Below are 72,089 nucleotides of genomic sequence, written 5' to 3' on the forward strand. Positions count from 1 at the left end.
TTTCAAGCTTCTGGTGGGAGGTGCAACTGGATTATCTCTAGAGAGCCCTTCCAGCTGCTGTTTCTATCATTCTCCCTTGTAGCTTCTTTAGAAATGCACAGAGACATGTTAGTAAGAGCTGCAGATGCATTTTTGTCATCTGTCTGCACTATGTGCCTTAATGGCTAATATCATGTGTTGTGGTTTAACCCAGCAGGCAGCTAAATACCACATAGCCATTTGTTCACTCCCCCTCGCAGTGGGATGGTGGAGAAAATTGGAAAAAAGGTAAAACTTGTGGGTTGAGATAAAGACAGTTTAATAGGACAGAAAAGGAAGGGAAAATAATAATAATGATAAAAGAATATACATAAAAAGTGATGCACAATGCAATTGCTCATCACCCGCTGACCAGTGCTCAGCCAGTCCCCGAGCAGTGGTTGCCACCCCCAGCCAACTCTCCCCAGTATATATGTTCAGCATGACGTCATATGGTATGGAATATCCCTTTGGACAGTTTGGATCAAGTGTCCTGGCTATGTGCCCTCCCAGCTTCTTGTGTGTGGGGTAACGTTAGCAGGGCTGCATGTATGCAGGAGGGGCAGTCTGCAGTGATTCGCGTGCTAGGCGCGGATAGGTCCATGGGCGCAGGGGGCAGGTGCGTCCACGTACGTGGTGGGCACAGATAAGTCCATGGGTGCAGGGGCAGGTGCGTGGCGGGCACGGATAGATTCATGGGTGCAGGGGGCGGGTGCGTTCGCGTGTGTAGCAGGTGTACGGGTATTTAACCCTGTGTTGCGCAGCATTAAATTGAAGGCTTGGCTTGGCGGTATCCGTGTGATGCCCTGCTTTCCCCGGAGCGGGGCTCCGGTGCGTGCAGGGTTGGTTTGCTGGCAAGAGAGCCGGCAAGTGGTGACCCCGACGTGTGACAGGTCCGGACGGTTTTCAGCAGGGGCCACGCGGCGGTCGTGCCTGCCTGCTGTTAGGATGGCGTCCATCTCTGATACAGTGAAGGTATTAAAGGCGTTGGGTAAAGATGTGAATTGTCCGGTGCACAGGGCACCGTTGACGGAGTTCATCCTATGGATGCAGAAAAGGGGCTTGATTAACAAGCTGGGAGAGGTGATGGACATGGCGCGGTTACAGGCGGCAGGGAAAGAGATAATGGAAGAAGGGGGGGTCAGAACGAAGGGTGTGGTGACACAGCTGGAGACGTTAGGTTCGGTGAAAAGACTGCTGGCTAAAGCTCGAGAGGCGCGCCAAGTGTGGGTTGCGGCTTTAATTGCAATCAAAGGAGAAAGGCGGCCCTCGGAAGGGGAGGGGGACGAAGGGGGTCGAGACGGCATGGAGGGGACAGGGGGTGGCGCTCCGGTGGTCTGCCTCGTTTGGCCGGGAGCCTCTGATGGTGGTAGAGGGGCGATGGAATTTGGGTGTACTCCCCCGTGTATCACGCCTTCCTTGCCGGAGGAGCCTGACCCGAAAGAACAACCCCCCAAATACGAGGACACAGAAATGCCCTCTGTCTCTCTTTCTGCCCCATCGGCTCCACCGCTTGTAAATTCGCGGAGGGGCGATAGTGAGGCGGGAGCCAGTTTCAAGGTGGCGCCCAAGGAGTCGCGGGGCGCGGAGCAGGGTCCTAGTGCTTTCTCGGTGGGGAAAAGAGCCGCGGTCCCCGAGACCAAGGATAAAGCGGCGGGTGATAGAGCCGCGGTCCTCCAGACCAGAACGACGAGAAGCACTGCTTCAAAGGAACATAAATCAGTTTTAACGAGTCTAACAAGCGTTAGAAGAACAGAACTGTGCTATTAATAACACTGACCTGAAGAGCTTGTTGACTTGGGTGTCCGCTCACGTATCAAACGCAAACCTCTGTAATATCTATACAGTGGGCTCCTGGAACACCACAGGTATTAGACTGTGGGACTGTGTAACGCGGGGTGACCCTGCTGTTCAAAAGTTATTACCGGTGTGGCGTGTAATGTTTTGTTGGATACCTGGAGAGCCAGGGGCACTTAGTGAACAATCCAGACTGAATGGAATTGTTGTGTTTTTGAGTAGCAGGCCTCAAGGACATCGATAAGGCCGTTTGTGAGAAAGTACTGAAGCTGCCTGTAAGAAAAATACTGAAGCCACCTGTGAGAAAATAATGAGGCCGTCTGTGAGAAAGTAATGAAGCTTCCTGTGAGAAAGTAAACGAAGCAACCTTGAGAAGAAGGAAAACAGCTGGCATACGTGACTGGGGGCTGAACGTGATACAGGGTGCAGGTAGAGAGAGCCGTGCGCGTGAACATAGAGACTTAACGAATCATACTTTAGCTAGGAGCGCGTGCATGATATAGTTAACCAATTAGTAGAGAGCTTGCGCATGATATGGAATTAGAAGGGCTATATTAACCGGGATGTATCAACAATAAATTGGCATTTGCTTGATCATATTGGTCGTCAGCAGTGTCCGTTTCTTCCGCGTCAACAGGTGGCGCCCGAACAGGGACCCTCAGATCGGCGTTGGTCATCCCGACGGAACCGAAATAGGAAAAGAAGAGGGGGCGGAAGCCGGTCGCAGGCGAGTGCTGCCCCGGCACTCGGGAAGTCGCTATAGCGCAAAAAGGTACGAAAGGTACAGAGGGAATCTCCTCTTGGCCAGGCGAGCGGCCGGGGAGGAGATGGGGTCCACACTGACCAAAGAGGAGTCAGCAGTGGTTAAGCTCCTCCAACATATGCTCTCTGTGAGAGGACTGAGTTATGACTCGGCCGTCCTAGAAGCTTTGCTGCAGTGGGCAAAGAAAAGGGAATTAATCTCCACAGTTGATGCTGCTTTTGAACTCCCGATATGGGAAAAGATAGGAAAAGAGCTGTGGGATGAAATAAGTAAAGGATCAAAGGAGGCGAGCAAACTCTCCACTATGTGGAGGCTAATTAACGAAACACTGATAAGCATGAAAGCCGAGCGTTCAGTTGCCGCATCTGCTTTTGCGGCCTTAACTCCAGCCGGCGGGTCCACCTCTGCTACTAGCATGCCGTTCTCGGGTTTAACGAGCCCTGCCGCCGCCCCGGCTAGTGCTGAGGGTGGGGGGGTTCGAGTCCCAGCAAGGACTCCAGGAAATGCAGCCACAGCCCCTATAACTATAGATATACAAGCACCAGAAGGAAAAACTGCCGAAAGCCTTTCACCACCAGATGTACCACTGCCAGGCACCCCGCCATGCTGCGCCAGTGCAGGCTCAGAGTCACGAGTCTTTTCGCCGACACCGACAGCTCCGGTTTATCCCCCATTACCACCTTCTTCCGCGCCACCACGGCATGAGGAGGAGGGGGATGAACATTCATCTGGCTCCAAGGACGCACAGCTGGAAGAGACGCTAAAAAGGTTAGAAGCCCTAGAGATTCGCCTAGAAGCGTCACTGGGAAACTTGTCAACTCCTTCGCCTGTGCCACATCGAGACCTGCCAGCGTCCAACCTATTCATTCCGAACGGACCATCGGGTGAGATCAGTCCTTTTGCACCTTTACAAGGGACGCTGGCGGGAGGGGCCGGGGATGTGAATCCGATGTGCGGTGGAAAGAGGTGATTCGAGATGCTTTGATAGAAGGAGAGCCTTTTCCTATGGCATTTCCAGTTGTGACTGATAATACCGGGAGAAGTGTGTGGCAGGCATTAGATTGGAAAATATTGAAGGAAGCTAAAAATGCAGTTACTCAGTATGGGCTAAAATCATCATATACTCAATCTGTGTTGCAGCATATTTTTTTGTCACAGTTGTTAACTCCTTATGATACTAGAATGATTGTCCAGATGCTTTTGCTGCCGTCACAGCAGCTGCAGTTTTTTCAGCACTGGCAGACTGCTTGTGATAAGGCAGCTGCAACTCCGCGGCAACAGGGTGATCCATTATTCGGGGTGCAAACTCAAATGCTGATGGGAGCGGGACCCTACACACGATCTGATTGGCAAGCGCAATTTGCTACCGAAGTATTAGAACTGAGCCAAGATTTGGCTTATAAAGCACTTGCTAGGGTGCACGATGAAAAGTCCGGACCTGCCTTTACGTCAGTAAGGCAAGGTCCCACAGAACCATATGGGAAATTTATTGATCGGTTGCACGCTGCAATAATGGGTCACCCTGATCTGGATGATGACATGAAAGCAAAGTTCTTAGATATGCTTGCCTTTAATAATGCTAATGAAAAAACTAAGAGAGTCCTTAGTGTGCTGCCAAAAGGATCTAGTACAGGGCAACTGCTGGAAACTGCCGAGCGAATGGTAGAAGAAGAAAAGGCTACAGTCATGGCTGCTGTCGTAGGTGCAGCAGTTAAACCCTTGGTACCAAAAAAGCAGGCAAAGAGAAAGAACAAAAGGTGTTTTAGTTGTGGAAAATTGGGTCATTTCACTAAGGATTGTTTGCGATCGGGAAACAGGGCACGGAGCGCGTTCCACCCACGCGCAACGACACAAGTACAGGGTTCTTGGACCGCTGCGCGGCCGCCACAGTCGGCAGTGCCGGAGTGGACTTGGCAACAGCAGTAGATGTGACATTAACAACTTCAGAGGTTCAACTAGTTGATTCTGATCAGCAAGGACCGTTAGGGCATGGGTTAAGTGCATTACTTATAGGCCGTTCATCAGTGTCTCGAAAAGGCATATTTATAGTGCCTGGAATTATTGATGCAGATTATTGCGGGACAATAAAGATTATGGTGTATACACTAACACCACCCCTTACCATACCAGCACAATCAAAGATAGCACAATTGGTACCGTTTCATGCATGTGTTCCTCGGGCACACTCGGTCGTCCGCGGCCGGGGAGGCTTTGGGTCCACCGGCGCGCCAAATGTCTTATTGGCAATCGATATCGCCAGGGGAAAGCCAAAAGAAAAGGTCACAATTAAACATCCTAATGGACAATCCTTGGCGCTGTCGATGCTAATTGACACGGGTGCAGATGTTACCATTATTCCTGCAACAAAGTGGCCCTGTAATTGGCCATTGGTACCGGCAGTTACTACTGTGGTAGGGGTGGGAGGCGCACAGTGCACGATGATCAGTAAATCAATAGTGTCATTTAATTTTCAAGATGGTACAGTAGTTACCACGAGGCCGTATGTAATGCACATGCCTATAGCTCTTTTAGGTCGAGACGTGCTGTCCCAAATGAAAGCCCAGCTTGTAACCCAGCCTTTTTAGGGGCGGCCATGGTCAAGCAGCCTGTTTTAAAACTCACCTGGACAACGGCAACCCCAGTGTGGGTAGACCAATGGCCGCTAAAGCAGGATAGGCTGCAAATATTACAGAACCTAGTACATGAGCAATTGGAAGCAGGTCATATTGTGCCATCTATAAGCCCTTGGAACACCCCCGTTTTTACTATTCCAAAAAAATCGGGTAGATGGCGACTGCTGCATGATTTACGTGCAGTACACGCTGTCATGCAGGATATGGGAACTTTACAGTCGGGATTACCTTCCCCTGTAATGATCCCTGAAAACTGGGATTTACTTATTATTGATTTAAAAGATTGTTTTTTCACCATTCCTTTACATCCAGATGACGCAGAAAAATTTGCTTTCACGGTACGAGCAGTTAACAAGCAGGAACCTGCTAAAAAGTATCAATGGGTGGTGCTACCCCAAGGCATGAAAAATTCCCCCACAATGTGTCAGAATTTTGTCGCATGGGCTCTGCAGCCATTTCGGCAAGAGCATCAGTCTTTGTTAATCTATCATTATATGGATGACATCTTAATAGCAGGCGAAAAAATGAATGCAGAAAAAATATTACAAGAGTTAATAAAAACTTTAGAGCCAAAAGGACTAAAAATAGCCCCTGAAGAAGTACAGCGTCAAGGCCCATGGCAATATTTAGGCTGGGTAATTACTGGAAGCACGGTGCGACCGCAAAAAATACAAATTCATACAGACATTAAGAACCTCTCAGATGTTCAGAAATTGTTGGGAGACATACAGTGGGTAAGATCCATCACTGGAATCACTAATGATGATTTAGCTCCTTTAATGCCCCTGTTGGGAACTACGACCAAACCAAATGAACGGCGAACTTTATCAGTAGAACAGAAACAGGTGTTAGACCAGATTGTAGAAAAAATTCTAACAGCTACCACACAAAGAAAAATTAATGATTTACCTTTACAGTTTTTGATTGTTAATTCGTCACCAAAGCGACAACATTTAATAGGGCTCATAGTGCAAGCAGAAGAACAGCACATTAGAATTTTGGAATGGGTATTTCTATCTTACCAACCCAAAAACACAGTTTGTACAAGGGTCGAGCTGTTAGCTAACATGATTATAAAAGGCAGAAGAAGGATTTTGGAACTGTCAGCTCAAGAACCTACAAGGCTATTTGTACCTATAGCTCAAAATTATTTGGACTGGCTGTTAGCAACTTCAGAGACGCTTCAAGTCGCTTTAGCTGACTATCCAGGTGCTGTAACTAATCATTATCCTTCAGCCAAACTTTTGTCACTGTTGCAAAATCAAGACTTTGAAGAAGCCCCTCGCAGGTCGGAAGTACCAGTAGAAGGACTCACAGTATTTACAGATGCTGGGAGGAAATCTAAACGAGCTGCCATCGCTTGGTACAGTAATAACCAATGGAATCATCAAATTCTTACAGGTTACATCATGGACTCCCTGCAGACGCTTGAACTGAGAGCAGTGGTGTGGGCCTTTCAACAGTGGCATGATGAGCCTCTAAATGTTGTTTCAGATTCATTATATGTGGTGGGCACGACACAGCGTTTAGAACGTGCCATGATAAAAACAGTAAAAAATAATACTTTGTATATGTTATTGATGCAGCTGTTGTTTTTGCTAAATCAACGCAGAGAACCTTATTTTATAACACACATTCGCAGTCATCAGTTTAACCAAGGCTTGTCTATAGGAAACAACATAGTAGACAAGCTAGTCGCTGCTGCATGGAAAAATCAAATGGTTAACCTGTTTGAGCAGGCTCGTTTATCTCATAATTTCTTACATCAATCTGCTAAAGTGCTAGCGAAACAATTTGATTTAAAATTCTCAGATGCTCGAGGAATAGTGCAGTCCTGCCCTGCTTGTCAAAAATCAGGAGTTGGTCTAGGCCTTGGGGTCAACCCTCGAGGTTTAGGGGCCTTGCAATTATGGCAAATGGATGTTACTCATATTGCAGAATTCGGACGTCAGAAGTATGTGCATGTCAGTATTGACACTTACTCGCATGCGATATGGGCCACTGCTCAAACAGGGGAAACAGCCAAACATGTTCTGAAGCATATGCATGCTGCCATTGCCGCACTAGGAGCTCCTCAAGAAATCAAAACTGACAATGGCCCTGCATATGTTTCGCAAACGTTTGTACGCTTTTGCCAACTATGGGGTATTCGCAGAATAACAGGTATTCCTCACTCCCCTACAGGCCAAGCCATTGTAGAGCGTGCACATGCCACCTTAAAATCGCTTTTGCAAAAACAAAAAGGGGGAGAGCCGGCACCCTCTGAAAGGCTTGCAAAAGCGCTTTATGTGCTAAATTATCTGAGATTAACAGGAGACCGTGAATCTCCTCCAATTGTAATTCATCATATGTCATTGCAATCTGGACTGCAGAAAAGTGATTCGGTGAAGGTGCAATACCGGGATTTAAAAACTGGGGAATGGAGAGGTCCGGCAGAAGTGAAAATGACCGGTCGAGGTTATGTTTGTGTTTTGACAGACGAAGGACCACGATGGGTTCCAAGTCGATGGGTGAAACCTTGGAAGGAAGACCTGGGACAGCAGGATGCATCATCATCATCCTCCTGATGCTGGTAACTGGGTGTGTTGGTGAGACTGTAGACTTACATCGTATTGACCCCAGACCAAACGTGTGGCTGACATTTGCCAACATTACAAACCAATCATCGTTTTGTGTGTCAATGGCTACTCCTGCTGATCCTTTTCGTACATGTCTGATTGGTACTCCCTATTGGAATCCGGATGACTGGAAAAGATGGGTCAATAATCACACTGTTTTGAATGAGACAGTGGTGAATCAAACATGCCACGCAAAGATGGAGTGTGCCAGCCTCCGCCCTGGACAGAAACCAGTGTGTTGTTCTGGGAATAGCAATCAAATTGGAATAGCTGCAGCATTGGTGATTAGGCATTTAAATCACAGTTTGCCTTGGGATCCACAAGAATTAGATCTAATGGGATCCTTAAATGGTTCAGGGTCTTGTTTTATGCTGGGAGGTCCCCTTTTTACAAAAAAGGGGGTAAGTACAGCATGGAACAGGAACCAATGGACTGATGTAACTAGTAAAATGACTGACGCCCAAGGAAAACCTGTGTATACTTATCAAAACAGCTCAGGAGATTATTGTAATGGAGCAGTGGGAGCAGAAATCAAAGGTTCAAAGATGCCTCTTTGGGTGAATGACACGGCCAAGGCCATACCCCCGGGATACTTCTTAATTTGTGGGGATCGGGCCTGGTCAGGAGTGCCAAAAGGGGCTATAGGAGGACCATGTTATTTTGGAAAATTGATAATGTTTGCTCCATCTATGAAAGTATTGCGAAATCGTACTCGAGCAAGGAGATCACTAAAAGTATTAGCTCCCAACTGTGACGGCAATTTAACCCTAATGGGTACAGCTGAGCGTATAGCATTATCTATATTTGTTCCTTGGGCGGCATCTGCAAAAGCTTTAGCTAGCTTAAATAGATTAGCTTGTTGGGCACAAAAGCAAATGAATTTAACCTCTAGCATGTTATCGGGATTGTTAGAAGACATGGATAGTATGCGTCATGCTATTTTGCAGAATCGGGCAGCCGTTGATTTTTTGTTATTAGCGCATGGACATGGATGTGAAGATTTTGAAGGTATGTGTTGCATGAATATTTCTGATCACTCTAAATCAATACACTATCAGTTGGCAGAGTTACGCCGGAACATGCATGCAATACAGGTGGAAAATGGACTTTCGGACTGGCTAAAATCATTGGGAGTCACAGGTTGGCTAAAAGATTTGATAGTACATGGGCTGGTAATATTAGTGGCTTTGCTGTTGGCACTAATGATATTGGGGTGTATTTTAAAATGCTTTGTGAAAGTTATGGAACGTATGATGACTGGGGTCTGGATTGTTCAAAAACAAAAAGGGGGATTTGTTGGATACCTGGAGAGCCAGGGGCACTTAGTGAACAATCCAGACCGAATGGAATTGTTGTGTTTTTGAGTAGCAGGCCTCAAGGACATCGATAAGGCCGTTTGTGAGAAAGTACTGAAGCTGCCTGTAAGAAAAATACTGAAGCCACCTGCGAGAAAATAATGAGGCCGTCTGTGAGAAAGTAATGAAGCTTCCTGTGAGAAAGTAAACGAAGCAACCTTGAGAAGAAGGAAAACAGCTGGCATACGTGACTGGGGGCTGAACGTGATACAGGGTGCAGGTGGAGAGAGCCGTGCGCGTGAACATAGAGACTTAACGAATCATACTTTAGCTAGGAGCGCGTGCATGATATAGTTAACCAATTAGTAGAGAGCTTGCGCATGATACGGAATTAGAAGGGCTATATTAACCGGGATGTATCAACAATAAATTGGCATTTGCTTGATCATATTGGTCGTCAGCAGTGTCCGTTTCTTCCGCGTCAACAATGTTTGAAGCCTTGAAGAATCACACGCAGAAAGGAGATTCAACAGCACCCGTTACCCCGTCCGCTCCTTCGTCCATGGAAACAAAGACTAACAGCGAGCCGGAAAAATCCCTTTGATCCAGGTCCCATAGATCCAGAAAAGGAGCCTTCAGTCTTTGGAGCTTCCTTGTTATAGAGGTGGCGTGTTTGTGTGTGTGTGTGTATAAGCATGAAGTAAATGGTGTGGAATAAGGGATGAATACTGTCTTGGTTTTAGCAGGGATGAAGTTAATTTTCCTCTTAGAAGCTTTGGGTTTTGTATGTGAAGAATGTTGATAAAAATGCTCTGATGATAAGGGTTGTTGTTAATGAGACCAAGGACACTGTCTGGCTTTCCAAGTCTCGTTAATGAGCAGGTGCAGGAAGCTGAGCCAAAAAAAAAAAAAAAAAAAAAAAGTGAAAATAAGAATCTGGAAACAGGTAATTGGGAAGGACCATTCCCTCTTATGACGTGGGGGAAAGGATATGCTGTGTCTCTACAGGAGCAGTGAACAAGTGGATCCCTGCACGATGGGTACGACCAGCGCTCCAAGCTGCCTTGCGTTCGTCGGATTGTTAACAACCTGTGTGGCAGCTCCATGGACATCAGTCACGGAAAGAACAAATGTGTGGGTAATTATGGTTAATGCCACAGGACAGGACATCATTTGTTTGTCTATATCATCTTCAAATAAGCCTTTCAGAACATGCTTGGGCAATCTGCCAGATCAGATAGCGGTAGGATGACAATTCTGTGTAAAACAACAGCAGCCGCGAGTGCTGAGTGCTAAATAACAGAAGATGGAACTTTTGGGATCCCTAAAGATGGACTTCTGCCTATTTTCTCTAACTATTCAGGAGCTAATGTTACTAGAGGGGTAATGATTGTAAATGCTTTAAGACCTATACATTGCAACGATACAGCATGGTGTAATCACGCGAGCACATATCAAAATCCAGACAGCATAAAAGACCTGAACGAAGTACACATAGCTTTGAATCTGATTGCCAAGATAATATAGAGTTTTGGAAACCAGGTGAAATTATTGCTGCTTCAATCTTTGCACTTGATGTGGCAAGTGTCTAGGCATTAGCTACGCTAAATAAATTGGGCTGTTGGCTTGCTAAGTAAACACATGCAATTATATCAGTACTATTAACACTGTTAATTGATATAGGTTCTATACGCTATACTATTTTACAAAACAGAACCGCTGTTAGCCTGCAGAGCACATATTTGACAGGCCTTGTTGCATGTGCTGGCCACACATGCAGAAACGTCTGGTCAGGCCTTGTTGTATGCGTTGGCCACGTGTGCAGCAACGTCTAGTGGCTACTCTTTCACTGAATCTGCTGAGGATAAAACGGGGGTGACTCGGGGCGGGGAGGGGGAGAGGATCCGGAGCACACTTTATTAACAACAGGGGACGCCCTGAAGGTGCTGCGCCTGCCTCCTTTCTCTGCTCTGACCCGGCTGATCATCATCCTCCTGCTCTGCGGTGTCTTTGGCGTAGTCGGGTTGGTAACAGAATAGATCAGTAGTAGATTTTTTATTATTAGCACAAAATCATGGTTGTCAGGATTTTGATGGGCTTTGCTGCATGAATCTGTCTGATCATTCGGAATCTATTCACAAAAGTATTCAAAACTTGCAAAAAGGAGTACAAAAACAGCAACAAAGTGATGTTTTTGATATATTCAGTAATCTTTTTGGTGGATTGATATAAGCTTATTACAAATAGCTGTAGGATGCTTATTCATTCCTTTTAGAAATGTATTTTGATCTGGATTCCGTGTGTGTGTTGAAATATGTGCAGACTTTAATAGATAAAGCGTTGAAACAAGCCTCTTCTCATAAACAAAGAGAAGAGAGGTGTGGGTATTTCTTGAGCCAGTACGGTGTCAATGAAAGCAAACTGACCTTGGGAGAGGGATACAATCATGCTCTCAGGAAGAAAGCCATGGAATGAGAAGGGAAGCTTTAAGATACAAGACATTGTTAATGGAATTTATGGCTTGTTTCAACAGAGGCCTGCAAAAATTAGTCACTGGCTTTGTAGATAAGAAAGTTACTGAAGTTATTATGTTTGTAGTAATAGAGAATATCATAATAGAAAATTAGTAGAAAATAGTGAAATTTAGGGGTTTTTTTAATATATATATAAGGTGTCATTAGTAATCTTCTTAGCTTGTGTAGGGCATAGCTAGGTGGTTGCTATCCTTAGCTAAAAAATTGTGATACTAGGCATCATACTAGGTATAATCATTAACATTCCGTGCTTGGTCACCTGTCTATAAAAGTGATACAGAGAATAATACATCAGAACGCACACGCCATATGACGTCAGTTCCAACTGCCCACCTCACACGGCTGGGCTGTAGTGCCAGCCTGTCCAGCATGTCAAGCACCTAACCGGAACCAGGCCTTATACTACCCAGGCATTAACCCCGGAGGTATGCTCCGAACCAGGTACGACAACTAGATATCACAGACTACACGCTATTTGGCTGTTTCAAATACATTCATGTTGCGATCGACACTTGCTCCCGAGCTCTCTTCGTGTGTCCATTCACGACATCCGTAACACAAAATCCATCCTGCACCAGAGCTGGGCTTTTATTTGCCTAGGGTACCTCGGAAAATAAAGACTGACCGTGGGCCGTCACAGATATCTCACCACTTCCTGCAGACGTGGGGAGTCCGCCATACGTTTGGCATTCCTCTGAACAGCACCGGGCAAGCGACTGTAGAACGCACACACAAAACCCTGAAAGCACAGCTAATCTGCTTCAGAGAGGGGGGAAAGAGGGGTTCTCCGGGGGTCTTGGTCGGTGAAACGCTTGTGGTACTGAATCATATGTCCTTCGCTAACCCCCAATCCGTTTCCCCTATCCAAAACCATTTTTCCTCGCGTCAGCCGCTGTTTGGGGGCAAGGCACTCCCAAAGGTCTGGTTCCGCCTGCCAGAAAACCCAGGCTGGGAAGGTCCCGCTGATCTGCTAACATGGGGACGAGGGTATGCTTGTATCTCCACAGGTGCGGGGACCCAATGGATCCCAGCCTGGTTGGTACAGCTGTGGCTGGAGGATCAGCAGGGTAACCGAGCGGCGCGGTGCTCTCCAGCTCATCCTAGTGGGATTGATCCTGATTGTGAGTCTTCCAATGCGAGTGATAACGACTAACTTTTGGGAGCAATTCACGCATTACACCAACTCTACTCAGGTTTGCATAGCGCATGGCCTGTTGGGCTCTTGGGAATGCCAACCACACAGCCCTCGCCATATCTGAACTGGCGACTGCTTTAGTAGCACACAACGAAGGACTGACACAAATGAAGTTGGCATTAGATTATGCCCTTGCGAGGCCTGGCATCGGTTGCAGCGACCTAGAGGGAGTCCTAGGTCTCCAGGGTTACTGCTGTTTGGACTTCAGCAAGAACACCTCCTCGGCCTTGGAGAAGATGCATGCGCATGCTGCCCAGTCAGTATTCAACGTCAAAGCCCTAAAGGACTGGGGTAGTTTCCAGACCTGTTCGGTTTACCTAGATGGCTAAGAAATATTGTGTCTATAAGTTTGACAATCCTAGCAGTTGCTTTGATAATGCTTTGTTTGTTACTGTTACTGTTACGGTTCTTCCATGCTATGATTGAGGGGTCACTAGGCGACTATCCATGATCAACTATGTTATAGCGGCATCCACCTCAGGGTACCAGCCATTAGTCTAGAATGATTTAGCATAGAGGGGGGGAATTGTGGGGTAACGTTAGCAGGGCTGCATGTATGCAGGAGGGGCAGTCTGCAGTGATTCGCGCGCTAGGCGCAGATAGGTCCATGGGCGCAGGGGGCAGGTGCGTCCACGTACGTGGTGGGCACGGATAAGTCCATGAGTGCAGGGGGCAGGTGCGTCCACGTACATGGTGGGCACGGATAAGTCCATGGGTGCAGGGGCAGGTGCGTGGCGGGCACGGATAGATTCATGGGTGCAGGGGGCGGGTGTACGGGTATTTAACCCTGTGTTGTGCAGCATTAAATTGAAGGCTTGGCTTGACTGTATCCGTGTGATGCCCTGCTTTCCCCGGAGCGGGGCTCCGGTGCGTGCGGGGTAGGTTAGCTGGCAAGAGAGCCGGCATTGTGCACCCCCAGTCTTCTCTCTGGCAGGGCAGTATGAGATGCTGAAAAGTCCTTGACTCAGTGTAAGCACTGCTCAGCAACACCTAAAACATCAGTGTGTTATCAACACTATTTTCATCCTAAATCCAAAACACAGCACTATACCAGCTACTAGGAAGAAAATTAACTCTATCTCAGCCAAAACCAGGACATCATGCAAAGGTGCTTTCAACATGGATGTTAGGGTCTCCTTTGCCACTTGCAAGTCTCAGTGCCAGGATATTACATACTGTGCTCACAAACATCTCGCAGGTTTGTTGAAGTGCAACTCCCTGTGTACACAGCAGTTTAGGCAGTGCTAGTGTCACCAAAATCGGGAATCAAACTCGTTAACACCAATGTAGCATTAAGAAGCAGGCATTCTTTATTGAGGCGCCGGATGCACGGGGGCACCTAGCCTGCATGCTGGTCTGGAAATCTGGACAGAATATATTTAGTGATTTCATGCATAATCATTAATAATTCGGAGAATACTAATACATAATCATCAGTTTTCCTAGAAATCATTATCGTATTCCCCACCCACTTGCACATGCTCAGTCTTTTGAGTCAAGGGTCTTCTGGTGGTCTTGGGGGTCGTTGGAGTGCCCCCTCCTCAAATTCGCTGGTTGAACCCCTCCTTAAAATCTCCATATATGGTCTTGAGAACAGGTCGCTTTGCTCCTTGATTTTCTGGCTCCAAAGTGATGGCTCAGGGCCTATCTCCACAGCTGGTGTTTGAGGCCTACCTTTGTTCTACCACCTTTCTTAATTACCCCAGATATGCTAGGCTAACTTCTAACAAATGAAATATTGTATTTTCTTAACAATTCTAAGACTCCCTGTTCCCTCTAAGGATAAATACATGTCATATAAAATTTAACCTATGTGACTACAGTTTTATAGTTAGCAAGAATCACCTCATGTTGATATTTAATTTTCAAAAATCATATTATTCTAAAATTATGCTGATTAATCATTTTTGTCATATAACATTCCCCCCCTTTGAGACTTATTTAATTTTTTTCAATAAGTCTCATTTACTTATAACTAATCTCCATAATCAGCAAAAGAAAAAACATTATTAACACTACTACTGAAATTCTTTTGATAGATTCCATTATTTGATATGATTTTGTATAATTCATTAAAAATGAGAGACTGTTAACTTTAAATGACATGTTTCTTTAGAAATCCATTGTTTCTGTTCTGGAGACGGTGCTTCCTTGACTCTCGTAATGAATCCAAGAATCAATATCTTCAAATTTAAGGGCTGTATATATTGCTAGAAGCACCTGATATGGTTCTTTCAATTTTTGTTGGAGAGATTCTGATTCCCAAGTTTACAGGTACACATAATCTCCTGGTTGAAAATGGTGAACTGGGGAATCTAAAGAAAGAGGCTCTGTGACAATTCCATATCCTTTTAAAGCATTCAGACTTCTTCCGAGGGATACCAAATACAATTTCATTTCATTATCCCCAGTAGCAGTCACATTTTGAACAAGGGTGGGAGTCTAATAAGGTTTTCCATATATTAACTCATATGGACTAATTTTAGTCTTAGATCTAGGTTGAATCTTGATTTTCAAAAGTGCTTAAGGAAGAGCATGAGGTCATTCTAAAGATGTTTCCTGACAAATTTTACTTATCTATTAGATTGTGGCCTTCAAGGAGTGTGTAAATCCAATTTAATTCCCAGAATTTTGCTCAATATTTGAATAATCTCAGCTACAAAATGAGGATCTCTGATAACATTCCTTTGGGGATTCCAAACCGTGGTATTATTTCTTTTAACAGATTTTTAGCCACTTCTCTTGCCCATTGGTGTGACAGGGAAAACCTTTTGGCCACATGTACTAATACCAATAGATGTCTATATCCATTTTGTCATGGGAATTCTGAAAAAACAATCTGCCAATAATTTCCAGGCAAGTTTCCTTTATATGTGGTTCCTGAGGGTGGTTGTTTAATATTTCTAGGGTTATTCTTTAAACAAATTTCACACTTTTTATTACTGATTTTATTAACTTTGTCATCCTAACACTAATTACCTGTCTCCTTAAATTGCTGAACATTGCCTCTATTTCCCAATCAATTTCTCTATGTTTTTAGCATCGATTGAGCTGAGACCACAACTTGATTATTAGGAGTAAATCATTTTTCATCTTTATTTGAATTAAGTGATTTAGGTAATTCCAAATCAGCCTTACTATAATTTGGGGTTCGTTGTTCAAATTCCATTTTTTTTAACTGGTATTATTGCCATGATGCCTTTTTCTGCTACCTCCTTAGCCGTTTGATCAGCTAATCTATTTTCAATATTCACTGGGGAATTCCCAAATTGGTGGGTTTTGCAATGCATAATTGCAACTTGCAGAATTTCTTCTCTCAGTGTTTAATGGATGTTCCTTGTGCTGTCAGCATTCCTCTTTCTTTCCATATGGCTCCATGAGCATGCACTACTCCAGAAGCATACTTTGAATCAGTCCATATATTCACTCTTTTATCTTCTGTCCATTTCAAGGCTTCTATGAGGGCTATCGGTTCAGCCTTTTCTGCCGAGGTATTCACTGGAAGTGGCCTTGCATCAGTAACAGAGTTTGTTGTTGTTGCATGTCCAGCCAATCTTCTTCCATCTCTCACGAAGCTGCTTCCATCAGTAAATATCTTGAATTCTCGGCCAGGTATAGGTTCACTCTTAAGGTCACTTCTACTGGAGTAAACTTGTTCAATGGTCTGTAGACAGTCATGACTTAGGACTTCTTCTTCTGCTACTGAATTTAAAAAGGCAGCAGGATTTATTGTCGTAGTTGTTTTCAATTTGACATCATCTTGTTCCAACAGGACAATTTGATGTTTGAGCATCCTGCTTGGGGATAACCAGCGTCCTCCTTTCTGTTCCAGAACAGAAAGTACCATATGCAATACATAAACTGTTATTTGTTGTCCCATTGTCAGCTTACAAGCTTCTTAAATCAGGAGGACAGTTGCTGCTACAGCTCGTAGACAACCTGGCCATCCTTGGCTAACATTGTCCAATTGTTTGGGGAAATAACCAACAGGTCTTCTTCATTCTCCAATCCTCTGAGAAAGGATCCCGGGAGCCAAGCATTGTCTTTCATGCACAAACAGAATTAATCTTTACAGTGTTGATCCCAAAGAATCTTCTAACTATGAGCAAGAGCAAAGCACAAGCAATGTGAGCCCAGATGGCTCCACCACAGGTCAAAAGACATGGATTTCCGGAGAACATAAATATTTTTACTCACCAGGATTCCTCCAAGGTAAAAGTTTGTAGTTTCTTTATCCCTTGACCAAGAATTATGTAACTTATCTCATGGACAAACTCACTGATTTGAAAAATCAGGGGTTTGACTCTGCCTTTATTTAAAAAAAAAAAACCACTAAGATAATTTACACTATTTCAGCAGTACAAAAGGACAAAAAAAAATGTACAGAAAGTCTGGTTTATAGCACTGCAAAGGTGGAAAACACATATAGGGTGCTTCTTTGTTAGAAAAACTTATGTGTTCTTAACCAAAACATTATGACTACTGCAATACAAAATCTTAGTGAAGACAGGGCAGCTTATAGTTTTCACACATTTTGGGAGGTCGTGCAGATAGTAGGAAAATCTAAGGCTATGGGTAAGTGTGGTGGGTTGATCCTTGCTAGATGCCAGGTGTCCATCAAAGCCACTCTATCACTCCCCTCCTCAGCTGGACAGTGGAGAGAAAATATAATAAAAGGCTAGTGGGTCAAGATAAGGACAGGGAGAGATCACTCACCAATTACTGTCACAGGCAAAACAGACTCAACTTGGGGAAATTAGTTTAATTTATTACCAATCAAAATCAGAGTAGGGTAATGAGAAATAAAACCACATCTAAATAACACTTTCTCCCACCTCTCCCTTCTTCCTGGCCTTAACTTCACTCACGATTTTCTCTATCGCCTCCTTCTGAGCAGCGCAGGGGGATGGGGAATGGGGATTGCGGTCAGTTCATCACACCTTGTTTCTGCCACTCCTTCCTCCTCAGGGGAGGACTCCTCACATTCTTCCCCTGCTCCAGCATGCGTCCCTCCCATGGGAGATAGTCCTCCACAAACTTCTCCAAAGTGAGTCCTTCTCACGGGCTGCAGTTCTTCATGAACTGCTCCAGCATGGGCCCTTTCCATGGGATGCAGTCCTTCAGGAACAGACTGAAGGTCCCCACAGGGTCACAAGTCCTGCCAGCAAATCTAGTTCAGCATGGGCTCCTCTCTCCATGGGTCCACAGGTCCTGCCAGGAGCTTGCTCCAGCACAGGCTTCCCATGGGGTCACAGCCTCCTTTGAGCACATCCACCTGCTCTGGGATGGGATTGTCTATGGGCTGCAGGTGGATATCTGCTCCACCATTAACCTCCATGGGCTGCAGGGGGACAGACTGCCTCACCATTGTCTTCACCACGGGCTGCAGGGGAATCTCTGCTCCGGCGCTTGGAGCACCTCCTCCCCCTCCTTCTTCACTGACCTTGGTGTCTGCGCAGTTGTTTCTCTCACATATTCTCACTCCTCTCTCTGGCTACTGTTGCTGTTGCACAGCAACTTTTTCCCCGTCTTAAATATGTTATCACAGACGTGCTACGACCGTCACTGATTGACTTGGCCTTGGCCAGCAGCGGGTCCATCTTGGAGTCAGTTGGCACTGACTATCAGACACGGGGGAAGCTTCTGCATCTTGTCAGAGAAGCCATCTCCGTAGCCCCCCCTGCTACCAAAACCTTACCATGCAAACCCAATACAGTAAGCCACCTCACATTAGAAATAGAAGCTGGGTTGTCTTCAACAGGATTTTACCCTGTATTTGTCCTTCAGTCTCTGCTTCTTGGAACATGAACAAGTCACTGAAAGCACGGTGTGGGTGCAGTGTGGATTAACTGCTCCTGTTAACTATCCTGGTCAGGAAATTCACTCCTTAATGGCAGCATATGTAAGTTAGTTTGTACTTACTGGAGAGTATGATGTGCGAGGAACAAGTACAGAGTGGTTAAGCTAATGCATACTCCGTGGTAACAAGTTCATGTGACAAAGTCCCGGCAGCATAGGTGAGCTCTGGGAACTCAGCTCTTTCCTAATGAGGCCAAAACAACCACATAAATGTGCAACGATTCTATTCCTTTTCCAAGGTGATCTCCCTGTTTACACCACAAATCACTCTTTTGACTGAAGTATACGCTCATTAAGAAATCAGACACCATCTATTACAAACAATAGCTCATTAAATCAGTTCTTGTTATATTGCTTATTTTCCTTTTAACTGTCTTTAACTTTCTTTAAGAAACTTTCCTTAGCCAGTGAAATCCTCCTATTTTATGAGATAAAGGAGAGCTCCTTTATACCTGCTGAGGGTGAGGAGGTGGCAGCTCCTCCTCTTCTGTTGCTGAGATTTTCAGTGAAAATTCCCAGCCTTTTCTGACTTACAGTAACTTGGGTATTCTCAACGGTAGGAATAAGTATTTGCAAGTAGTACTCAAACACTGTAAATACTGCTAATAAAGTTATGTATATTGAAATCCTTTAAGAAAATACTGGCCAACTTTCAAGGATACCCAGTACCTTTTAGTTTGAATTGGATTGTTACTGGAAAAAGCTATGCTTTAAATTAATTTCTAAATTCTGAATGGAATCAGATGGTGTTCTCAAGACAATATATTAATTGGCTTCAAAAACAAGAAAGATCTTGATGATGTGACTCAGAGACTGTAGAATCCCACCCCAAGATTGTGACTTTTTCTGTATTTCTGGCCATTGTATGGCGTTGCAATATTTTTAATGGTTTTGTTCTTTCACATCCAGAATCCAAAACCCAGGAGTCGTAACACTTGTCTACTGCAGAGAGGTGTTGTGAGGTTTTATGAATGCTCTGCACTGAGAAAATGTAAACACTATAAAATATAGGAAGTTGGACCATCAAAGCAGGGAAGATCAAATTAAACAGCCTGTTCTCTATTCAAGCATTTAGCTACGCCAACAGCTACTGGAAACTAGTGTGCATCTGTAGGTCTTGGTGAAAACTGAGGGATTTCCAAAGCTGAGACTGTTAACTTGGGTGCTTCTGTATTGACTTCCATTTTTAAAATTCAGAGACTTGAAAATGCAGAGCTTATATTCTTCTTTTTATATAGGTAGGTATTACTGTGCATATATATTTAGATATATATGCGATATATAATTTGTGTGTTCTGCTCCTCCATGTCTGTATTTTAGGCATTCTCTTGCTTCCAGGAATGATTTTCAGGTGGCTGAAGTCTGCTTCAGATACACAATAACATTAATACAAGCTGAGTACATGTTGTTTAGTTTGAAGCTGGACTGTTGTAAAAGTCCTGAAGCTTAATGTCCTTCTGCCCTTCCATCCTGCCATTACTCTTACAGGTTCCCTCCTTGGGCCCTTTTTAGGTTCCTTTCTTGGCTTTAGTTTGTACTAATTAGCTTTTTTATACACAAATTTACTTTAGTACTGATGGTATTTGTCCACAGCCAGAAACACTTCCCAAGAAGTACCTGTTATGGTTTTGTTAGTGAGGGGGGGACTAAGGTGGTAGCTTCTGTAGGAAACTGCTAGAAGTCGCTCCCCTTTGTTCAGTGGACTCGGCCAGGCCTAGGGCAGACCCACTGCTGGCCAAGGCCGAGCCAGTTGGTAGCAGAAAGTTCCGTGATAACGCCTCTGCGATAACGTATTTAAGAAGGGGAAAACAGAAAAAAAAAAGAAGAGAAGATGTGAAGAAGCTGAGTGGGGGCAGAGGCGGAGAGGGGGAGGCGCAGGCCTCATGGGCCTTGCAGGCCTCACCCTCTGGCCTCTTGCCAGGCAGCCGACTGGGCCCAACTCGGCCCAGCCCAGCTGCAAGAAGTGGAGAGGAGATGAGATGGATGATGTGAAGAGATTCTGAGAGGCGTCTGCCAGCCTGTTGTGAAGAACTTTTCTTGTGAGAGGAACGGCTGCAGATGCCAAGGTCAGTGAAGAAGGAGGGGGAGGAGTAATGCGGCTCCTGGCCAAGATTCCCCTGCAGCCTGTGGTGAAGACCATGATGGAGCAGGTTGTCCCCCTGCAGCCCATGGAAGTCCACAGAGGAGCAGAGATCCACCTGCAGCCTGTGAAGGACCCCACATCGGGGGAGATGGATGCCTGAAGGCGGCTGTGGCCCATGGAGGGCCCGCTGGGACAGCCGTTCTGGAGGGACTGCACTCCGTGGAAGAGATGACCCGGAGTAGTTTCAGGAAGGACTGTGGCGCATGGGTGGGACCCCACAATGGAGCAGGGGGGAATGTGAGGAGTTCTTCCCCGAAGGGGGAAGCAGCCACATAAAACAACATGTGATGAACTGACCATAACCCCCATTCCCTCTTCCCCCCTGTGCCACTCGGGGGGGGGAAGGTAGTAGAGATAATGTTAAGCTTGGGAAGAGGGAGGGGTGGAGGGAGGTTATCTTGTTCTCTGTCTCATTATCCTGCTAGTTTTAGAAATAAATGAGTGTTTTTCCCCAAGTCGAGTCTGTTTTGCCTATGACGGTAACTTTAAGGATTTTCTCCCTGTCCTTATTTCAAACCTCGAGCCATTTTTCCTTATATTATCTCTCCCTATTCTCTTGGAGGGTGGAGGGAGTGAGAGAGAGACTGCGTAGTCTGGTCCAAATCAGGGCTGAACTACGACAGTACCATAGCTCAATAAATAAGTTCAAAAAGCATCTTAATGAAAATAATCAATCAAATTAAATATTGCTTGGATTAAACCAGAGATTAGCAAGTATCAACCCCTACAAGCACCATAACTGGTCCCTTTTCTCCTCCCTCATCTTAGTTTTAACAATTTGATCTAGTACACAAATATAAGAAACAGAAAATTGATTTCATGACTGTATATATGATTTAATGAGGCTTGGTAACTTAATCTGCCAACACCTGTGCTGCATTAAAAACAAGATATTGTGCCTCTCTCTAAACTGTGCCAGATAAAATTGTTCACTCGGAGTGTAGCGTACTTTGCGTTGCAGGAGTGTGGTAACACATGACTGTTACTAAGGACAGTGGAGAGTCCCTGGAGAAATCCTGGCCATGGTTTTTCCATATAACTGGACTTTCTTCTTTGCATGCATGTCATTAATTTTATTCAATTTGCCTTCATTTTATTTTTTAGCATGTAAAGAAAAAAAGTAATGCAGGCATACCATTGTTACTTCATTATAAAGATAATTCCTATGAAAATATGTCACAGTCCCTTAGAAGGAACAATGGTAAGAAGCAAAAATGAATTGTTTCCATTACAGTTGAAAGAAGTACTATGAAATGTTAATGAACAGCTCATTTACCTGATTTTCTTAGTGGACTTTAAGAATAGGCATTCATCCCTTAACACTGAAGACTTTATATCAAGATTTGACTCCTGCATTTGATACATTCGAGAAGAACAAAGCTGAGATACAATCATAATGAATAACATATCGTAAAAATGAGGGATTGCTGCTAACGTGTACTGCCACCAAATGGTCGATTAAATGAAAAGCATCAGTTTCCTCTAGGCAAAATGACCAGTATTCCCAGGAATGTCTTATGTGGCCTGTTAGAAAAACATGTTTTAACTCATAAAATAATAAATTTGACACAGTACTTAGTATTTCATGAGTAGAAAATAAGAAATTAGGTGTTTCAGATCCAAAGTGGAATTATTATTGGATTAAATAAAAATGTCAAACCTTTTGAAATCCGTTTCCTCTCCTTCATGCTTTCAGTTCTAATCTTTATTACACCATGCCCTCACTGAGAGCTGAACATCTCCTTCCTGAACTGGTATTTCCCCCTTCATTCCTTCACTATTTCTTTTATCTTTTAATACTTTTCTACAGCTTGTGTTCCCCAAACCTATTAATGTTAACTTGCCAGGAATTTCCTGTCCCTTCATTAAGGAAAAAAAGAAAAAAAACTAACCAAGCTATATGTCTCCCCTTCAGTCTGCATGACTTTACCTACTAAATTCATCTTATGAACTTCAAGTTCTGCTTCAGGAATTGTTCCTTGGGCAAAGCATGCAAGAGACTGACACTGGCTAATGGCTGACGACAGAGCCACAGTGGGACACTGACCGATGCATAGAAGTCCCGGTGCATGATTTAGCACCATTCTTCGGCAAGCAGTGCCAGCCTACAGCCACCAGTCACCCGTCACCCTAATGCCCATTTCACCTTGTTTATGTTCCTACATTTGCTTCCTAAATTAAATTTTAAGTTCTGCAGAGCAAAGCCTATATCTTTTTATATCCTTGTAAGTTGTTAAGCACAGTAGGATCCTGATTGGGACATCTGGGTACCATTACAAAACAAAAAAATAATCATGTCAATAATAATTAGGACATTAAAATAAGCAACAAAACTTATGGTCAAATTTTGGCATTTGCAGCATAGGAATGGAAGAAGCGCATCTCTTTTCTCGTGGTCTCATGTAAAAATTGTCCTAATTTTGGTACTTGGACTAAATTGAAAAAGACATGGTAACAAAGACTGACTTATTTGGGGTGAGGGCTATTCTTGTACAGTATTTATGCAGAGTACATAGTGCATAGGGGCTCTGAGGGACTTCGAGGCATTGCCCCAGTACAAATGTGCTATCACTGGCTCAGACAACCATGCAATGCATGCACTAATGCATGCAGCATGGGGAACAAGCAAGAAGAGTTGGAAGCCATAGCGCGGCAGGCAAACTATGACCTAGTTGCCATAACAGAAACGTGGTGGGATTGCTCCCATGACTGGAGCGCTGCAATGGATGGCTACAAACTCTTCAGGAGGGACAGGCAAGGAAGGAGGGGTGGTGGTGTGGCTCTCTACGTTAGGGAATCCTTTTCTGCTACTGAGATTGTGACTGGGGATGATAACATTGAATCCCTATGGGTAAAGATCAGAGGAAGGGCTGACAAGGCAGACATCCTGGTGGGCGTCTGTTATAGACCGCCAAACCAGGATGAAGAGACAGATGAGGTATTCTACAAGCAGCTGGCACGAGCTGCACGGTCGTCAGCCCTTGTCCTCATGGGGGACTTCAACTTCCCTGACATATGCTGGGAGTACAGCACAGCACAGAAGAAGCAGTCTAGGAGGTTTTTGGAGTGCATAGAGGATGCCTTCCTAATGCAGTTGGTCAGAGAGCCCACGAGAGGAACTGCCCCGCTAGACCTGCTGTTCGCAAACAGGGAAGGTCTGGTGGGAGATGTGGAGGTTGGGGGCTGCCTTGGACAGAGTGACCATGAAATGATAAATTTCTCAATTCATGGTGGAGCTTGGAGGGGGAATAGTAAAACTGCTACCTTGGACTTCCGGAGGGCGGACTTTGAATTGTTCAAGAGACTAGTAGGGGGAGTCCCCTGGCATTCAGTCTTAGCGAACAAAGGGGTCCAAGAGAGCTGGTTGCTCTTCAAGAAGGGAGTCTTAAGGGCGCAGGAGCAGGCGGTCACCCTGAGCCGCAAAATGAGCCGGCGGGGAAGAAGACCGGCGTGGATGAATAGGGAGCTATTCTTGAGGCTCCGGGAGAAAAAGAGAATCTACTGCCTGTGGAAGGAGGGACGGGCAACTGAGAATGAATACAAGGAAGTCGTTAGGATGTGTAGAGGTGAAATCAGAAAGGCAAAAGCCCAGATTGAATTTAACCTGGCCACTGGGGTGAAAAGGAATAAGAAACTCTTTTATAAATACATTAACAGTAAGAGGAGGACAAAGGAGAATATCCACTCTTTGCTGGATGAGGCTGGGAATGTGACCACTGAGGATAAGGAAAAGGCGGAGGTTCTGAATGCCTTCTTTACGTCTGTCTTTAAAGGTCAGACCAGTTATCCTCAGGGTACTCCTCTCTCTGACCTGGTAGTCTCGGCTGGGGAGCACGCTAACCCCCCTGTGATTCTGGAAGAAACGGTCAGAGACTTACTACTCCAACTGGACTGCCACAAGTCCATGGGGCCGGATGAGATCCACCCAAGAGTGCTGAGGGAACTGGCGGAGGTGATAGCCGAGCCGCTTTCCATCATCTATCAGCGCTCCTTGTTGACTGGTGAGGTCCCGGAAGACTGGAGGATTGCCAACGTGACTCCCATTTACAAGAAAGGTTGTAAGGAGGATCCGGGGAACTACAGGCCTGTTAGCCTGACCTCGGTTACAGGGAAGGTTATGGAACAGATAGTCTTGAGGGAGATCATGCGGCATGTGCGGGATGGCCGGGGGATCAGGCCTAGCCAGCATGGGTTCATGAAGGGCAGGTCCTGTTTGACCAACCTGATCTCCTTTTATGATCAAGTGACCCATCTGCTGGATGAGGGAAAGGCTGTTGATGTGGTCTACCTAGACTTCAGCAAAGCCTTTGACACTGTCTCCCACGGTATTCTCCTGCAGAAGCTGGCAGCCCATGGCTTGGATGGGTACGCTCTTGGCTGGGTAAGGAGCTGGCTGGAGGGCCGGGCTCAGAGAGTGGTGGTGAATGGAGTTAAATCCAGCTGGCTACCGGTCACAAGTGGTGTTCCCCGGGGGTCGGTGCTGGGGCCTGTCCTCTTCAATATCTTTATTGATGATCTGGATGAGGGCATTGAGTGCACCCTCAGTAAGTTCACAGATGACACCAAATTGGCTGGGAGTGTGGATCTGCCTGGGGGTAGCGAGGCCCTACAGAGGGATCTGGACAGGCTGGAGAGCTGGGCTGAAGCCAATGGGATGAGGTTTAACAAGACCAAATGCCGAGTCCTGCACTTCGGCCACAACAACCCCAGGCAGCGCTATAGGCTTGGGGCGGAGTGGCTGGAGGACTGTGTGGAGGAAACGGACCTGGGGGTGCTGATTGATGCTCAGCTGAGCATGAGCCGACAGTGTGCCCGGGTGGCCAAGAAGGCCAACGGCATCCTGGCTTGCATCAAAAACAGTGTTACTAGCAGGAACAGGGAGGTAATTGTCCCCCTGTACTCGGCACTGGTGAGGCCACACCTCGAGTACTGTGTTCAGTTTTGGGCCCCTCACTGCAAGAAAGACATTGAGGCCCTGGAACGCGTTCAGAGGAGGGCTACGAAGCTGGTGAGGGGTCTGGAGCACAGGCCTTATGAGGAGCGGCTGAGGGAGCTGGGATTGTTCAGTCTGGAGAAGAGGAGGCTCAGGGGAGACCTTATAGCTCTCTATAACTTCCTGAAGGGAGGTTGTAGTGAGCTAGGGGTCGGCCTTTTCTCTCGTGTAGACAGTGATAGAACTAGAGGCAATGGTTTCAAGCTGCGCCAGGGGAGATTCAGGCTGGACATTAGGAAATATTACTTCTCGGAAAGGGTAGTCAGGCACTGGAATGCACTGCCCAGGGAGGTGGTGGAGTCACCGACCATGGGGGTGTTCAAGAAACGTTTGGATGTTGTGTTGAGGGATATGATTTAGCTGAGAAGTATTGGTGATGGTTGGACTGGATGATCTTTTAGGTCTTTTCCAATCTTGATAATAATTCTGTAATTCTGTAATTCTGCAATGAGATGGAAAGGTCAAGCCTTGCCTTCAAGCCTTGCACTCTTCTGCACCAGACATGGAAGTGGATGCTGAGATGCGGGGAAGAGCAGCACTCTATCAGCCTGCCACAGACAGTAAAACAGTTAAAACCTTCAGTCTGTGCAGTCCTCTGGGCAGCACCGTGCCTTCCTATCTGCCTGAACAGGACTTATTTCTGAACACTCACAGATGTGCTACAGCTAAAAGAGAGGGAGAAGGCTGCCTTTGGGATGAACCTCTCACACTCTGAGTTTGGATGGGATAAGAAAAAAGGGAAAACAGAAGTGGTGAATGAAGAAAAGATGAATGGCAAGATAAAGTATTAAGATTGCTGATAGCTAGAGAAGTCATGTGACCAGCTTGGGATGATACATTTTTTATTTCCTGGCACTACCCTTCATAGAAATAAAGCTGTCATTCCAGTCATCATAGAATCATCGAATGTTTTGGGTTGGAAGGGACCTTAAAGATCATCTGGTTTCATCCCCGCTGCCATGGGCAGGGATACCTTCCACTAGATCAAAGACCCATCCAACCTGACCTTGAACACTTCCAGGGAGGGGGTATTTGCAACTTCTCTGGGCAACCTGTTCCAGTGCCTCACCACCATCACAGTAAACAATTTCTTCCTAATATCTAATCTAAATTTACCTTCTTTCAGTTTTAAATCATTCTCCCTCATCCTATCACTATAATTTCTTGATAAAGAGTCCCTCCACATCTTTCCTGTAGGCCCCTTTGAGGTACTGAAAGAACACTATAAGGTCTCCCCGGAGCCTCCTCTTCTCTAAGCTAAACAACCCCAACTCTCTCAGCCTGTCCTCATAGGAAAGGTGCTCCAGCCCTCTGATCATCTTCGTGGCCCTCCTCTGGACCCTCTCCAACTGGTCCATGTCCTTCTTATGTTGGGGGCTCCAGAACTGGACACAGGACTCCAGGTGGGGTCTCACCAGGGCAGTAGAGGGGCAGAATCACCTCCCTCGACCTGCTGGCCACGCTCCTCTTGATGCAGCCCAGGATGCGGTTGGCCTTCTGGGCCACAAGGGCGCATTGCCTGCTCATGTTGAGCTTCTCGTCCACCAGCACTCCCAAGTCCTTCTCCTCAGGGCTGCTCTCAATCCATTCCCCGCCCAGCCTGTATTTGTGCCTGGGATTGCCATGACCCAGGTGCAGGACCTTGCACTTGGCCTGGTTGAACTTCATGAGGTTGGCACAGGCCCACCTCTCCAGCCTGTCAAGGTCCCTCTGGATGGCATCCCTTCTCTCTAGAGCATCAACCACACCACTCCACAAACTTGCTGAGGGTACACTCCATCCCACTGTCCACATCACTGACAAAGATGTTAAACAGGATTGGTCCCAACACGGACCCCTGAGGAATGCTACTCATCATCAGTCTCCACTTGGACATTGAGCCATTGACCACCACTCTCTGAGTGCGGCCATTCAGCCAACTCCTTATCCACCGAGTGGTCCATCCATCAAACCCATGTCTCTCTAGTTTAGAGAGAAGCATGTCATGCGGGACAGTGTCAAATGTTTTGCACAAATCCAGGCAGATTACATCAGTTGCTTTTCTCTTATGTGAGAGACTGAATTGTGGGACTTTTGTCTCAAAGGATTGCTTAGTCAAGCAAGAAATTCCTCCAATTACTTGATAAGATAAGGACGACTGCAAGACCACAGAGACCCCCGGTTTGCAATTGTTTATCTAAGCGGGAGATTCCTCCGACTGCTAGACAAGATAAGAACGACTGCAAGGCTGCAGAGACCCCTGGTTTGTGATTTATGTAACAATTGTGTGAAGAGCGGGGCCAGGGTCATGAAGTGTGTGTGCAGGTACAGAAATGTGAAGACATGCAGCTGGTCAGAAGCCACAGCCCTTGAGCAGGGATAAAAGGACTGTTGAGACAAGCCCTCACTGCGATTGCCTACCACCGAAGACAAATCCTGGGGCGACTGCCTACCACCAACAAACCCTGGCGCAATCGCCCACTGCTGAAGCACCAAGAGATTTGAATCCCCAGGATGCCATGGATCCATGGTGGTGACTATTCTTGCAACTCTATCCCGAATGCTTGCTTAATTTCCACCTTTTCTTCTCACTCTGTCCTATTGCTACTATCATTCACCTTTTTATAATAAAACTAAGTTTGGTTGCATGGTATTTGACCTCGTTTGTGTCTTAATCTCGCTTGAGATGATCGAACCTGCAGTGAAAGGTTGGTCTAGCTGCCCCTAGCCTCCCAGACCTGTCTGATGTCGGCTAGAATGCAAGGGGGCCTTCCTCTCATCCGAAATCGGATCGTAACACCTTATCTAGCAATGCTGTAACCTAATCATAGAAGGCCACCAATCAACTCCTTATTTTCCATGTGCCTTAGCATAGTTTCCAGGAGGATCTGCTCCATGATCTTGCCAGGCACAGAGGTGAGACTGACCGGCCTGTACTTCCTTGGGCCTTCCTTTTTTATGTTTTTAAAAATGGGGGTTATGTTTCCCCTTTTCCAGTCAGTTGGAACTTCACCGGACTGCCATGACTTCTCAAATATGATGGAGAGTGGCTTAGCAACTTCATCTGCCAGTTCCCTCAGAACCCTCGGATGCATCTCCTCAGGTCCCATGGACTTGTGCCCTTTCAGGTTCCTTAGATGGTCTTGAACCTGATCTTCTATGGTGGGCAGTACTTCATTCTCCCAGTCCCTGCCTTTGGATTATGTGAGTTGGGCAGCATGGCTAGAGCACTTGCCGGTGAAGAATGAGGCATAAAGGTTGTTGAATACCTCAGCCTTCTCCATGTCAGTTGTAGCCAGGTCTCCTGTTTTGCTCTTCAGGGAGGGTACAGTTTCTTTCATCTTCCTTTGTTGTCCTATGTACCTGAAGAAACTCCTGTTATTTTTTACATCCCTAAAGCTCCAGCTGTGCCTTGGCTTTCCTGATCCCCTCCATACACTCCCAGGCCATATCCCTATAGTCTCCCCAGGATGTGTATCCCTGCCTCCACTGCCTATGCATTTTAATTTTGTGTTGCAGTTTGGCTAAGAGGTCTTGACTTAGCCAAGCTGGCCTCCTGCCTCCCCTGCCCGGCTTCTTACAGGTTGAGATTGAGAACTCTTGCACCCTAATAAAAATATCTTTCAGTATCTCCCAGCTCTTGTTTGTTCTTTTACCTCTGAGGGCAGTTTCGCAAGGGATCTCATGCACTAGTGCCCTAAACAGCTGAAAGTTTGCCTTTCTGAGGTTTAGGGTCCTGACTCTATTTTTTACCCATCCTGTATCCCTCAAGATTGAGAATTCTACCAGGGTATGATTGCTGCAGCCCAGATTACCTCCAGTCTTGACTTCTCCAATAAATTATTTTGCATTAGTGAGCATCAGGTCCAGGAGTGCCTCTCCTCTGGTTGGGCTCTCCATCACCTGTACTAGGAAGTTGTCCTCAACGCACTCCAATAGTTTCCTGGACTGCTTGCAGTTTGCTGTGCTGCTTTTCCAGCAGATATGATAGCAATCAGGTCGTAGTTTTCCATCTGGGTAGCAGCTACCAGCTCCTCCTGTTTGTTTCCCATGCTGCGTGCATCGGTATAGAAGCACTTCATCTGGGCTATTGGCCACATCATCTTTTTAGAGGAGTTCACCCTAATTCCCTTGAGGCAATTCACAGGTGTTTCCCTGTTGCTTCCTAATGCCTCAGAAGCCCCTGGCTCTTCTCTAGTGCTTAGAACTCCATCCCCTTTCCCCGCTAAATCTAGTTTAAAGCTCTAAGTCCAGCCAGCTTGCTGCCCAGGACACTCTTGCCCCACTTGGTCAGTTGAGCCCCGTCAGCTGTTAACAGGCTCAGTTTCTCAAAGGTATGCTCAAGACTGTAGAAGCCAAGACCTTGAGCATGGCACCAGCTACGCAGCCAGTCATTCACCTGTTCAATTTGTCTCCTTTTTCTTGAACTTCCTTCTCCGACTGGGAGGATAGAGGAGAACACCACCTGTGCTCTCGATCCCTTTAACGTTTTTCCGAGGGACCTAAGGTCTCTTTTGATATTTCTGAGTTGCCTTGTTGCATCATCATTTGACCCTACTTGGAATAGTAGGAATGGGTGATAGTTCGCAGGCTTTACCAGGCTCGGCAGCCTCTCCATGACATCACGGATGCAAGCTCCTGGCAGGCAGCAAACTTCTTTAGAGATATTGTCTGGATGACAAATGGGTGCTTCGGTGCCTCTCAGCAAGGAGTCTCCAATTACTAACATCCTATGTACTTTTCTGGTGTCATTGGTTCTAATGTGGATGGGTGGTTGGACCAACTTTGCATGGTTGTCCTTTCCTGGTTCTTGCCTGTTACTCACACTCTCTTAATTCTCCAGCTCAAGGGCATTGTATCTGTTATATAGGGGCACTTCAGAGGGAAGGGGAAGATTCTTCCTCCTGCCTCAAGCAGAGATGAGAGTCCACTCTCCTTGGTCTTGTGAATTAGTTGAGTCTATCAGCTCAGGGTTGGAAGCAAGCTTACCTTCCCTTTCAAAGACTTAAGGCAGGGCTGTTGCTGAGCTTGTAACAGTGCACAAAACCATGCATTGATCTCTCACTCAGATTCCCAGATACTGTACTGCCTGTTAAACTCCTCTTGTAACATGGCTACTTGCTTGAAGAGTTCATCCATCTGGGCACACTTGCACCCATGACATCCACCTCTGCCTTCGGACCCTAGAGATACTTTCAGGTTCTGGAGTCCCACACAACTTTGGGTCTGGGCACGTCTTTCAGTTCTTGGGAGGTCAGTCTGGGTGTAGATGTCCTGTTTACCCACCCTGGTCACTAGCGCTCCCTAGGGATTGCCTTTTACAGGTGTGAGGTTGACTGCGGTTGCTCCTGGCCCTGCTCAAGCCTCATCAGCCACTCTTGAGACAGATGCCAGTTCCTAGCAGCTCTCTCAGTGACCCTGGCGTTTCCCCAGTTCAGGAAACTGCCCTGTACACCACAATGCTCTGCTCTGCTGTGGAATGTGCCAGCATGGAGCTGATCGCCCCAGTGAGTCCATGTATGTCAGACTGGGAGACACAATGATAAGGAAGGATCAAGGTGCAGTGGAGAAAGAAGTGTAGCGGAGATCTGAGGCAACGTGAAAAACCGTATTTGTGAGATGAATGGGGCATCAAAGATATGTCACTGAAGGAAGGATAGAGTGAGATAGCAATGCAAGTAAGAGGAAATTTAAGTGCTCAATAGACGATTAAATGGCAACAACAGAAGAAGAAAGAATCTAGAAAACCCTTTTGTTCTTATTATGACTGAATAGTTTGTAAATATGAAGTTAGTTTTTTTAATGAAAGGAAATGCTGGAATATAAATACCTGCAGCCAGAAGACAGGTTCCAGTATGCCAAAATAAAGCTCTGGTATGCTGTTCCAGATGGTACAGTCACAAACCTAGACCTGGGTTAGTACAAATGTTAATCCATCTGAGCACGCCTTATATTTTGTAGACATATAAAGGAAAGTTAATTCCATTCAAGTAAAGATAGTTATGAAAAATTATATTCTGGAGGGCAAGACATAACTAATACTGAGATCTATCTGAGACCTATCTGTGGCAACAACACAGAGTTAAAAAAAAACAAAAAGTAAATGGAATACTTTATGAAATCATGGAAAAATACATCTCAAATCGCATATCCTGTGGAAAATTTATCACTGTGATGGTTTAGGATTAATTAGAGTTCTGACTCTGCTTTTAACATAGAAAGCAAAATATTAGTCACAGTAAAACAATAATCATTGTATATGCCGGCTCTCTTGCCAGCAAACCAACCCAGGACGCACTGGAGCCCCGCCCCGGCAAAAGCAGGGCATCACACGGATACCGTCAAGCTAAGCCTTCAATTTAATGCTGCGCAACAAAGGGTTAAATACCCGTACACCCGCTACGCACGCGAACGCACCTGCCCCCTGCGCCCATGGATCTATCTGTGCCCGCCACGCACCTGCCCCTGCGCCCATTAACTTATCCGTGCCCACCACGTATGTGGACACACCTGCCCCCTGCACTTGTGGACTCATCTGCGTCCAGTGCGTGAATCGCCACGGACTGCCTCTCCAGCATACGTGCAGCCCTGCTAACGTTACCCCACAATTCCCCCCTCTATGCTAAACCATCCTGGTATAATGGCTGGTACTCTGGGGCGGATGCCACCATAACAGAGTTGATCATGAATAGTCGCCTAGTAACCCCTCAATCATAGCATGCAAGAAAGGTAACAATAACAGAAACAAACAAAGCATCATCAAAGCAACTGCTAGGATCGTCAAACCTATAGACACAATATTTCTTAGCCATCTAGGTAAACCGAACAGGTCCGAAAACTACCCCGTCTTTTAGAGCCCTGACGTTGAATACCAACTGGGCAGCATGCGCACACGTCTTCTCCAAGGCCGAGGAGGCGTTCTTGCTGAAGTCTAAACAGCAGTAACCCTGGAGACCTAGGACTCCCTCTAGGTCGCTGCAACCGATGCCAGGCCTCGCAAGGGCATAATCTAATGCCAACTTCATTTGTGTCAGTCCTTCGTCGTGTGCTGCTAAAGCAGTCGCCAGTTCAGATATGGTGAGGGCTGTGTGGTTGGCATTCCCAAGAGCCCAACAGGCCACGTGCTGTGCAAACCTGAGTAGAGTCGGCACAGTTCGTGAACCGCTCCCAGAAATTAGTCGTTATCACTGGCATTGGAAGATTCACAATCAGGATCAATCCCACTAGGATGAGCTGGAGAGCACCGCGCCGCTCGGTTACCCTGCCGATCCTCCAGCCGCGGCTGTACCAACCGGGCCAGGATCCATCAGGTCCCTGCACCTGTGGAGATACAAGCATACCCTTGTCTACATATGTCGTAGCTCAGCCCCAATCGGGACCAGACTACGCAGTCTCTCTCTCACTCCCCCCACCCTCCGAGAGAATAGGAGGAGATGATATAAGAAAAACGGCTCAAGGTTTGAGATAAGGACAGGGAGAAATCCTTAAAGTTACCGTCACGGGCAAAACAGACTCGACTTGGGGAAAAGTATTCATTTATTTCTAAAACTAGCAGGAGAATGAGACAGGGAACAAGATAACCTCCCCCCACCCCTCCCTCTTCCCGGGCTTAACATTATCTCTACTACCTCCCCTCCCGAGCGGCACGGGGGGGGGAAGGGAATGGGGGTCACGGTCAGTTCATCACGCGTTGTTTTACGCTGCTGTGTCATCGTCGGGGGAAGAACTCCTCGCATTCCTCCTCTGCTCCAGCATGGGGTCCCTCCCACGGGCCACAGTCCTTCGTGAAACTGCTCCGGCGTGGGTCATCTCTTCCACGGGGTGCAGTCCCTCTAGAACAGCTGTCCCAGTGGGCCCTCCACGGGCCACAGCCTCCTTCAGGCCTCCACCTGCTCCGGCGTGGGGTCCTCCATGGGCTGCAGGTGGATCTCTGCCCCTCCATGGACCTCCATGGGCTGCAGGGGGACAACCTGCTCCACCATGGTCTTCACCATGGGCTGTAGAGGAATCTTGGCCAGGAGCCGCATTACTCCTCCCCCTCCTTCTTCACTGACCTTGGCGTCTGCAGCCGTTCCTCACAACAGGCTGGCAGACGCCTCTCAGGATCCCTTTTACATCTTATTCACTTCTCATCTCCTCTCCACTTCTTGCAGCCAGGCCGGGCTGAGTTGGGCCCAGTCGGCTGCCCGGCGGGAGGCAAGGGGGTGAGGCCTGCAAGGCCCACAAGGCTCGCGCCTCCCCCTCTCTGTCCCCTGCTCAGCTGCTTCACATCTTCTCCTCCTTCTTTTCCTGTTTTCCCCTACTTAAATACATTATCGCAGAGGTGTTATCACGGGACATTCTGCTACCAATTGGCTCGGCCTTGGCCAGCAGAAGGTCCACCCTAGGTAAGGCCAAGTCCCCTGAACAAAGGGGAGCGACTTCTAGCAGTTTCCTACAGAAGCTACCACCTTAGGCCCCCCCCTCACTAACAAAACCAGAACACCATATTAGCAGATCAGCGGGACCTTCCCAACATGGGTTTTCTGGCAGGCGGTACCAGACCTTTGGGAGTGCCTTGCCCCCAAACAGCGGCTGACATGAGGAAAAATGGTTCTGGATAGGGGAAATGGATTGGGGGTTAGCGAAGGATATATGATTCAGTACCACAAGCACTTTATCGACTATGACTTCTGGCGAACCCCTCTCTCCCCCCTCTCTTAAGCGCGTTAGCTGTGCTTTCAGGGTTTTGTGCGCACGTTCTACAATCGCTTGCCCAGTGCTCTTCAGAGGAATGCCAAACGTATGGCGGACTCCTCACGTCTGCAGGAAGTGGCAAAATGCCTGTGAACGATAATTTGGCCCATTGTCAGTCTTTATCTCCCGAGGTACTCCTAGGCAGGCAAAAGCCCGGTTCCGGTGTAGGATGGATTTCTACATTGTGGACCACGTGAATGGACACGCGAAGAGAGCTCGGGAGCAAGTGTCGATCGCAACATGAATGTATTTGAGACAGCCAAATGGCACATACTCTGTGATATCTACTTGCCATACCTGGTTTGGAGCATACCCCCGGGGTTAATGCCTGGGTAGTACCTGGTTCGGCTTTGCTGCTTGACATGCTGGACAGGCTGCCACTACAGCCCGAGCCTGTGAGATGGGCAGTCGGAACTGGCGTCGTATGGCGTGCATGCCCTGATGTAGTATTCTCTGTATCACTTTTGTAGGCAGGTGACCAAGCACGGAATGTTAATGATTATACCTAGTATGATGCCTAGTATCACAATTCTGATTTTAGCCAAGGATAGCAACCACCCAGTTATGCCACACACAAGCTTAGCCAATAAAATTACTGATCACACGTTATACATATTCATAACTGCTTAGCAAAACTAAGTTTCACTACCTTCTAGTAATTTTCTACTACAGCATTCTTCTCCTATTACAAACACAACAACTCCAGTAACTTTCTTGTCTACAAGGCCAGTGACTAGTTTTTTGCAAGCCTTTGTTGAAACAAGCCATAAATTCTGCTAACAGTGTCTTGTATCTTAAAGCTTCCCTTCTCATTCCATGGCTTTCTTCCAACAAGCATGATTGTATTCCTCCCCCAAGGTCAGTTTGCTTTCACTGATACTGTACTGGCTCAGTGAAATACCCACATCTCCCCCTTTTGTGTTTATGAGAAGAGGCTTGTTTCAACACTTTAATAGATAAAGTCTGCGCATATTTCAACACAGACACGGAATACAGATCAAAATACATATTTAAAAAGCATGAATAAGCATCCTACAGCTATTTGTAATAAGCTAATATCAATCCACCAAAAGGATTTCTGAATATATCAAAATCATCAGTTTGTTGCAGTTTCTGTTCTCCTTTTTGCAAGTTTTGAATACTTTTGTGAATAGATTCCGAATGATCAGACAGATTCATGCAGCAAAGCCCATCAAAATCCTGACAACCATGATTCTGTGGTAATAATAAAAAATCTATTGCTGATCTATTCTGTTACCAACCCGACTACGCCAAAGACACCACAGAGCAGGAGGATGATGATCAGCCGGGTCAGAGCAGAGAAAGGAGGCAGGTGCAGCACCTTCAGGGCGTCCCCTATTGTAAATAAAGTGTGCTCTAGGTCCCTCCTCTCTCCTCCGCTCTGAGCCACCTCTGTTTATACCCTCAGCAGATTCAGTGAAAGAGTACTGACCAGACGTTGCTGCACGCGTGGCCAGCACATGCAACAAGGCCTGTCAAATATGTGCTCTGCAGGCAAACAGCGGTTCTGTTTTGTAAAGTAGTATAGCGTATAGAATCTATATCAATTAACAGTGTTGATAGTACCAATGCAGTTGTGTTTGTTTGCTTAGGAAGCCAACAGCCCAATTTATTTAGCGTAGCTAATGCCTGGGCACTTGCCACACCACGTGCAAAGACTGAAGAAGCAATAATTTCACCTGGTTTCCAAAACTCAATATTATGTTGGCAATCAGATTTAAAGCTATGTGTACTTCGTTTAGGTCTTTTATGCTGTCTGGATTTTGATATGTGCTCGCGTGATTACACCATGCTGTATCATTGCAATGTATAGGTCTTAAAGCATTCACAATCATTACCCCTCTAGTAACATTAGCTAATGAATAGTTATAGGAAATAGGCAGAAGTCCATCTTTAGTGATCCCAAAAGTTCCATCTTTTGTAATTTAGCACTCAGCACTCGCGGCTGCTGTTGTTTTACACAGAGTTGCCATCCTACCACTATCTGATCTGGCAGATTGCCCAAGCATGTTCTGAAAGGCTTATTTGAAGATGATACAGACAGACAAATGGCGCCCCACCCTGTGGCACCAGTCATAGTTACCCACACGTTTGTTCTTTCCGTGACTGATGTCCATGGAGCTGCCACACAGCTTGTTAACAATCCGACAAACCCAAGGCAGCTTGGAGTGCTGGTCGTACCCATCGTGCAGGGATCCACTTGTTCACTGCTCCTGTAGACACACAAGCATATCCTTTCCCCCACGTCATAAGAGGGAATGGTCCTTCCCAATTACCTGTTTCCAGATTCTTATTTTCACTCCAACATTTTGGGTTTTTTTTAAACTGGTCATACAACAAAAGATTATTAATTTCCTTTAACATTGTCCATTCAGTGCTTTGTACTACATTGACCACACAGGCAGAATCTGAGACAATATTGAGGGATTCATCTTTTCACTTATACAAAGTTCGTACCTCGAAGGAGATGGTAACCCCTGTTGCAAAGGTCCCATATCCTCAATTACTGAATTTACTGCCCTTAAATCCTGTAAGAGTCGTCATTTACCCGATTTGTCTGTATTACAAACACAGGTGTATTCTAGGAACTGTCTGTTGGCTTTGTACGTCCAAGTTGTAATCGCTCGTCAACTCACTCATTCAAATGGTGCAGCTTTTCTCTTGCTAAAGGCCACTGGTCAACTCAGACGGGAGTTTTTGGGTAAGCGGGGGGGCGCCTGGCGGCGGCCGCGGCAAGAGATCCTTAAAGCCACCGTCACAGGCAAAACAGACTCGACCTGGGGAAAACTATCTATTACCAAAACCAAAGCAGGACCATGAGAAAGGGAACAAGACAACCTCTCCCCACCCCCCCATCTATGCTAAATCATTCTAGCCTAAAGTTGAAATTTCCAAAACAAAATATAAAATTTTCTTAAACCACTGATCTATAGTTCTATTAAGTACATAGCCAAAAGTCTTATGCTGTATTAGCGAGTAAACTGATGGGTGTGTTTCCCAAGTAATTAAATTGAAAGCATCACAGAAAAAAATAAATGTTTTTCAAATCAAAAGGCACAGTCAATAACAAATAATTCGCAATTATCTGCTTCATTTCATCTATCTGGAGCTGCTTTGCCGCAGGCGCTTGTTCTGCCAACTCCACCTTTGCATTCAGTTGTTCCACCACAACTTTATCCACTCTGTGCAGCTCTTTGAGTTTCATTTCATCAATGGCTTTCATTGCCTTGGTGAGTTCAGGAAGGAGTTTGCTATTTGTATCCTGCAAGCTACTATATCTCACCTTTTCTTCATGTGCCTTGGCTTGTTCCAGCTTGACCTCTGCCTGCATGCTCTCCACCTGAAGTTCCAGCTTCTTGATGGTGTATATTAGCTGCTGCTTCTCCTCCAGTTCTGATGCAGCAGCTGAGCTTTTTCTTTCCAGTACTTGGCACTTTTCTTGAAGCCGCTTCTGAATCAATTCTGCTTCTTTTACCTTCTCATGGGCTTCCTGAAGCTCTTTAAACAGAGCACAAACTTGCAAACTCAGAGTTTCTACTTCACTGCCAACAGCCTCTGCACTCTCCTCTGCTTGCTGTTCAGTTTGTGTCCCGCTCTTCAGGCAGTTGCTGGTTTTCTTCTCCAGTTTTGACAGTCTCTCTTTGTGATTCTGCAGCTCCTTCTCAAGTTCTTCCCTCTTCTGAGTTTCATTTCTAAGGCAGTAGAGCAGTTGGCTTACAATTAGCTCCTCAGACTGCAGATTCTTTGATTCATCGGCAGTTTTGCTCCTGCCATAGATATCAGTGTTACTGGTCATTTCACCACTATTCTCTTGATGTTCCTTTGCAGTTCTATTTATTTCTCCTTCGTTCATCCCAGTCTCCACAAAGGAATCCTCTGCTGAGATGTTCAGCTTGACCTGCAGATCTGAAATGATGCCTAGCATATCAGCCTTCTCAGCCTGGAGCCGTTGCACCTGGGATATCAGCTGCCTCATTTCCTTCGCAGGAACCATGCAGCCCTCCATTTCAGCTCCTTCTCTTTCCTTTAAGTTCTGAAGTTGTTGTTGTAGCTTTTCATTTTCCATGCACTTGTCTAGCAAGCACTGCTTAACTTCCTTAAACTTTAACTCATAAAATTCTCATTCTTCTTTCTGCTTCTCTCGACAGATGGAAAGTTCCTCGTACCGGTCCTTCATAGCTTGGTTATAGAATCATAGAATCATAGAATCACATGGTTGGATGCGACCTATAAGATCATCTAGTCCAACCGTCTTCCCACTACCATTGCTGCCACAGCTACTAAACCATATCCTGTAGCTTCTCATCAAGCCGCCTCTTGAACACTGCCAGGGACGGAGACTCCACCACCTCCCTGGGCAACTTCATGGCTTCTTTTAACTCACTGCTCTCAGTGATGAGCTCCTTCATCTGCTGTACCATTTCTTCTGGGGTGTAGGTGCTAAGGGCTGAGGCAGCCATGCTGTCCGTTCCATTTTCCATTTTTCTCTTGGGATGCTCTCCATTTTCAGCAGGATGGCTTTTCAGCTTGCTGGACATCTCTGAAGCATATACCCGTGTCCTGGTTTTGGCAGGGATGGAGTTAACTTTTCCTCTCAGTAGCTGGTATTTTTTGGATTTCGCGTGTGAAGAATGTTGATAAACACCCTGATGATACCAGTTGTTGTGAATGAGACCAAGGACACCGTCCTGCTTTCCAAGTCTCGCTAATTTGCAGATGCAGGAAGCTGGGAGAAAGACAGACAGAATAATTGATCCAAACTGGCCAAAGAGAGTATTCCATGCCATCAACGTCATGCTCATGGGGGCAGGCGAGGGGGAGTATCTGCCTTCCTGGCATCCATCTTTCCTGCTCGTTTTGCTGGCATCGTTCCCTCTACCTTGCTGGCTCCCTTTTGCTCCTTTGCTTGTTGCTCGGTTTTGTTTCCGTAATCGCTGCTTGGGACGGGCTGTATCGGTCATTGGGACATCGGGTGGTGAGAAAACACATATTGTTCACTTTGTATATATTTAATATCCTTATATTCTCTTATTATTGTAGTTTTCCCTTTTTATTTTAGTAAATTATCTTTATCTCAACCCACGAGTTCTCCTTCCTTCCCAATTCTCTCCCCCATCCCCCTCCCATGGTCTGCCCGGTTCGGCCGGGAGCCTTTAAGGATGACAATGGGATGGTAGAATTTGGATGTATTCCCCCGTGTATCATGCCTTCCTTGCTGGAAGAGCCAGAATTGAAAAAACAACCCCCCAAATTCGAGGATACAGAAATGCCCTCTGTCTCTCCTTCTGCCCCATTGGCTCCACCGTTAGAAAATTTGCAGAAGGATGAGACCAATTTACCATCTCTCCCTAGCGATTCATGGACTGAAAAAAGAAGGAAGGGGGCCACTGAAGTGAGAGTAGTGCACGCTTTAATCCAAAGGTTCACGCGGTTGGCGTCGGACGTAGAAAAAACATTAAATCAAGTAGAGGGGTCAGCGCGGAAGGCGGAGGCAGCAGCTGAAAAGGGGATGACTCGTGGATTTACGGATTGGACACTGATTGCTAGAAATTGCGTATTGGAAGGAGCATCTCTAGGGCCATCAGACGGAGACGGGGGTATAATGGTGTGCCCAGGGACACAGGGACAGCAGGGTCGGCAGTGGAGCCCGTTGGATTATAAGTCACTTAGAGAGTAGCAGAAGGCAGTAAAGGAGGAAGGTGTTAATGGGGTGGCGACTCGAGCGATTTTGGGTGTCATCTGGGCAGCGAATCTGCTTCCCTTTGATTGCAGGCAGCTGGCTAGAGCAGTTTTTACAGCCCCCCAAATGGTGCTGTGGGAGGCTGCGTTAAAGGAGGAAGCGGACAAGGTGGTTTTAGAAGCTTTAGATCCGAATCACCCCTTATGTGGGATTACTGTGGAGAGGATTATGGGTTCAGGTAACTTCACTGATCCGGCTGCACAGGCTAACATGCGAGGCAGAGACATCAACGCCGCTGTACGGGCGGCACGAGTGGTGTTTGCAAGAATGGGTAAGTATGAGGGCAAGAAGTGGTCGTACACTCAGGTGAAGCAGGGCGTAGGAGAGTCGTATACCTCTTTCTTAGATAGGCTGCAAAAAGCGATTGAGAATTCTGATTTGCCAGACGATGTGAAACCTATACTGGCGAAAGAACTAGCTAAACAGAATGCAAACGAGGTAACTCAACAACTTTTGCTTCAATTGCCCGGGAATGCAGGTGTGGCGCAGATGATTAAACGAGTCATGGAAGCAGAAGCGCTGCAGCAAGCAAAACCGCTCATTGCAGCAGTATCCGCTATGCAATCACCCCCCGTGGGCCCCACCTGTTTTGGTTGTGGGGGTGTAGGACACTTTAAGCGACAGTGTCCTTCAGGGACCAATCAGGAGATGGAACCCACAAATGGCCAAAAAAGGAGATGTTTTCGATGTGGGTGGGGCGGACATCTTGCCAAACAGTGTCTGCAGCCACGCCTGGCCGGGGGGCAGGGAAACGGGAGGCGTGGTCTCTTATGGTGGCGGAGGGATACGCCAGGCAAAGAAACGCCCCCACTAACCTTCCTAAACAGAGAGGGGCGGGCCCTGTCATCGGGTCCCAATCAGGAGTACAACAGAGTTGCGCGGAGGGTTTATGGCTTACAGCCCCTACTTATGTACGCATTGATGAAAAAATACCACCTGGAATAATAGTAGGGGCAGGGGCACAACAGTTGGGGGTGGAGGTGGTGCCAGAAATGAAGACACAAAACGGGGAAAACACAGAGTGTGTTACTCCGGTGTCTGAGATGCCCGTATATTTGCCCAAAGGGTCAACTTTTGTCGGTTTATTACTTGATCTTTCAACACGCCCGATAATCTTGTGCGAGTTACGTCCGCACAGGTACCCTTCCACGGAAGCAGACCAACAGCCACCAAACTGCTTTGAAGCCATGTTAGACACTGGGGCAGACGCTACGGTAATTTCTCTGACAGATTGGTCAAAAGAGCTTCCTTTAGCCCCAGTGGCCACCCCATTGAAAGGCGTTGGTGGCAATCAGAGAGCATTACGGAGCCAATACCCAGCACGTCTCTCAATAAAAGGAGAAAAAGGTGAGACTGCTTTTTCTCCATACCATTGCACCCTGATGACAGTAAGCGATTTGCCATGACGATTCCAACAATCAACAACACGGCGCCTGCAAGATGACTGCAGTGGACGGTGTTACCACAAGGGATGAAAAACTCCCCAACTCTATGTCAATTGTATGTTTCTTGCGCCTTGCAAGAATTTCGGCAGGCCCATAGAGACTGGGTGATTTATCATTATATGGACGACATTATTATATCTGGGCCAGAGGGGGTGGAACAGGCAGTTGAGCAGCTTACAGCTGCCCTGCAGAGTTGGGGTTTAACAGTAGCTCCAGAAAAGGTACAGTTGCAGACTCCTGTGCAATATCTGGGAACCTTGGTAGAGCAAACAACGGTAAAGCCACAGAAGCTAACCATAATGAGAGAGATACGTAACTTGCATGATTTGCAGGTATTGGTGGGCAATCTGCAATGGCTACGACAGTTTATTCCTATCACACATAAAGAACTAGGTCCCCTAATAACTGATTTAGCAGGTCCACCAGATTTGGCTGCACCTCGTAAATTAAATGAAATGCAATTGACACTGTTACAGGACCTAGCTTCTCGGCTAAGTCAAAATTCCCTGGCCAGATATCAGCCAGGTGTGAAATTGGAGCTGCATATAGCTCTGCAAAAGGAGGGGGCGAACGCAGTAGTATTTCAGTGGAATGAGCAGCAACAATTTTGTCCGCTGCTGTGGCTTTGCACCTCTATCAAGAAAAATGCTGCACCCCAATACACAGAGTTGCTAGGGGATGCTATACGCCGAGGGCGGCTCCGCTGCTGGCAACTGTCGGGAAAAGATCCTCACATCCTGTCCACTTCGTTATCTATTGCAACATTAGAAAATTTGATGATGATGGATACCAACATTCAGGGGGCGCTAGCACACTTTTCTGGTGACATCCGTCCAGCCCGGCCATGCATGGCACTAAAGGCGTTGGGGTCAGTCACAGTACTGCCAGTTAGCCCAATTGTAATGACCCCAGTGCAGGGACTTACTGTATTCACAGATGCCTCCGGACGGACTCAGCAAGCGGCTATTGCTTGGTATGACCAATGAACTTGGCGCACACAAATTTGGAAGGCAGAGGGCTCTATTCAGGGCCTGGAATTACAAGCGATAACGCGTGCCATACACAGATGGATCAGTATCCCGATAAATATTGTGACTGACAGTGAGTATTGCTACCGATTAGCTCTCCGCTGTACGCTTAGTTTGCCTGGAACTACAGCCCCAGCACGACTGCTTCAAAATGCACTAGAACAACGCAGTGCACCTATTTTTTTTTTGCACGTATTAATAGTCATACCACGTTACCGGGGGCCATTACAGAGGGTAATCGTCGGGCAGACGAGGCCGCAAGCACTCTGTTACAGATAGCAGCGGTGGGGGTTCCTGCTCTAAAACAAGCCCAGTTATCTCATCAGTTCTTTCATCAAGGGGCTCAAGCTCTGGCCAGAACTTTCAGAGTGTCCTTAGCGGACGCATGAGCAATTATCGCTGCTTGCCCTAGCTGCAAATCTACCTCTTCCATAGCAATAGGTGTTAATCCGCGGGGCCTTCAAGCAAACCAGATCTGGCAGCAAGATATTACAGAATACCCCCCCTTCGGACGGTTTAAATATCTTCATGTAAGTGTGGATACTTGTAGCGGCTGCATCCATGCTACCGCAGAAATCAAAACTAATGCACGTGCTGCTATCCGACATTGTTGTGCTGCATTTGCTACATTGGGGGTACCTCAACAGATAAAAACAGACAATGGGCCTTGCTATAAAAGCAGCTTGTATAACAATTTCTTACAGAACTGGGGAGTGGAACACCGTACTGGCATCCCAGGCAATAGTGGTGGCCAAGCTATAGTGGAACGGGCACATCAAACAATCAAGCGTCAGCTTGATCGGGTTAGAGGAGGGGAGAGAGTGTCCCCTGGGGGGCATTATGAGTTCCTAACAAGAGCTCTGGTAGTAATCAATCAAATGACCGGAACAGAGATATCCCCAATTTCCCAGCATTTTTCAACTACATTGTCTTCCCGCTTAGCGGAAGCTCCAGTGTGCTTCCGTGACCCAGTCACTTTAGAATGGCACAGGCCAGTACCACTACTGCAAGTGGGCTGAGGTTATGCATGTGTGCAAACTGCGAGTGGTCCTCGATGGGTGCCTGCTAAATGGATTCGTCCAGCAGTAAAGGGTTCAGATGCATGTTCGATGCCCGAGTGAATCTTTCCTGCATGATAATATCCTATTAAACATGTGTTAAGCTTCTTTTTCAAATCACTAACACAGGGACAGTAAACAAATGGATCCCTGCACAATGGCTACAACCAGTGCTCCAAGCTACCTTGCGTTCGTCGGATTGTCAACAACCTGTGTGGCAGCTCCATGGACATCAGTTATGGAAAGAACAAACGTGTGGGTAATTATGGTTAATGACACAGGACAGGACATCATTTGTTTGTGTATATCATCTTCAAATAAGCCTTTCAAAACATGCTTGGTCAATCTGCCATATTAGATAGCAGTGGGGCGGCAACTCGGTGTAAAACAACAGCAGCCGCGAGTGCTGAGTGCTAAATTACCAAAGATGGAACTTTTGGGATCCCTAAAGATGGACTTCTGCCTATTTTCTTTAACTATTCAGGAGCTGATATTACTAGAGGGGTAATGATTGTAAATGCTTTAAGACCTGTACATTGCAACGATACAGCATGGTGTAATCACGCGAGCACATATCAAAATCCAGACAGCATAAAAGACCTAAACGAAGTACACATAGCTTTGAATCTGATTGCCGAGATAATATTGAGTTTTGGAAACCAGGTGAAATTATTACTGTTTCAGTCTTTGCACGTGGTGTGACAAGTGCCTAGGCATTAGCTACGCTAAATAAATTGGGCTTTTGGCTTGCTAAGTAAACGCATGCAATTGTATCGGTACTATCAACACTGTTAACTGATGTAGATTCTATATGCTATACTACTTTACAAAACAGAACCACTGTTAGTCTGCAGAGCACATATTTGACAGGCCTTGTTGCATGTGCTGGCCACGCATGCAGAAACGTCTAGTGGCTACTCTTTCACTGAATCTGCTGAGGGTAAAACGGGGGTGGCTCGGAGCAGAGGAGGGGGAGGGGATCCGGAGCACACTTTATTAATAGCAGGGGACGCCCTGAAGGTGCTGTATCTGCCTCCTTTCTCTGCTCTGACCCAGCTGATAATTATCCTCTTGCTCAGCGGTGGTGTTGTCAGCATAGTAGGGTTGGTAACTGAGTAGATCAGTAATAGATTTTTGTACTAATAACAAAATCATGATTGTCAGGATTTTGATGGGCTTTGCTGCAGGAATATGTTTGATTATTTGAAAAAAAAAAAAAAGAGAGACTGATAGAAGCTTATTACAAATAGCTGTAAGATGTTTTACTCATTCATGCTTTCTATATATGTATTTTGATTTGTATTTTGTGTGTATTGAAATGTGTGCAGATTGTAATAGATAAAGCGTTGAAACAAGCCTCTTCTCGTAAACAAACAAGGGAAGATGTAGGTCAGTGAAAGCACACTGACCTTGGGAGGGGGATACAATCATAGTCGTTGGGAGAAAGCCATGGAATGAGAAGGGAACTTTAAGATACAAGACATTGTTAACGGAATTTATGGCTTGTTTCAACAGAGGCCTGCAAAAATTAGTCACTGGCTTTGTAGATAAAAAAGTTACTGAAGTTATTATGTTTGTAGTAATAGAGAATATCATAATAGAAAATTAGTACAATATAGTGACATTTAGGGGTTTTTTTTTATATATAAGGTGTGATCTTATTAACTTGTGTATGGCATAGCTAGGTGGTTGCTATCCTTAGCTAAAATCAGAATTGTGATACTAGGCATCATACTAGGTATAATCATTAACATTCCGTGCTTGGTCACCTGTCTATAAAAGTGATACAGAGAATACTACATCAGAATGCACACGCCATACGACGTCAGTTCTGACTGCCCATCTCACAGGCTCGGGCTGTAGTGCCAACCTGTCCAGCATGTCAAGCAGCAAACCCGAACCAGGCCTTATACTACCCAGGCATTAACCCCGGGGGTATGCTCCGAACCAGGTATGACAACTAGATATCACAGACTATGCGCTATTTGGCTGTCTCAAATACATTCATGTTGCGATCGACACTTGCTCCCGAGCTCTCTTCGTGTGTCCATTCACGATGTCCATGACACAAAATCCATCCTGCACCAGAGCTGGGCTTTTATTTGCCTAGGGTACCTCGGAAAATAAAGACTGACCGTGGGCCGTCACAGGTATCTCACCACTTCCTGCAGACGTGGGGAGTCCGCCATACGTTTGGCATTCCTCTGAAGAGCACTGGGCAAGCGATTGTAGAACACGTGCACAAAACCCTGAAAGCACAGCTAATCTGCTTAAGAGAGGGGGGGAGAGAGGGGTTTGCCAGAGGTCATAGTCGATAAAGCGCTTGTGGTACTGAATCATATGTCCTTTGCTGACCCTTAATCTGTTTCCCCTATCCAAAATCATTTTTCCTCACGTCAGCTGCTGTTTGGGGACAAGGCACTCCCAGGCATCCGGTACCGCCTGCCAGAAGACCCATGTTGGGAAAGTCCTGGTGATCTGCTAATAGGAGGATGACGGTATGCTTCTATCTCCACAGGTGCGGGGACCCAATGTATCTCAGCTTGGTTGGTACAGCCGTGGCTGGAGGATCGGCAGGGTAACCGAGCGGTGCGGCGCTCTTCAGCTCACCCTAGTGGGACTGATCCTGATTGTGAGTCTTTCAACACCAGTGGTAACGACTAACTTCTGGGAGCTGTTCACGAACTACATCAACTTCACTCAGCACGCGATGAAGGACTGACACAAATGAAGTTTGCCTTAGATTATGCCCTTGCAAGGCCTGGCATCGGTTGCAGCGACTTGGAGGGAGTCCTAGGTCTCCTAAGCTACTGCTGTTTGGACTTCAGCAAAAATGCTTCCTTGGCCTCGGAGAAGACACGTGCACATGCTGCCCAGTTGGTATTCAACGTCAGGGCTCTAAAAGACTGGGGGTAGTTTTAGGACCTGTTCGGTTTACATAGATGGCTAAGAAATATTGTGTCCATAGGTTTGACGATCCTAGTAGTTGCTTTGATAATGCTTTGTTTGTTTCTGTTATTGTTACCTTTCTTGCATGCTATGATTGAGGGGTTACTAGGCGACTATTCATGATCAACTATGTTATAGCGGCATCCACCTCAGGGTACCAGCCATTAGACTAGAATGATTTAGCATAGAGGGGGGGAATTGTGGGGTAACGTTAGAAGGGATGCACGTACGCTGGAGGGGCGGTCCGTGGCGACTCACGCACTGGACACGGATGAATCCATGAGTGCAGGGGTCAGGTGTGTCCCTGTACGTGGTGGGCATGGATAAGTCCATGAGTGAAGGGGGCAGGTGTGTCCACGTACGTGGTAGGCACGTATAAGTCCATGAGTGTAGGGGTAGGTGCGTGGCGGGCATGGATGGGTCCATGGGTGCAGGGGGGCGGGTGCGTTCACATGCGTAGCGGGTGTACGGGTATTTAACCCTGTATTGTGCAGCATTAAATTGAAGGCTTGGCTTGACGGTATCCGTGTGATGCCCTGCTTTCCCCGGAGCGGGGCTTCGGTGCGTGTGGGGTAGGTGAGCTGGCAAGAGAGCCTGCAGTATGTACACACATAGCATTTCTAATTCCGTAAGCACTTTCAGCTGGTGTAGCCAGCTTCACCATCAAATGTGGTAACTGCTGAAAGTCCTCTAGCCTCAGCCAAAAAAAACTTTGCAAAGAAAGTGTATCAGTTCACCATGTAGCTGCACTGACATTGATGCCGGCTCAGGAGAGATGGTACAGGTGGGAACAAGAAGTGGGAAGGTGGGGTCATTTATTTCAGTAGCAGTGTAGGGTTTATGCCGAAATAAACTGTTCATGGGACTACTGACTAAGGGTTGCCAATATAATAATGATATGTAAGTAGAAACTCACACTGATAAATTATTTTGTTAGTCATTCATAAATTTAAGAACAGAAAAATGAACCCAGATTTCAGAAGAACTTCAGATGTCTGATATTGTTATGATAAAATGACTAATCAGTATGATTTTAGAATATGATTTTTGAAAATTAAATATCAATATGAGGTGATTCTTGCTAACTACGGAACTGTAGTCACATAGATTAAATTTTATATTAAATCTATTTGTCCTTAGAGGGAACGGGGAGTCTTAGACTGTTACAACATCTTGTTTGTTAGAAGCTAGCCTAGCATGCCTGGGGTAATTAAGAAAGGTGGTAGAACAAAGGTAGGCCTCAAACACCAGCTGTGGAAATAGGCCCTGAGCCATCATTTTGGAGCCAGAAAATCAAGGAGCAATGTGACCTGTTCTCAAGACCATATATGGAGATTTTAAGGAGGGGTTCAACCAGAGAATTTGAGGAGGGAGTGCTCTGATTTTCCCCCAAGACCACCAGAAGACCCTCGACTCAAAAGACTGAGCATGTGCAAGTGGGTGGGAAATATGATAATGATTACTAGGAAAACTGATGATTATGTATTAGTATTCTGGGAATTACTAATGATTATGCATGAAATCACTAAATATATTCTGTCCAGATTTCCAGACCGGCGTGCACACTAGGTGGAAGGATCCCCCGTGCATCCAGCGCCTCAATAAAGAATGCCTGCTTCTTAATGCTACATTGGTGTTAACGAGTTTGATTCCCGATTTCAGTGACAGGTTGAGACCCTAAATCTTTGGTTGCTTCTCTCTTAAATTCATTAGGTCTTACAGGGTGGCAAAAATGGTTTTGGAATATCATTATAATGTTAGGCTGCGGGCTCTTGGTTTTGATGGTTGGCCTTGCCATTGTAAAATGTATGATTTCTCAAGCTTTATCTTCTCTATCCTCTATCCGCTATGTGAAAATCTCCACCCTGGATGAAGATAATATGGACAATGTTTGAGCCACGGGGTGCTGTGAGTGACTGAAAGAGTTAATGTGTGTTAATGTCTCAAACGTTGCTATGGGACAGGGTGCAGTTTGCATAGGGGCAGTAGGAGTCAGGTAACACAGGAGGTGGAGGCCGTATGGGGGATGGGCAGCTCCACAGGTCCCCGTTACATAACAACTTGGACTTGCCATATATGGCCAGGGGTCACACAGCGGATATCTGAGGAAGGGGCTTATGACCACCCCTCACATTTAGCACCTTCTTAGCGCCTGTGCAGAGAACTCAGAACTCTCTGCAACCAGACCATACAAGTCTTCAAGGGGCATAACCAGAGGCGGGGATTGGACTTTAAAAGACACTGACTGAGGGAGCCACGTGGCGAGCCCCCACCGGAAGACCATCACGGCCACTGCGGCCACTGCGGCCCCCGCACCAGAAGCCGCACGCCCGCCCGTCATCGTCGTCGCTGGATCCAAGGGTGGTGATATCTCTTTCCCTCTTTTCCTCTTTCTCTTTTCTATTTTCCTTTTCCTTCTTAGAAATGTTCCGATAAGAGCCCCGGCTATCAACCCCCTTTATGCTTTCCAAGTTTTCAAAGTTAAGTCGTTCCTCCAAACATTAAATAAAATCCTAAATAGATCGTTTGGTGTCGTTTCACCTTCATTTAGTCCGAGGGAATCACAAACCTGCTACAGCCCTGGGCCGTAACATAATTGGCGTCAGGGACAGGATTCCCTCGTTGGTACTAAAGTGATCGTTAAGCCCATGCCTTTACCGAGGCCCCCCCTCTGACGGGCATCATACACAAAGGGGACAAGGGATCTGTTCCCTGGAATTGTAGGACTAACAAGGGATCTGTTCCCTGGAATTGTAGGACTAGAAGGGATCTGTTCCCTGGAATTATAGGCACTATGGCCTCCCAGGGAGGTCTGATCGTAGATTCTAACTTTCTCCTGGAGAGAAAGGTCAGTTCAGAAGGAGGGGGAGGAGTAATGCTGCTCCTGGCCAAGATTCCCCTGCAGCCTGTGGTGACGACCATGGTGGAGCAGGTTGTCCCTCTGCAGCCCATGGAGGTCCACGGAGGAGCAGAGATCCACTTGGAGCCCGTGAAGGACCCCGTACCGGGGGAGGTGGATGCCTGAAGGTGGCTGTGGCCCGTGGAGGGCCCGCTGGGACAGCCGTTCTGGAGAGACTGCACTCCGTGGAAGAGATGACCCACGCCAGAGCAGTTTCATGAAGGACTGTGGCATATGGGTGGGACCCCACAACAGAGCAGGGGAGGAATGTGAGGAGTTCTTCCTCCGACCATGAAGCAGCGGCATAAAACAATGCGTGATGAACTGACCGCGACCCCCATTCCCTCTTCCCCCTTGTGCCGCTCGGGTTGGGGGGGGGAAGGCAGTAGAGATAATGTTAAGCTTGGGAAGAGGGAAGGGTGGGGGGAGGTTATCTTGTTCTCTGTCTCATTATCCTGCTGTTTGTAGTAATAAATGAATAGTTTTCCCCAAGTCGAGTCTGTTTTGCCCGTAACGGTAACTTTAAGGATTTCTCCCTGTCCTTATCTCAAACCTCGAGCCGTTTTTCCTTATATTATCTCTCCCTATTCTCTCGGAGGGTGGGGGGAGTGAGAGAGAGACTGCGTAGTCTGGTCCCGATTGGGGCTGAACTACGACACAAACAATGGTCCTGTGGTGGTCAAAGTGCCCTTTTCAATTACACATCTCAGGACTTGGAAAGAGAATGCTGGAGTATATAGGGAAGATCTGGAGAGAGTGGCAAAAGTGTTTGAAACTATAATTAGAACCCAGGATTCTGATTGGAATGATATACAAGTAATGTTAGACACTTTGATAGACAATACTGAAAAAAGGATGATGCTAAATACTGCTCGAAAGCAGGTAGAGGGAGCCCAGGCTAATGGGGACCTGCAAGGGACAGTGGATCAGAATTTTCCAACTATAGATCCAGGATGGGATCCTAATCAACCGGGACCCACGGGACTCTTGACTAAATATCAGAGATGGGTATTGTTTGGAGTGAGGCATGTGTTCTGGTTTTGTTGGGTGAGGGGGGGCCTAAGGTGGTAGCTTCTGTAGGAAACTGCTAGAAGTCGCTCCCCTTTGTTCAGTGGACTCAGTCGGGCCTAGGGCGGACCCGCTGCTGGCCAAGGCTGAGCCAATTGGTAGCAGAATGTCCCGTGATAACACCTCTGCGATAACGTATTTAAGAAGGGGAAAACAGGAAAAAAAAACAGAGAAGAAGATGTGAAGCAGCTGAGCAGGGGCAGAGAGGGGGAGGCACGAGCCTTGTGGGCCTTGCAGGCCTCACCCTCTGGCCTCCCGCCGGGCAGCCGACTGGGCCCAACTCGGCCCGGCCTGGCTGCAAGAAGTGGAGAGGAGATGAGAAGTGAATAAGATGTAAAAAGGATCCTGAGAGGCGTCTGCCAGCCTGTTGAGAGGAACGGCTGAGACGCCAAGGTCAGTGAAGAAGGAGGGGGAGGAGTAACGCGGCTCCTGGCCAAGATTCCCCTGCAGCCCGTGGTGAAGACCATGGCGGAGCAGGTTGTCCCCCTGCAGCCCATGGAGGTCCACGGTGGAGCAGAGATCCACCTGCAGCCCGTGGAGGACCCCACGCCAGAGCAGGTGGATGCCTGAAGGAGGCTGTGGCCCGTGGAGGGCCCGCTGGGGCAGCTGTTCTGGAGGGACTGCACTCCGTGGAAGAGATGACCCACGCCGGAGCAGTTTCACGAAGGACTGTGGCCCGTGGGAGGGACCCCATGCTGGAGCAGGGGAGGAATGTGAGGAGTTCTTCCCCCAACCATGAAGCAACAGCGTTAAACAACGCGTGATGAACTGACCGCATCCCCCATTCCCTTTTTCCCCTGTGCCGCTCGGTGGTGGGGAAGGTGGTAGAGATAATGTTAAGCCCGGGAAGAGGGAGGGGTGGGGGGAGGTTATCTTGTTCCCTGTCTCATTCTCCTGCTAGCTTTAGAAATAAATTAGTGTTTTTCCCCAAGTCGAGTCTGTTTTGCCCGTAACGGTAACTTTAAGGATTTCTCCCCGTCCTTATCTCAAACCTTGAGCTGTTTTCCTTATATTATCTCCCCCTATTCTCTCGGAGGGTGGGGGGAGTGAGAGAGAGACTGCGTAGTCTGGTCCCGATCGGGGCTGAACTACGACAGCATGCCATGCCTAAAGCCATTAATTGGTCAAAATTATATGAAGTTAAGCAAGAGCCAGATGAGTCCCCAGCTGCCTTTATGGAAAGATTGAAGGTGGTGGCCAGGAAATACACTAATTTGGATCCTGAGAAACCAGAGGAAGTGGTACAATTGGCATCTGTTTTTATGGGGCAGTTGGCACTGGATATAAGGAAAAAGCTCCAAAAGTTGGAAGGAGCTGATTCAAGAGATTTGGGAAAAGTGTTAGAAGTTGCATGGGTTGTTTTTAACAATAGGGAAAAAGATAAGGAGGCAAGACAAACAAGAAGGGATAATCAGAGAGATACTAGACTAATTGCTGCCTTAAGGGGAACCCCTGGGGGAGATTTTCAGGGTAGAGACCAGAGGTTTCCCAGTTAGGGTGAGGCTGGGGGAAGACCAGTGTGCAATATGTAAGGAATGTGGGCACTGGAAGAGGGAATGCCCCCAGGTGGGAGGACAAGGAGTTAACCAAATGGCTTTAGAAGAAGCCTGAAGGGGACTGGAGGAGACTTCTCCAGCAGAACCCCTGGTTACCTTAACGCTGGGGAATCAAGATGTAGATTTTCTTATCGACACAGGAATAACATATTCAGTATTAAATATTTGTCCAGTGAATCTTAGTAAAGAAACAGTAAAAGTTGTTGGTGCCACAGAGATGACTGAAAACCGACCCTTTTTACAACCATTGAAATTCAAAGTAGGAAAACAATCAATTTTTGTACATGCCTGAGTGCCCTGTTCCCCTATTGGAAAGAGATTTGTTGAGTAAATTAGAAGCCAAAATAACTTTCAAAGATGGAGACATACAATTGCTAATACCTGAATCAAGGGCCATAGAGGCGAAAATGTTTATGTTACAGGACATCCCGAAAGGGAATGAGATTCCCCGAGAAGTAGAGGATGCTGTCATACCCTTGGTCTGGGTTGGTGAGGTATCAGGTCGGTCCAAAGCAACAGAACCAGTGCAGGTAACGCTCAAAAGAAGGAGCAGTTCCAGCAAGGCAAAACCAATACCCTATCAATTTGGAAGTAAGAAAAGGATTAGAGAAAATAATTGAAAATGTTATGCAACATGGACTATTAGTAGAATGTGAGTCTGAGTACAACACTCCCATCCTACCTGTAAAGAAACCAGGAAGTGGGGAATACAGGTTGGTACAAGATTTAAGGGAGGCAATCTGCCAGACACCGGAACCCAGGAATGCCAGTTTGACTTGGGTTTTGGCTATATCTCTCTTGCAAATTTGTCAGTTGCAACATATCCCAGGGAACGGTTCACGTAGGATTGTTGTCCCAAATCTGGGTCCATTTATCGGGTGTGCAGAAACCAATTAACACATTGAGTAGAGGTATTGTTTTATTTCATGTTTGTGCAAATATGGGTGCTAGGTGGAATCCCACAAAGCTAGAACACCTCTTAGAAATACAGGAGGTCTTTTGTTCAAAATAATAACAAGGAAGAAATCACAGTAAAATAATTGATTAGTTACCCATACTTTTCTCACAGCCCATGATAACATATGTTCATGTTTTAAACATTTAGGGAGGTCCTCTTCATTAGCATACTCATTATCCATGAGAAGGTGTAAGTTTTAGCATTAAAGTCACCTAAGGGTAGTTTAGGACACAAATTTTGGTTAGAGTCCAGTATAGGCTTATATAACAAACCATAGATCACTATGTTGTCCAAAAAAGACGAATTCGTCACCTGGTGTGCATTGAGCCAATAATCACACACTCAGGAGAGACATTGGTAATTTATTTCAGATTTGCACAAGCCTGGGTGTTCAGTGGTCTCCCACAAATCAAGCACACCAAGCAGGACTCCCCACAGTAGATTTATACACAAAACATTAACATATTTAACTTTCTAATAAATATGCATTATTAATCTATTAAATGATTGATTAAAGTCTCCTCACCTAGCATGTAAATTAGTACACATGCCCAGTCCTGTTACTTTGCCTACTTCTTTTGAGTCGGTGGTACGATTTGGGTAGAGGGTCCGTGAGTCGGTGGTCATGGTGACCCCTGCCGGAATAACCTTTCCCCTAGTTTCTTCAGTAGTTGTCACCAAACGCAAAGCATCTTCAAAACATTCTGATTAAATGTTCTTCTCAAGGTTTAATTGGACAAATGTCCTTGGTTAAAGTATACTAAAATGTTGTTGTTCTGGTTAGAGGTAATTAGGTGTTCTCTACTTGTTAGCTTATCACACGCAAAGAATATCTTTTACTTAATTAGTGTTAGCTAAGTTTCAGAGTTAGTCTTCAACAATTCACCCCTTTGAGACTCATATAAATATATTTTCATATTAGTCTCATTTTTTTTAGAATTTCTTAGAAGTTTGCAAGTACATTTGAAAAGACATTGAAAAATCACATATATACATTGTGTTGGTTTTGTCTTCAATAAAGAATGCCTGCTTCTTAATGCTACATTGGTATTAAGGCTGAATATATTCAGTATATATATTCAGTATATGTATTCAGTGTATATATTCAGTTCTGGAGCCCTCAACACAAGAAGGACATGGACCAGCTGGAGAGGGTCCAGAGGATGGTCACAAAGATGATAAGAGGGCTGGAGCACCTCTCCTATGAGGACAGCCTAAGAGAGTTGGGGCTGTTCAGCCTGGAGAAGAGGAGGCTCTGGGGAGACCTTACAGCAGCCTTCCAGTACCTCAAGGGGGCCTACAAGAAAGATGGGGAGAGACTGTTCAGTAGGGCCTGTTGTGACAGGACTAGGGGTAATGGTTTCAAAACAGAGGGAGATAGATTTAGATTAGATACTAGGAAAAATTTTTTTACACTGAGGGTGGTGGAACACTGGAACAGTTTGCCCAATGAGGTGGTGGATGCCCCATCCCTGGAAACATTCAAGGCCAGGTTGGATGAGGCTCTGAGCAACTTGATCTAGCTGGAGATGTCCCTGCTTCTTGCAGGGGGGTTGGACTAGATGACCTTTGAAGGTCCCTTCCAACCCAAACCATTCTATCATTCTATCTATCATTCTGTATTCCATCTGGATTTTTAGATAGGCATGCACGCTAGGTGGAAGGATCCCCTGGGCATCTGGCGCCACAATAAAGAATGTCTGCTTCTTAATACTACGTTGATGTTAAGGAATTTGATTCCCGATGTTGGTGACATAAGGCCATTCTGTTTTGAGTGGTTATTTTGGCAATTTCCGAGACCTCTTCTTGTAAAGCGGTAGTGGCATCAGAGGTTTTTTTTTCTAAAGCCCTATGAAGTATCTTTTTTCTGTACTTTGTGTAGAATTTGTGTTTGTTGCCAAATTTCATTTAGATCAGTTGAAATTCTTCCACTTTGATCTACATAGACACAACAACTAGTGTTTATCACAGTACAGACTCCTCCTTTTGAAGCCAACAGCATGTCTAAAGCTATACGATCTTGGACAGTAGTTTTGGCCAATTGGGAAACTTCTTCCTGTAGGGCAGTAATAGCATCTGCTGTTCTATTTCCTATGGTTTCAATCATTGTCCATATGTTGACCAGAGCTTTTTTGAGTTCATTAACTCCCAACCAAGGAATAAACCATCTAACAAAAGAGTGAAAAGCAGCATTCCACTCAGTCAATAGGTTGTAAGATCTTTTGTTGTGTTTTAAGTAAGTCCTGGGCTTTAGCAATTTATCGACAATTGTCATGTTTGGGACTATAGTTCTTAAGGTACAAGTTCCTTTCCAATTGGCTGGTAAAGACTTTCTGGGTCTTGTCCCATATATCCTTTCCTTTCCATATCCTATCCTTTCCATATTTCCATCCTTTTCCTTCAGGGACGGGAAATTTATATCCTTGTCCCGAAAAACTTTTTCAGTCCCACATTGTACCTCCCCAATTTATGGTGCAATTACATTGTGTCTCATTCCCTACAAAAGCTATTCCATTCAAACAGTCAATTCTACCTGTTCCTTTGGGGGGTGACATCTTTGTATGCATGTGCAATATATTTTTCCATTTGTCAAAGTCATCTGTTCAATGCCCCACTCCTGATTGTCTGCTTTCTCAGAAATATTGTCGGTAGTAATTTCCCACAACTTTGTCTAAGAGATGTTGGATGGAATTGGGATCCCAACTAAAGGGACTCCCTTCTCTGAATGTTCTGGGAAGTGAGTGCAAACCCAGCAATCAGTTTTGTTGGCTATTTTGACTATTTTCTGGGCCAGATTGATGCGTAAATTTTCCTCCCAGGGAGTCATCTGTACTGAGTGGATCAAACAAATCATGCTAATTATTGTTTTCGGGCCTAACAAAGTAATGATTTCCTTCTTTCTTGCAGGAGACTTCATATCTTATGGAAAGTAAATAGGAGTTAGTACAATCAATATACAGAACAAAAAGAACAATCCTTGACAACAATCTAATTCTAAGTATGTGTCTCCTGAATCCCATGTACAGTTCATTTAGTTCTGGGTTTTTTTTTTAATTTTCAGTTTCAGATCTCCAGTAGGAATCAAAGTCCCCTGTTCCTTCGGAGGGGCTTCCTTTATGCTGGTGTAATGAATCCACTGATTTATTCCTTCTACTTTCACTGCTGTGTACATAGCTAGAAGAACCAGAAAAGGTCCTTTCCACTTTTCATTTAGTGGCTCGTCCTTCCACATTTGGGTGTAAACAAAGTCTGCAGAGGGATCTGGGCAGGCTGGATCGATGGGCCGAGGTGAACTGTATGAGGTTCAACAAGGCCAAGTGCTGGGTCCTGCACTTGGATCACAACAACCCCAAGCAACGCTACAGGCTTGGGGAAGAGTGGCTGGAAAGCTGCCCAGCGGAAAGGGTAGACAGCCAGCTGAACATGAGCCAGCAGTGTGCCCAGGTGACCAAGAAGGCCAACAGCATCCTGGCTTGCATCAGGAACAGTGTGGCCAGCAGAAGTGGGGAAGTGATTGTGCCCCTGTACTCGGCACTGGTGAGGCCGCACCTTGAATACTTGTGTGAGGGATTTCAGTGATGGTCAGTGTAGGGCCACTGTGGGAAATCACAAGCTGCACACAGCTGTGAGAATGCGACCTTGGAGAGGGGAGCTAGGAGGGTTGTTATTGAGCAGGATGTTGCTGCTATCCGGGAACCGCTGTTAGCCAGCAGAGCACGTACTTGGCAGGCCTTGCTGCATGCGCTGGCCATGTGTGCATCAACATCTGGTCAGTACTCTGCCACTGAATCTGCTGAGGGTATAAACAGAGGCGGCTTGGAGTGGAAAAGGAGAGAGAAAGGACCCAGAGCTCACTCTACGAACAACAGGGGATGCCCTGAGGGTGCTGCAGCTGCCTCCCTTCTCTGCTCTGACCCTGCTGATCATCCTCCTCCTGCTCGGCAGTGTCTCCGGCTTAGTCGGGGTGGTAAGACTCTCACAAAGGGAAAACAATATGCTGGTACCTGCTTATGCTAGGAACTGTAACTGCTTATGCTGGTAACTGCTTATGCAAGGCTATAACAGAGCAATAAATACTGTTGTGCTTTTAAATATCATATGCTGGGTGATCTTTGTGCATAGGAATCCTACGAACCGGTTACATAAATTGGCAACGAGGATGGGATTCCTGTAGCACAAACGATCCGGGGAGTAGGAAGTAAGGAGCGAGTGGACAGGGCTTGGTCAGTAGAGTGCACGCTGTGCCACGAGTGCGCTGTCCCAGGAATAAGGAGTGAGTGGATGGGGCTTGGTCAGTGGAGTGCGCTGCTGTGCCAAGAGTGCACTGTCCCAGGAGTAAGGAGCGAGTGGACGGGGCTTGGTCAGTAGAGTGCGCTGCTGTGCCAAGAGTGCGCTGTCCCGAGTGTGGCGGGAGGGGGGGGTAGGAGCCCTCAGTCTTTGGAGCTTGGACTCCCTTTGATAGAGGTGGTGTGTTTGTGTGGGTGTCCTTTGTGTCGACAGAGTTATACTTTTGTTACCACTCAGTGTTGTTGGTGGGGTCGTAAGTTTATTCCAGCTGATTTATATTTGTGCTATAGCTGAGTGTTCTGGTGTGTGCAGTGTCGCAGGTCGGCCCCATTGGAATAAGTGATACATCCAGTTTGGCATTGTTCCCGTGTAAGGTGCGGCGTTAATTCATAAGATGTTTAAGTGGAAAAATACAGGGGGTGTAAATGCCCCTCCAGTCGATAGACCTGGCTGGACTACAGAGCCCTAGTGTACCTTGTGGGATTAATTAGAGACATGTACTCGTGTGGGACCCGAACCATGGGGGGCTGTGGAACCTATGGAGGTATTGAAGTATTGGGGGGAATTTATACAAACTTCCCATATGCCTTCCCGAGACCGGCTCACCCATGCCGGACGCATGACTGGTTGCTTGTTGTTTGCCTATAAGATTATGGTGGGTCGAGTAGGAGAATTGAAGCAAAGAGTACAGGATGTCACACAGGAGAATGAGCGCTTAAAGGCTGAAATATTGTTGCAAAGGCAAACATTCATGACGGCAGTAAAGGAAGGGGAACAGCGGCAGGAACAGTTGGAAGGAAAATGTGCAGCGCTGGCACAGCGGTACGCTGTACGGTCTGCACGACAGTGGCGCAAAAAGGACAGTAAGACCCAAGACATAGGCCCACGAGTGAGGGCAATCGTGAAAGACCCCAGTTGGGATCCTGAGACATGAGATGGGGACATATGGAGCACGAGTGAGGGAGAGGAGACTAGTGATGATGGAGGGAAAGAAGCTGAGGTTCCCATGAAAAAAAGGAGCTCAAGCAGCCCCGGTATTTAAGCGCCGCCTAGTTTCGAATGGAAATGGACAGGCAGTGCGAACAGACGAAGTAACGGATTATAGTCCGGAGGAAGTTAAAACCTTACTGGACAAGTATAGGCAATGGCCTGGGGAGCAGCTGCAGAACTGGTTAGTACGATTAATGGAAGAAGGGGCAGACACTGTGCTTCTAGATGGGATGGACGCCAAGAAATTTATGACCCTCACTCCTGACCCCTATGTCCAAGCTGCCCTGCGATGCCTAGGTGACAACACGATAAATATGGTTGTGGTGGTGGCAGAAGGCTTGTCAGACCAGTATACTAACGATGGGGCCTGGCCAGTTGGCCCCCGGGAGTGGGTAACCCTACGACAAGCCTGTACTCTATTAAAAACAGAAGGCATGAAGCTGGCAGTAATGATGGGATCTCCCGAACTCTACTTGAGCCAACCACTAATCCCGGGAATACGAAACACACTCCTAGAGGGCTGCCCAAAGGGCTGGAAACCATATCTAATCCCCATTTTTTTAGCAGAGCAAGGGAATCCCATTGACCAAATTATTGAAAAAATAAACCAAGTGGGAGATTTGCCTGGTTTGGAGTCCTCTACGGGGGACTTAGAAGGAGATAAGCAGAATACACGATCCCAGACAGAAGAGAGGGAGCCAGGGGAGCATAATAAATTGTTTTGCTTGCTTTTAGACAGGGGCGTTGATCGGAGGGAGATAGATCGCAAGCCACTCCAGGTGCTGCAGCGCATGGCACAAGAAATCCACCAGAAATGGATACGAAAGATTGCCTGTGATGAGCAAGATATGAGTTCCGTAGCACCCCTTACACATAAAACCCAGGAGTTGTCATTGGGACAACCAGACATTCCATTATTCGGGTGCACACAACCATCTGCACCCCATCCCTTCCTCCCAGAGTTTGAGGATTCAATGTATCCGTGGACCGAGGTTAGGAAGGTGCAGCGGCGCCTTAAAGAAGATTAGGGATTAGACCAAGCCCCCGCATTGGATTGCCGTGTATTGCGCTATGACCCTCGACCCTTTACGCGCTGTATTATCTGGTGGTCGTCCACTAACAAACAAGGGGTCAAAGCATTAGTCGATACGGGGGCGGAGGTCACTATCATACATGGAAATCCACGCAAGATGCAAGGGACTACTAGTCCCGTATGGGGGCTAGGAGACCAGCCAGTGGTGGGAACAATGACAAAATTAAAGTTGCAGATTGGTGATTGGGACCCCCATATGTATCAGGTATTAGTAGCTGAGATTGGGGAATATATCATAGGGATGGATGTGTTGAAGGGGGCAACCATGATGATAGAAGGGACGTTATGGGCCTTTGGGTCAACTCGGTGGCTCCATGCCCGGGCGATTACTGTGGGAAAAATCCAGGCCCCCGCTGCAATTCCTATTGCTTCCCAAATAGTAAATATAAAGCAATATAAGATACCTGGAGGAATGAAAGAAATACAGGATACTATTAATGATTTACTATTAGCCGGAGTTGTTCAATATACTCATTCGCCATTCAATAGCCTGATTTGGCCAGTGCAGAAACCTGATGGTAGTTGGCGAATGACAGTAGATTACAGAGCAGTCAATAAATATACTCCACCCATAACATCAGCAGTGCCAGAGGTAGCTACTTTGGTACACCAGATCCAGTCACATGAGGGCACCTGGTATGCAGTAATAGATGTGGCTAATGCATTCTTTACCATACCCATCCCCCCCGAAACCCAAGAACAGTTTGCTTTTACATGGGGTGGCAGTCAGTATACTTTTACCAGACTGCCACAGGGGTATAAACACAGCCCGACCTTTTGTCACCAGGCTATACACCGGACTCTAGAAAAACATCACATGGAGGCTAGTGTGCAACTTGTGCAGTATATTGATGATGTACTAACACAAGGTAGTAGTTTTGACCAAGTACAACAACACCTAGATGCAATATTAAAATTGTTGCGCCAGAAAGGGTGGGCTGTCAGCCCTTAGAAGATACAAGGCCCAGCGCAAGAAGTCAAATATTTAGGCATTGTCTGGAATTGTGGGATGCAGTGCATTCCCGACAAAGCTCTGGATACCATTAGGAACTGGCCGCAACCTGAAGATAAAAAAGGAGTGCAAAGGTTTCTGGGCGCAGTAGGATATTGGCGTTCCTATGTTCCAGGGCTGGCAGTATTATTAAAACCATTGTATAGAATCACCCAGAAAAAGGCACACTTTGAGTGGGCCGATATACACCAGCAGGCTTTTGAACAAGTTTGTGAGCTTATCCAACATCATATGGAACTACACCCTATCCAGGTGGGTCCAGTAGAACTCCAAGTAACATTGGAGCAGAATGTGGCCCTCTGGAGCCTGTGGCAGTTACAATAGGGGCGAAGGCGGCCTCTAGGATTCTGGTCACGACGCCTTACAGGAGCTGAAGAGTGGTATACCGCCTTCGAAAAGGCATTGTTAGCGGTTTATTGGGCCTTGCTAGATACAGAAGACAGGACAGTGGGACATGAGGTATTAGTGCGATCAGCAGTACCTATAGTTTCATGGGCCTTGGCACCCACAGCGAGTCACAAAATAGGACACGCCCAAGAATCTACTATAGTCAAGATGAAGTGGTACATCCAAGAACGAGCAAGACCTGGGATGCGAGGTGTACACCAATTGCATGAATTAGTAGGTCAGAGCCTAACGGGAGAAGCAGAGAAAAAACATGATCTGTACAATTATCAGATTGGACGCTGGGGAGTACCCTATGAACAGCTAACTGAAAGTCAAAAGAAGCATGCCTGGTTCACAGATGGTAGTGCTGGAACAAAACAAGGCAAACCCATGTGGCGTGCAGTTGCCTTACAGCCCAGTTCTAAAACTCAATTGGTTACGGAAGGGAGTGAAGGCAGTAGTCAGCTAGCTGAACTGGTCGCTGTGTGGCAAGCCATAGATACCACTCCAGAGAACACCATTTGCTATCTATATACAGATTCCCGGGCAGTAGCCCAGGGATTGGTAAATTGGTTAGGCAAATGGCATGCAGATGGATGGTATATTGGTAGCAAAGAAGTATGGGGGAAAGATTACTGGATAAAAATTTGGGAATTGTTGCAAACCCGGGAAGTACGAGTGTTCCACGTGGATGCACATGTCAGAGAACAATCAGAAACCACGCGGTGGAATGCTGAGGTAGATCAGATAGCACGACCTATGGTAAAAGCAGCTATGCACAACAGCAACGAGCAGAGGCCGCTAGCGCAATGGGCTCACGACAAAGCGAGGCATGCAGGCCGGGATGCTACACTAGCGTGGGCCCGACAACGTGGCATTCATTTTCTGCAAGATGTGGTTACAGACGTTATACACCAATGTGAGTTGTGCTCTCAGTTGAAGGAACGGGTTTTCACACAACCAACCGGTCACATAAAGCGTGGCCTATGTCTGGCGGAAGTATGGCAAATCGATTACATAGGCCCACTGCCCGAACACAGGCGACAACGGCACGTGTGTGTGGCTGCAGACACCTTTTCTGGAGTGATAGTGGCCGTAGCTAGTAGATACGCAAATGCTTATACTACTGTTCGCTGCCTGGATACGATTGAAACATACTATGGAACACCAATTGAAATACAATCAGACAACGGTTCGCATTTTAGAAATCATAAAGTAGCGAATTGGGCCGCTGAAAGAGAGATACAGTGGGTGTGGCATTTACCCTACCACCCACAGGGTGCAGGATTGGTGGAACGCCTTAATGGCCTATTGAAACAGCAACTGAGTAGATTAGGAGGTACAAAATACACGCGATGGTTAGATCATCTGCCCACCGCCGTGCGTGTGCTGAATAACCGCGCGGTGGCAGGAGATAAAACACCCCTCCTATTGATGAAAAATTATCAAGCCAGGCCAATAAAAGTACCACTCACTCTGGTGCAATACGAGAGTGGCACTCAATTTACATTGACCACTGAGCAGGTATTCTTATCTCTTTATTCTGCACAAACATTAACAGTTGATAGAGGACAAGTTCAGTGGTTCCCTCTGGACGTAAAAATATCTGTACAAGCAGAACAGACGGTGTTTTTCATCTTCACATTATACCCAAACCATATCGTCAGCAGTTTTGATCTAATAAATCCAGTACACAGCAGCAATTGACGGCCTATCTCCTTAGGCCTGCGCAACACTGCACCAACAAGTAGGAGTATCCCTGCAGGCCTTTTGGCATCTGTGTATTTTTGGATGATGTCCCCACTCCACATTGAACCCAACCCTGTATCGCAAATGTTTGCGGGTGCACGTGTTTGGTATCACCCCCCTGGGCAGCCAGGACCAGTTGCAGCTGAAGTGGTGGCTGCTGATGATTCACAGGCCGTCACCATTGCCCTTACTGGTGAATCAAACTGGTTGCGTGTACCTGCGCAGCAATTATGATGCAGAGGATGAAGAAAAAAAAAAGAAAAAAAAAAGACAAAAGGGGGGGACTGGGGAGGGGGGGGTTAACCTTGGTTTTGTCTGTTTTTTGTTTTGACAGGTTTATGTATACACATTTCCCCCCGTGAGTGAAACATATGGATGACACTGGCGAAGGTGACCGGATAAGATACCCTTTGTCTCAGCACAGCAACTCCCCGGAACCTATTTACGACAAGCTTGGTAGTAGTACCCTTCACCGCAAGTGAGTTCACCGACAAAGTTACACAGTTGCCCAAACTTATAAACCAGTGGGACAGCTGGCTGCCGTATCTGGGTAAATCACCTGCATTACTCCCACAAGAACTTTGAATCCTGGGAACATTGGACGCAGACAACTGTACCTATTTTCAAATCTACTAGTAACGCTACTAGTATAGCTTTTTCTGATTTGTTACTTGATGTAGATAGTATACGATATGCTACGCTTCAAAATTGCACTATTGACTTTTTACTCCTAGCTCATGGACGTGGATGTGAGGACTTGGACGGTTTGTGTTGCATGAACTTAAGTGACCACTCAAAGTCCATCCACACACAACTGCAAGAGATATGCCGATTGAACCAGCAATTAGTGGAAGCAACTGGATGGAACCTGTTCATAGAATCATAGAATCATAGAATCACATGGTTGGATGGGACCTATAAGATCATCTAGTCCAACCGTCTTCCCACTACCATTGCTGCCACAGCTACTAAACCATATCCTGTAGCTTCTCATCAAGCCGCCTCTTGAACACTGCCAGGGACGGAGACTCCACCACCTCCCTGGGCAGGCCGTTCCAGTGCCTTACCACTCTTTGAGAGAAAAAGTTTTTCCTCAAGTCCAATCTAAACCTCCTCTGGTACAACTTGTGGCCATTTCCTCGGGTCCTGCTTGTTGCCTGGAAGAAGAGGCCAAACCCCTGTTCATCACAACCTGCCTTCAGGAAGCTATAGAGTGCAATGAGGTCTCCCCTGAGCCTCCTCTTCTTCAGACTAAACAATCCCAACTCTCTCAGCCGCTCCTCATAAGACTTGTGCTCCAGACCCCTCACCAGCTTTGTTGCCCTTCTCTGGACACGTTCCAGGGCTTCAATGTCTTTCTTGTAGTGAGGGGCCCAAAACTGAACACAATACTCAAGGTGCGGCCTCACCAGTGCCGAATACAGGGGGATGATTACCTCCCTGCTCCTGCTGGCCACACTATTTCTAATGCAGGCCAGGATGCCGTTGGCCCTCTTGGCCACCTGGGCACACTGTCGGCTCATGTTCAGCTGAGCATCAACCAACACCCCCAGGTCCCTTTCCTCTTCACAGTCCTCCAGCCACTCAGCTCCGAGCCTATAGCGCTGCATGGGGTTATTGTGGCCAAAGTGCAGGACCCGACACTTGGCCTTGTTGAACCTCATGCCGTTCAGCTCAGCCCAGTGATCCAGCCTATCCAGATCCCTCTGAAGGGCCTCCCTACCCTCAGGCAGATCAACACCGCCACCCAACTTGGTGTCATCTGCAAACTTACTGAGGGTACACTCAATCCCCTCGTCTAGGTCATCAATAAAGATATTGAACAAGATGGGCCCAAGTACCGACCCCTGGGGGACACCACTTGTAACAGGCTGCCAGCTGGACTTGACTCCATTAACCACCACCCGCTGGGCACGGCCCCCTAGCCAATTCTTTATCCAAAGAAGGGTATACCTACCCAGTCCACAGGCAGCCAGTTTCCCTAGGAGAATACTGTGAGAGACCGTGTCAAAGGCCTTGCTGAAGTCCAGGTAGACCACATCAACAGCCTTTCCTTCATCCACCAGTCTGGTCACCCAGTCGTAAAAGGAAATGAGGTTGGTCAAGCACGACCTGCCTTTCGTGAACCCGTGCTGGCTGGGCCTGATCCCCTGGATGCCACTCATATGCCGAGTGATCTCACCCAAGATGATTTGCTCCATAACTTTCCCAGGTACTGAGGTCAGGCTGACAGGCCTGTAGTTCCCCGGATCCTCCTTACGGCCCTTCTTGTAGATGGGAGTCACATCGGCAAGCCTCCAGTCCTCCGGGACCTCCCCAGATAACCAGGACCGCTGGTAGATGGCCGAGAGCGGCTCGGCAATCACCCCCACCAACTCCCTTAGCACCCTAGGATGGAGCCCATCCGGTCCCATGGACTTGTGGCAGTCCAGATGGAGAAGGAGCTCTCTAACTGTCTCCACCTGTACCACAGGGGGTGTACTCGGCCTGGCATCCCAGACTTCCAGATTAGGGCATAAAGTGCCCTGAGGATAACTGATCTGCCTATTAAAGGCAGAAGTAAAGAAGGCGTTGAGGACCTCAGCCTTCTCCTTATCCTCAGTGATCACATTCCCCGCTGCATCAAGTAAAGGGTGTAAATGCTCCTTATTTCTTCTCTTACCACTGATATATTTGTAAAAGGATTTCTTGTTCTCTTTTACTGCAGTGGCCAATCTGAGTTCATGCTGAGCTTTTGCCTTCCTAACTTCCTCCCTGCATACCTTAGAAACTTCTTTGTAATCTCCCCAAGTAGCGTGTCCTTTCTTCCAGAGGACATAGACTCTCTTTTTCTTCCGGAGCCTCAACAATAGTTCCCGGTTCATCCACACCGGTCTTCTTCCCCTACGGCTCGCCTTACAGCATTCAGGAACAGCCTGTTCTTGTGCCTTTAAGATCTCCATCTTGAGGAGCGTCCAGGCTTCCTGGACCCCTTTACCCTTAAGGAGCGACTCCCAAGGGACCCTCGCAACAAGCGTCCTGAACAAGTCAAAGTCCGCCCTCTTGAAGTTCAGGATAGCCGTTCTGCTAGTGATCCTTCTGACATCTCCAAGAATAGAGAATTCTACAATTTCATGGTCGCTCTGCCCAAGACAGTGCCCAACCTTCACGTCTCCCACCAGACCTTCTCTGTAGTAGTTAGTTAGTTCACTGGATGAACATGGGGGTGGGGTTGGTTAAAACAGTTATTGTTGTGGACTATTGTTAATACAGCTTTACACTGCTTAAGAATACGGGTTGTGGAATACCACAGTGTCCCAACTACGGACCACGCGGTGGCATGTGTGAGGGATTTCAGTGATGGTCAGTGTAGGGCCACTGTGGGAAATCACAAGCTGCACACAGCTGTGAGAATGCGACCTTGGAGAGGGGAGCTAGGAGGGTTGTTATCTCAGAGAGGGGAGCTAGGAGGGTTGTATGTTGCTGTCATCCGGGAACTGCTGTTAGCCAGCAGAGCACGTACTTGGCAGGCCTTGCTGCATGCGCTGGCCACGCGTGCATCAACACCTGGTCAGTACTCTGCCACTGAATCTGCTGAGGGTATAAACAGAGGTGGCTCAGAGCAGAGTGAGAGAGAAAGGACCCAGAGCTCACTCTACGAACAACAGGGGATGCCCTGAGGGTGCTGCGGCTGCCTCCCTTCTCTGCTCTGACCCCGCTGATCATCACCCTCCTGCTCGGCGGTGTCTCCGGCTTAGTCAGGGTGGTAAGACTCTCACAAAGGGAAAACAATACGCTGGTACCTGCTTATGCTAGGAACTGTAACTGCTTATGCTGGTAACTGCTTATGCAGGGCTATAACAGAGCAATAAATATTGTTGTGCTTTTAAATATCATATGTTGGGTGACCTTTGTGCATAGGAATCCTATGAACCGGTTACAATACTGTGTGCAGTTTTGGGCCCCTCAGTACAAGAAGGACGTTGAGCTGCTGGAGCGCATCCAGAGAAGGCTAATGAAGCTGGTGAGGGGTCTAGAGAACAAGTCTTATGAGGAGCGGCTGAGGGAACTGGGATTGTTTAGTCTGGAGAAGAGGAGGCTGAGGGGAGACCTCATTGCTCTCTCCAACTACCTGAAAGGAGGTTGTAAGGAGGCAGGTGTTGGTCTCTCCTCCCAAGTAACTAGTGATAGGACGAGAGGAAACAGCCTCAAGTTGCGGCAGGGGAGGTTTAGCTTGGATATTAGGAAACATTAGGAGTCACCATCCCTGGAGGTATTCAAAGAACGTGTAGATGTGGCACTGCAGGACATGGTTTAGTAGGCATGGTGGTGTTGGGTTGACAGTTGGACTTGATGGTCTCGGAGGTCTCTTCCAACCTTAAGATTGTATGATTCTATGATTCTCCTGGTTTGAATCTGTGTACTGGCGTGTCGAGAGGTAAAGGGGCCCGCTGATTAAGAAACCTGTGAAGAGATGACAAAATGTGCAACAGAGACAACAAATAATTCTTTAACATTCTTTCTCCTTTGACATGAATTTGGTAACTTTGAAATATGGCATTATTAATAAGGTAAGGTTTACCGTACAGAATTTCAAATGGGTTTATTCCTTCTACAGCTTTAGGGGTAGTCCTGATTCTTGTTAAAGCAATAGGTAAAACTTTTGTCCATTTAAGATGAGCTTCTTGACATAATTTAACAATCTGTCTTTTTATGGTCTGACTCATTCTCTCTGCTTTTCCACTAGACTGTGATCTCCAAGGGGTATATAAATCTGTGTTGGTTTTGTTTAGTGGAGGGGGGCTACGGTGGCAGCTCCTGCAAGAAGATGCTAGTCCGGTGGACTCGGCCGAGTATAGGGCAGACTTGCTGCTGTCCAGGGCCGAAACAATTGGTGACGGAATGTTCCCTGATAATATATATCCCAATGTATATTGGGACATCGGGTGGTGAGAAATCGTGCATTGTTCATGTTGTATATTTTAGTATCCTTATATTCTGTTATTATTGTAGTTTTCCTTTGCTATTCTAGTAAACTGTCTTCATCTCAACCCATGAGTTTTCCTTTCTTCCCAATTTCTCTCCTCCATCCTGCTGGGTAGTGGGAGGATGAGCGAGAAACTGTGTGGCAACCAGACCTATGCCACAACACTGTGTTTGCAATTTCATATCACTAATAGAAAATAGCTCTTGTGTAATGCAATATCTGAACTGAATTATTATTTCTAATTCATAACATTTCCTATTAATGTAACTTAATAATAAATAACCAACTTTATGCCTTTGTTTAGTGAAGACACAAAAGTGGCAACAAAACTGTTATCACAATGTCAGGGTAACTGAAGTAATTCTTATAGTTGTGCATCTCACTGTTTTCTGAATTACTTTGCAAATAAATCAAATTCCTTCTCAAGGTGACATCAGCAATTTCAGATTTGATTAGCTTTATATGAAGGATTTGGTACATTTCTATATGTACTGATCTTTGATAGCTCAGAAAACTGACAACCTTAACACTTACAATACCCCTTTGTGACAGTAAGGCCCACTGAAATAATGTTAAGCAACTGAAAATATGTAAAATCATAACGATTCTGGTTGAGGTATGACTCAGCAAGCTTGACTTCGGATTGATCCTCCTAAGAGGAGCTGGAACACGGAATAACTCTTCAAGAATTTCAGTGGTTTAGTTTTTAATTTAATAAATGGAAATGGATAGGACTTAAAGGAAATATTTGCATGATCCAGTTCCGTGTCTATATTGGGTGTAAATGGCAAGGTTTTGATTGGGAGAGTGGTTTCAGAAGTGGTCTCTGGGGAAGGAAGTCAGGGGCTGTCCTGTGCCAGGCACAGCTGGCTCCGCAATGGAACCACTGCAGCCCAAAGCTGAGCCAATTGGAGTAGTTTGTGACACCTCTGTGAAAACATATTTAAGAAAGGGCAGAAAATGCTAGAGAGAGAGAGAGGGGAAGATGTGTGATGGGGTAACCTTGGCTAAGGGCCAAACTTCCACCTGTCTGCTCACTCACTCCCCTCACTTCCCCTCCCCAATAGGACAAAGGGAGAAAATAGGATGAAAATGCTCGTGTGTCAAGATAAAGACAGGGAGATTGCTTGCCAGTTACCCTCACAGGCAAAATAGACTTGACTTGGGGAAAATTAATTTAATCTATTGCCAATTAAAAATAGATCTGTATAGTGAGACCAGAAATAAAAATTAAAACAACACCTTACCCTGTCCTTTTCCCAGGCTCAACTTCACTCCTTCACTCCTGACTCCTCTACCCCCACTCAAGTGATGCAGGGAGAGATGGGAAATGGGTGGTTATGGTCAGTCCATAACATTTCCTCTCTGCCATTCCTTCCTCCTCACATTTTTCCCCTGCTCCAGTGTGGGTCCTCTCCAGGGGTTGCAGTCCTTCAGGGAAAAACCTATTCCAGTCTTGGTTCTCAACAGGCCACAGTTCATTCAGTTAATATCTAACTGCTCCAGCATGGGCTCCTCCACTGGCTTCAGTGTGGTCCTCTCTATGGGCTGCAGGGGAATCTCTGCTCTAGCACCTGGAGCACCTCCTCCCTCTCCTTCTTCTTTGACCTTGATGTTCACACTGCTGTTTCTCACTCCTTTTTTTCCCCTTCTCCTCTGCCTATGTGGTGTTTTCTGCCCTTTCTTAAATATGTTGTCACAGAGGCACCACCAACTTTTCTGATTGGCTTAGCTTCGGCCTGCAGTGGGGCCATTTTGGAGCCAACTGGAAATGAGTGTGTCTTGCACAGGGCAGCCCGGCACTTCTCACAGAGGCCATCACTGCAACCCCCTCCTCTACCAAAACCTTACCACCTACACTGAATACAGCAGGGAACAAGGAGGGAACAGCGGGAAGAACAGAAGGAACAACAAGATCAGAGGAGTAGGAGGTGCTCCATGGCAAAGCAGGCACACTCCCAAAGGGACTGTGGCCCAAGGAGGACTCATGCCAGAGCAGCTACTTGTCCAGAGGGACTGTCGCCCATGGGTGAGCCCATGTCAGAACAAGTAGTTCATCAAAGACCCACACGGGAGCACAGGAAAAAAAAGTGAGAAGGAAAAAACGGCAAAAAGAAACTACTACATCCTGACCGTCACTCGTTGTCTTAGGGAAGGGAGTGAGTGTACCCTGCAGTGATAACAAGGAAGGAAGGAGAAGTATCTGGAGTGAAGTGAGCCTAGGAGTGAAGTTGAGCCTGGGAAAGGGGAGGAAAAGTGTTTTTTCCCTGAAGTGTTTTAATATTTGTCTTTTTTTGTTTCCTAATACCCAAATCAGTAATTAAATATTTATGTTAATTGGCAATAAATGAAGTCAAATTCCCCAAGTTGAGTCAATTTTGCTCGTAACAGTAATTTGTAAGTTATTTCCCTATCTTTATTTTGACAGCCAAGTTTTCTTGCTCCTGTTGCTCCTATTTTCTCCCACGTGCCACTGTGGGGGGAGTGAGTGAATGGTTGTATGTGTGCTTGGCTGCTAGCCAGGGCCAACCCACCGCAATGCCCTATAATTTCAAGCTTCCAGATATTGGAGATAAGTCCTGAGGGATCCATAGAATGCTTAATCCCCACACATCATATACCACAGAAGACTTTTCCAAACTGATTTACAAACTTGGTTCTTATAATACAAAAATCCAAAAGCTACAAATGCCATGGTGCTGCTGGAAGATAGCAGGCGACAGGCAAGGCATCTCTAGTATCTTAGATCTCTCCAAAACGGAGGGAAATGTTTGATGAGCATGCTCATGGGATTCTAGAGCAGTGAACCATTCCACATATTGGAAACACTTGTTCCTCCTGCCACAGTAAAAATAGCTCAAATAATATACAGAAAACAACATATTAACAAACTAAAATGCATTCATTTGACAGCAAATACTGCTGGAAGATGCATAAAAAGCATTGCTGAAGATTTGAAGAAAGAAGTATTAGAACAAATTATGCAATGTGGTAGGTTTTCTGTACAGTTGGATGGAAGTACAGATGTTTCTAACGTGTCTCAGCTTACGATATTTGCTAGATTCTGTTTCAAGAATGAAATACACGAAGGACTACTTTTTATGAGCCACTAAAGGAAAGATGTACCAGGGAAGATATATTCTCAAAAGTAAACAACTTCTTTAATAAAAAACAATATTTTATGGAAAAACTGTGTCAATGTAACCAACGATGGAGTGACTGCTGTCACTGCAATACAGAATGGATTCCAGGGTAAGGTTACAGAGATAGCACCAGATGTGAAATTCATTCACTGTATCATCCATAGGCAAGCTATTGCAGCAAAGAAGTTGGAGCCAGAAGCGCACAAAGCACTACAGGATGTCATTGATGTGGTTAAGTTCATAAAAACAAGACCTGTAAATAGTACAATGTTTACAATACTTTGTAATGAGATGGGGAGTGACCATGAAAATGTTTTGTACCACACAGAGGTTTGCTGGTTATCTCGTGGCAGAGTATTTAAAAGAGCTGTCAAACTTAAAGATGAGTCACGCATTTTTATTTTACAGGAAGACAAGTGTTCCAAATTTGCTGACCTTTTCTGTCATGACAAGTGACTGTCAGTAGTATGCTACTCAGCAGATATTTTCAAAAAAATAAACATGCTTAATCTTCCCCTTCAAGGTGAAGGTGACATTTTAACAAGGAGTGAGAAAGTAACTGCTTTTTGAAAGAAACTCATGCTGTGGAGAGAGCATTTTGAAAACTGATGTTTGGAAATGTTTCCATCATTATATGATTTTGTTGCTGAAAACAATGCAAGTGCATCACCTATAAAAACTCTAGCATCTATATGCATAAAAAGCTTGTTAACAGAATTTTCTAGTCTGTTTAAAAATCTTCCAAACAAAAAGTTTCAGTGAGTTTTGAACCCATTTGTTAAAAACATAAAAATGAAACACCTTCCAATTAGTTTGCAAGAACAACTGATTAACATCATAAACTGGCAGGACTGACTGAGAGGACTTTAAACTAGGATCAGTGGGTGAAGGGGATGCCATCAGGAGCCAAGAACGTAAGTCAAAGGTTGACATGGCACTGCCTAAGGGTTTCAATGCTAGTGGGAATTTACATTTACACTGCTCCTGGGAGCACAGGGGGTTTAGGAGCACATCTGAAATGTTTGTACACCAATGCACACAGTATGACAAACAGGATGAACTGGAAGCATTGATCTGTTCCCAGAGCTATGATGTCATTGGTTTTAGCAAGACTTGGTGGAATGAGTCCCACGACTGGAATGCTGGGATGGAGGGCTGCAGGCTATTCACAAGGGAT

General features: G+C 46.3%; 1 protein-coding gene across 1 annotated transcript; it reads left to right on the forward strand.

Annotated features, from left to right (window-relative positions):
• Nucleotides 1–8,374: 8,374 nt before the first annotated feature.
• LOC147596542 (uncharacterized) lies at nucleotides 8,375–46,577 on the forward strand. Its single transcript, XM_086769454.1, has 3 exons — nucleotides 8,375–9,154; nucleotides 40,529–40,762; nucleotides 46,374–46,577. Exons 1-3 carry the CDS (start codon nucleotides 8,375–8,377, stop codon nucleotides 46,575–46,577), a joined length of 1,218 nt encoding a protein of 405 aa, XP_086625580.1.
• Nucleotides 46,578–72,089: the final 25,512 nt, after the last annotated feature.

This window comes from Chlamydotis macqueenii, chromosome W, assembly GCF_036417535.1.
Source record: "Chlamydotis macqueenii isolate bChlMac1 chromosome W, bChlMac1.mat, whole genome shotgun sequence".
NCBI classification, from domain to species: Eukaryota; Metazoa; Chordata; class Aves; order Otidiformes; family Otididae; genus Chlamydotis; species Chlamydotis macqueenii.

Excerpts from the sequence above, each read along its gene's own strand:
- LOC147596542 (XM_086769454.1), top strand. The coding sequence starts at position 8,375 with ATGCCTCTTTGGGTGAATGACACGGCCAAGGCCATACCCCCGGGATAC. Across the intron at positions 9,155-40,528 it reads TGGAGAGCCAGGGGCACTTA|GCTAACATGCGAGGCAGAGA; the intron begins GTGAACAATCCA and ends CCGGCTGCACAG. Across the intron at positions 40,763-46,373 it reads CTAAACAGAATGCAAACGAG|GTGCGGGGACCCAATGTATC; the intron begins GTAACTCAACAA and ends CTATCTCCACAG.